The following is a 72,089-nucleotide window of genomic DNA, read 5'->3' as shown; positions in this document are numbered from 1 at the left end:
TGGGAAAAAGGGCAACTATTTTTAAACCTTTCCTCAGAAGCTACTGATTGGATAGAACAATGGCAGGAGACCCCAAATATCAACATCAGTGGGAGACTTGAGGCTGCATGGGTCACAGTTCTTAAACAGTTCTCGGCGTTGCTGAAAGCAGAGCTAAGGAACCCATTAGCTCCGAGCAGCATTTCCACGTCTACAGTTACTGCGATCGGTGCCTTTGCCGGGAAGCAGCTGTTAGACCAACCCACTGGGAGCTGCTTTCCCGTCACACAGCTCATGGTGCTGCCAGGGAGAAAGGGGGTAAAAGCTGGAGACCAGAGTCAGCGATTTACACGCTCCCATGGTGACTAGCTCACACCTAACATCTCAGGATTCTTTAACCTACGAGGACAACTCAGACAGAGCAGGAGAGCTACTAGGTTTGGGCTTTTTTGTTCCCTTGCTTCAAAATGAAAGAGAGAGAGAGAGAGAGAGAGAGAGAGAGAGAGAGAGAGAGAGAGAGAGAAGGAGGGAGGGGGAGGGAGGGAGGAAGAAAGGAAGGAAGGAAGGAAGGAAGGAAGGAAGGAAGGAAGGAAGGAAGGAAGGAAGGAAGGAAGAAAGGAAGGAAATGGGCAGTCATCGTTTAGTGCTCCTCAATAAACCATTTCCTCTAGCAGCAATTATTTTCACTGACCTTGTCTTATTAAGAGAAGCCCCATATCTCCAAGGAAGGCAAATGGAGGAAGGAACCCTGATAAACCTTCCCCAGGAGTAAAATGTGGCTATAAATACCTAACCATTTGGGGACTGATAATGGCCACCAAACAAGCTATGACTTAAAGTTGTGTTGGTGAGGAAACAGGAAGATGCATGCTGCTCATCCTTCAACTAAAATTCATTCAGAAGTGGCTGGCATTTTGCACTGATTCAGATCTTGGGTTATCTGCACACACACACACGATACAGCATAGAGTTGGAACCCCATTATAAGTATGACATACATCTGGGTCACTTCCTCACCTTATATACACAGCCTAGACGTGATACAGGGCCTCCCCGCTGTGACTCAGGCTGGCTCCAAAGTCACATTTCTCAAATGCTGGGGTTACAGGTCTATACCACCATGCCCAGGTACCACATGCATTTGAAGAAGAAAAAGCAGTGTTTGTTTACACATGTTCATAGCAGCCTGGTTACAGGAGCCAAAGTGAAACAGAAGCATTTCAAGTATCCATCGATGCATGAACAGAGAAAGTGTAGAAATGCACACACACACACACACACACACACACACACACACACACACACACACAAGATACGACACTTTTTTCATCCCTGAAAGGAAAGAAATTTGCTGCACAACAAAGGGAACTTTAGAGATATGCTGCTTGGTGCCAAGCCCACAACAAATAGATAATGTGTGGTTGTATGTCATCCTTTCATAGAAGATTCCTAGAGAAAATGTTTGTCATAGGGTCAAAAGTAAAATGGTGGTAGTTAGAGGAGGGGAGAGGGGAGGGAGAGTTACTGTTTCATAGGGAAGGAGTTTCAGTTTACCAAAACGATCAAGTTCTGGTGGGAAAAAAAAGTGAATGTTCTTAATGCAACAGAACTGTATATTTAAAGCTTCCTAAAATGGGCAAATTTTATGCTACAAATATTTTGCTACAATAAAAATGAGGTGAGACAGAACAGAATAAAATATAGATCACATGAACATATTCACAGTGTAGAAATTTATGCATTCCATACTTAAAAGCCAAGATCTTTTCTGTACATTTGCTCTGCTTCAATAAAAGAATGAGTCATGCACCGTGAAAGGACCGTGGTCCCACAAGGCTAGTCACTTAGTGGGAGACTATGAGGTTGACGGGATAATGGAGTCATGTAAGGATGCATTGCTTAGCAACTACCCTGATTGTCAAGAGAGATGTGGACGTGTTAAAAACTAGAATGGATTATGTCTAAATGTGTTGTCTGTAACATGGTTAAATATTGTTTTATGAAACTTTTGTTCCATTGGGTGGGTGTGTGCCTGCTGAGTCATGATGACAACTGTTATTTGGTTTTTGTATTTTTGGAAAAAGGGGAAAAGCCAGGTGCAGTGATACACGTCTGTAGTCACTACTCAGTAGACCAATACAGGAGAATCGCTTAAGCCCGTGTGTTCAAGACCAGCCTAAGCAACATAATGAGACCCTGTCTCTAAAAGAGAGAGAGGTTTGGGAGGGCGAGGCAAGAGGGAAGGAGCCAGGGAGGGAAGGAAGGAAAACTGTTGCTGAGGCTGGCCTCCATTTCCTATCATGCCGCTTCTTCCTTCTTCCTGCATTTGATGCCCTTTCCCGGTGGAAACGGTTTTAGCTTGCCACTCATTTCTTCGGGCAGAAAAGCCCTTCCCCTGGGGCTTGTTCACCATATGCACTCTTCTCCACCCAACTGCTCCTGGTGACTAGATTTTACAGCCTGGTTAGCCAGGACCGTTCTTGTCCTGCTCCATGAAAGCATTAGCTATGTCGTGACGGTGGGCTGTATGCTTCAACTCAAGAAAAACTGCAGTTCCTTTAGATCAAAGTGTTTGGGTTGTCAAAGCCTGCGGTGACTACGACTTCTGTCATAGAGTTTCCATTGCTGCGGTGAAAGACCATGACCAAGGAAAGTTGGGAGGAAAGGGTTTATCTGGCTCACACTTCAGCATCGCTGTTCATCACTGAAGGAAGTCAGGACAGGAACTCAAACAGGGCAGGATCCCAGAGGCAGGAGCTGATGCAGAGGTCATGGAGGGGTGCTGCTTACTGGCTTGCTTCCCATGGCTTGCTCAGCCTGCTTTCTTTTTCTTCCTTCCTTCCTTCCTTCCTTCCTTCCTTCCTTCCTTCCTTCCTTCCTTCCTTCCTTCCTTCCTTCCTCTCTTTCTTTCTTTCTTTCTCTCTCTCTCTCTCTCTCTCTCTCTCTCTCTCTCTCTCTCTCTCTCTCTCTTTCTCTCTTGTTTTTTTTTGCATGGTTCTTTTCAGTTTATTGCATGAAGGAGTTACACTAGTCCAAGTTAAAAGCAGACCCCAAATGATTACATTATACAAGCTGTGAGGTTTTTAAACTCGTGACAAGGAACGGAAGGGAAATTCTACTCATTGCAAGGAAATCCTCACTTAAGCTTCAGAGAGTCACAAGCACTTAAACCTATGGACCTTCAGCTGGTCGTCCTTGACCAGTCCAATCTCTATCAGGAACTGGCATAGGTCCTTGCACTGGTCACCCTGTAGCTGAATTACTTCTCCATATTCTGGATGCTCAATTACAGTACCATTGCAAGTAAATTTCTTCTTAAACGCCTTCACTAGTTTCTTTTTATGGTAATCATCAGCGATCCCTTGGACAGTAGTAAGGGTCTTCCTGCCGTTTCTCTGTTGAATCCTTATATGGATATAATCCTCAGTGCCAGCAGGAAGCAGGTCATCACCCTTACTTGCATCAGTAAAGGGGTCAAAAGAGTGGAGGTTCTGGATAGCGGACATACGATACGATTCCTTTTTCTCGGTGGAAACGGCCTGTGGAAGGCGGGCGGGGGAGGGGGGTCAGAGCATCAGGAAGCGAGGGGGCTCGATGGGGAGGCAGCTGAGTCCTTGGTGGCGGCTCAGTGACTGGGGCCCAGCCTGCTTTCTTATTGAACCCAGGACCACCAGCCCAGGGATGGCACCACCCATAGTGGGCTGGGCTCTCTGCCACTGATCACTAAGAAAATGCCCTAAGGCCTGACTACAGCCTGATCTTGTGGAGATACTGCATCAGTTGAGGCTCCCTGTTTTCTGATGACTGTAGCCTGTGCCAAGTTGACATAAAACTAGCCAATACAACTGACCCCTTGTCAGTCTGACACACAAACACATCACTTTTTAATTAGAACATTTCCTTTCTCATTTATCTTCAAGATGTAATGTTAATACTAATATCATAATATAAAACATAAACAACTTTAAAAGTCCTACTGTATTTACAAATTCAAACACTTTAAAAGTCCAGTCTCTTTAAAATATCTAATCTCTCTAAAAATTTAAAAGTTCAAAGTCTTTCAGCTGTGAACTCCTGTAAAAATCAAAATTAAAGTCAAATACTTTCTTACTTCAAGAGGGAAGACCCAGGGCACAGTCACAATCTAAACAAAGAAAGATCAAACTCAAATAGTGTAAATAATCCCATGTCCAATGTCTGGGATCCACTATCTTCTGGACCCCTCCAAAGGGCTTGGGTCACTTCTCCAGCTCTGCCCTCTGCATCACACACAGCTTTTCTAGGCTCCGGCTGGCTCCACTCCACTGCTGCTGCTGTTCTTGGTGGTCATCCCATGGTACTGGCATCTCCAAAATGCTGGGGTCTTCTGCTGCAACTGGGCTGCACTTTCACCAACAGCCTCTCCTGGCCTCTCTTCAGGAACTCCAGCCCTGCCGTACAGTGCCAAGCCTCAGCCATTCTCCATGACTTCACGTTCTTTACAAGTTCAAAACCAGTAAGATCTGGGTGACTCTGATACTACCAAGTTCAGCTTCCAGCACTAGGCAAGACCTTGGTCATCTCTGAAGCACAGCTTCTGTTTGTGGACTCTGAGGAAACGCTTTCCAGAATAGTTCACCTCCATGCTGCTGCTCTCTTCTTAATTACAGTTGATTCTTCAGCTCCAGCTGACCAGCATCCATCATCCCAGCAAAGCAAAGGTTTTACTTTAGTGGTTCTGGTCTCTTGTTAATCACAGACAATTCTCCAGCTCCAGCTGACCAGACAACACAGATTCTTCACACAAATGGCTTGGTAGCATCTTTGCTTCCCTCTGAAATTTCACAAGCCAGGCCTCTGTCGTCTGCACTGCTCTCAACATTCTTATCTTCCAAGCTCCTACAGAGCAGCTCACTGAGCTCTCAACACCCAATGGCTTTTCTAGAGCAAAGTTCCCAAGTCCCTCCATAGTCCTCCCTAGAGCAACATGGTCAGGTCTGTCACAGCAGGACCCCACTCTCCTGGTACCAACTTCTGTCTTAGTGGGGATTTCTCTATTGGTGTGATGCAACATCATGACCAAAGCAACTTGGGGAGGAAAGGGTTTATCTGGCTTACAGTCTGTATCACTGTTCATCTCTGAAGGAAGTCAGGACTGAAACTCAAACAGGATAGAAACCTGGAGGCAGGAGCTGTTGCAGAGGCCATGGAGGGGTGCTGCTTACTAGCTTGCTCCTCATGGCTTACTCAGCCTGGTGCCTATAGAACCCAGGACCACTTGCCCAGGGGGTCAATAACTCATTAAGAAAATGCCCCACAGACTTGCCCACAGCCCTGTCTTGTGGATGGATACATTTTCTCAATTGGTGCTCCCTCTGTTAGAATTATCTGTTAGAGATCACTTCCTAAATATAACACCAGTAGCACAGACACTGAGAACAACAATTAATAAATGGAACCTCTTGAAACTGAGAAGAGTTTGTAGGGCAAAAGACATGGTCAATAAAACAAAAAGACAGCCTACAGAATGGGAAAAGATCTTCACCAACCCCACATCTGATAGAGGACTGATCTCCAAAGTATACAAAGAACTAAAAAAACTAGACATCAAAATATTGAACAATTCAGTTAAAAATGGGCTACAGAGCTAAACAGAGAATTCTCAAAAGAAGAATCTCAAATGGCTGAAAGACATTTAAGGAAATGCTCAACATCCTTTGTCATCAGAGAAATGCAAATCAAAACGACTCTGAGATACCACTTTACACCTGTCAGAATGGCTATAATCAAAAACACTAATGAAAGTCTATGTTGGAGAGAATATGGAGCAAGAGGTACACTCCTCCACTGTTGGTGGGAGTGAAAACTTGTGCAACCATTCTGGAAACCAGTATGGCAGTTTCTCAGAAAATTGGGAATCGGTCTACCTCAAGACACAGCCATACCACTCTTGGGCATATACCCAAGGAATGCTCAATTATACCACAAAGACACATGCTCAACTATGTTCATATCACCATTATTCATAATAGCCAGAACCTGGAAACAACCTAGATGCCCATCAACTGAAGAATGGATTAAGAAAATGTGATACATATACACAATGGAGTACTACTCAGCAGTGAAAAACAATGACATCATGGAATTTACAGGCAAATGGATGGAACTAGAAAATATCCTGAGTGAAGTAACCCAGACTCAGAAGGACAATCATGGTATGTACTCACTCATAAGTGGATACTAGATATAAAGTAAAGGACAATCAGACTGCAATCCACAGATTTAGGGAGGCTACCTAGTAGGGAGGACCCTAAGATGACTGTGGCTTATAAGTCACAATCACTGGGCAAGCTTCAGTAAAACATTTTACTATTAGGATAGGAATTTGTACCGTATCAAGTTGAGGAAAGAAAATGCTGGCCGTACTTTGGGGGGGGGGAGGATAAAATCTTTTTAGACTATGGATTAGCCTATAGAAAAATGTCTGCCGTAAACAAACAGTGAAGGGGAAGATGAATAGGAATCTCACTTACACAACTTAAGTAAAACATAGCTCTCTGAACAGGTGAAGATAGGTTTCTTCTGTATCCCAGAATCTAATCAATATTTATATGTATAATTCAGCTATTATTTGGCTTAAAAGGGCTTATTGCGAAATGTTATCATTTTTACTATTTTCTACAGAGAAAATATTTTCCAGTTTCAAATAACCCTGGACTTCTGAATTATGTTCAAAAAATAAGAAGTCTGCCCTCACTCCAGCTGCATGACCACACATGGGCAGTTCAGGAGTTAAGCAAAGGGTCTTGCATCTTATGTCATCCATGTACACTGGTGACTATGTGCACGTGTGTGGTCAAGCAATCAGCACATACATGGCGTAGCTCTGTGCCTTAAAGAGCTGCGACTCAGACCCTACGCTCTCTCTCTGTTCTGTTCCCTCTTCCCCCCACCATCTTTCCCTCTCTCTGCACGTGCTCCTTTCCCAGGCCTGGTTGTCCCCCCCCCCCCCGCCCCACTTCTCTTCCTCCTAATAAAGCTCTGCTACTAGGTAGTCATGGCCGTGGCTTGTGACCTTTTTGAGAGGTAACCAGTGCCAGTAACCAGCGCTGTTTCTTATTCTTACACCCTCCCCTCTGATAATTCTAGCTTGTGTCAAGTTGACATAAAACTAGCCAGCACAGATTTCAAGCATTTTATTCTAACCACAGGTTGCTCTTTGGATGTCCAGACACTTCTGAGGGCAGGAAGGCAACTGATATTACCCTGAGTAGCGTTCACTGCTTGAGAGTATGGAAGAGTCATTTCATAACACAACCAAGAAGGGAACTGCCACAGAGCCTGGAGGGACACTGATTTATTGTTTGCCTATTCTGAGACAGAGTCACTGTGACCCAGCCTGGCTGTTCGGTAGTTGAGGTGACCTTGGACTTCTGATCCTCCTGCATCTGCCTCCCAAGTGTGGGATTACAGGTTAGCTGTAATTTTGAGTCTGCCGCTCCCCACCTTTGGTCTCTACCCCTTGCCATGTGGTGTTTGCCCCTTTGATACTTTCATGCTGAGGAAAGATGATTAGGAAAACATTAGGAGTCTTGTTTCCCCTAATTCAACCATTATGTTTCTATAAGAGCAAACAACATTGCAAGTACTGTAGCCAGAATTTTCTCCAGTCCCACCCGGCCCCACAGTTCTTCAGCCACTTATAAAATAATCATTTGGAGGCTTAATATTAATTACCAGTTGTATGGCCTATAGCAGGTTTCTTGCTAGCTAGCTCTCATAACTCAAATTAACCCATTTCTATTAATCTATATATTGCCACACGGCCATGCTGTTACCAGTCTGCTGACATCTTGCTCCTCCTTTGGTGGTGGCGGCTGGCGTCTCTCCCATCCCGCCTTTCTCTTTCCTATCTGCCCAGCTGGAATGTACCACCTAACTTTATCCTGCCTCACCATTGGCCAAACAGCTTCATTTATCAACCAATCAGAGCAACACATATTCACAGCATACAGAAAGACACCCCACAGCGAAGTACAGTTAAAAACAAAACCAAACAAAAACCACCGTGACTTGTCATGGACCACGGTCTTGGGGCAGGGCTGAAGTGTCTGGGCTGCGCTGGTCCTCTTCACGGTGTGATAGCGTGCACAGGGCCACGTGTTAGAACTAAGACCGGAGTGGAGCAGCGTGATGCACACACTTACACCGAAACGGTCGAAATACGTAAGGACTGAGTTTGTAGGGGGGAATAAAATAAGAATTTAGATAACTTCCAACAGCCAGTGCAAGCTTTATTTAATGCCAGAGAGACGGTACCTCGAGTTTTGGCTACCGAGCTTGGGACACAGGACCCAGTCGCTCAATGGCCAGACTTCAAGAGGATGTAGATTGTATATTTCAAGCTGGGGTTTTTGTAGCTGAGGGTAGGGAAGGGAGAAGGAAGGCCCAGCAGGGACAGAGTGGGGAAGTTCATTGTTTTTCTCTAAATAAATAAAATGTGTTTTAAACGGCAGGCTCTGCTACCTCTTTTTGTGACCCCTGGGTTTCTGGGGTCAAGGTCTGACACTTTTCTGTAATCCCCAAACCACTGGCATTGAGCTCGGTTTATGGCCCTGGCCTTGGGTGGGGAGAGGATTCCTTAGAAACCAGTTTGAGCCTGGGAAGTTAGCTTCAACCATGAGGTTGGAGACTTGGTGTCTTCCCAGACTTCTTTATTCATTTGTGTAGTTTATTTTACTACTGGGATATAACCCAGAACTGCATGAATACCAGTCAGGCACCCTGCGGTGGACTTATTTCCCCAGCCCTGTGGCTAGATCATGAACTCTGAGGAAGATAAGCCTCCATCCAAAAGAAGAAATCACAGAGAGGCATGAGGGGTATTTATGTACTTTTTGTGTAGGAAAAGGAAAAATAAACTGAGATAAACTCACATCAAACACCTGAAGATGGAGTTGGTTTTTCAGCCACATCCCATAGCATACTCTAAGGACATTCGCTGAAAGCCATTCATGCCATTCATGGCCACTGATGAACATGACCAAGGGGTTCTAGGTTCTATGGCAGAGCCATCTCTCAGTCTCTGCAGGGAATTGGCCCAGGAGCTCTGAGCATACCCACATACAAGGATGCTGTGCTGGCTTGACACAGCTTTAGACTCGACACAGCTAAAGCCATCTGAGTGGGAGTGGCAGGGAGGGGGGACCTGAATTAAGAAAATGCTTCCGTAAGATAGGGCTGTACACAAGCCTGTAGGGCATTTTCTTAATTAGTGATGGGGAGGCAGCATATTGTGGTCCTGGGTTCTCTAGGAAAGCAGGCTGAGCAAGGTGAGAATAATCCAGTAAGCAGCTCCCCTCCATGGCCTCTGCATCACCTCCTGCCTCCAGGTTCCTGCCCTGTTTTGAGTTCCTGTCCTGACTTCCTTCAGTGATGGACTATGATGTGGAAGTGTAAGGGGAACAAACCCTTTCCTCCCCAACCTGCTTTTGGTCAGGGTGTTTCATCACAGCAATAGTGACCCTGACTAGGACACTTGTCTTGCCTAACTGGGACTTAATAGCCACTGAGTGTCTCCTTATCTCCCCTGCCCCCAGGCTCTGGCCTTCATTCTTTCTCTGCTTCTGTGGGTTTCACCATTTTCAATCTCACGTAATTGGAATCATACAATGGAAAACAGAGTGAAGCAGGGCATTAACATAGATCATTTCTTTTCTTCCCATATGTCTGTTCTGAATGCTGGTCACAGCCCAGCCATTGATCTGGATCTGCCAACAGGTCCCTTCCACGGTCAAGGAACCTGTAAAACCCAGGTCCAGGATTGGATTTTGCCTTAAAACCCACAAGAAAGTATCTGAAGATTAAACAAAAGACTGGTGGAGTTAGCAATAAAGACAGAAGCAAAGAGAGAGAGAAAAAGAGACCTCTTATAATCAATTATAGATGACTACTCAGGGGAAAATTGCCATCCTTATGAATTTTTAATTATTGCCAGGAAGAGATGCTACTTATAAATGCTGTTTGTGTTTCCCTCCAAGCTAAGCAAAGACGATGGAGACCCAGGTCTGCTTCACTGAACCCATTGGCCATGGTCCCACCAGTAGGGAAGCGTGAAGATCATTAGAACTCTGTGTCTCCAGTGACATAACCCAGCTCATGTGCTCACTTCATCAATTTCTCTGAAGCAGATTCACCAAGGAACAGGTGAACCATTGTCCACTAGATGGCAGTGTGGGGCAGGAGTGAGAGGAAAGAGGCGCAGGCTGGGAGGATTTTCAGATCCAAGGCCGCCCAGGAGTGCCCGAGGATTCTGCCCGAGTCACCACACAATGTTTCTGGCACGCTACTGTATTTTCTTATGTTGTCCTGGATTGCCCCTTCATTCTTGACAACAGGCTGGCTTTTAAAATCGGTAAATATTCTGGCTCCCTCCGTACTGTCTCCGTCTAGGCAAGCCTACACCATCAGGCTTTTTGTCTCTGCCTGGCTTCTTCCATCCAGCGTTAAGAAAGAAATACCCTTGTTCTTTGGTGTCGTTTTCCTCTGTCAACAACGTCTGCATTTCTTAGTTGTTTCGTACACCGTAAAGACAGAGGAAATACTTGGTGGGCATTTGGGGTTTTGTCGCTCGGTTACAAAGGGCGGACCTCGCAAATCGCGCAGCTGTCTCTGGGAGGGCTCTCAGATGGCCGGTCGGAAGTGATCCCAAACAAAGCCAAGTCCTTCATGCAATGCTGTCTCTTGGAAGGACACATAGAAGCAACTTAAAGTCCCACAGAATTCCTACTACTAACCACAACACTTATATTTGCTTGGAAGCATTACTTTTACTCCTGATTAATTTGCATTCAGTGCTGGGCACGGAACCCAGGGCGTGCTAGGCAGACACTGCCCACTCCCAGGTCTGTAATCGTTGGTCAAGCAGGCAGAGAGGATTTTTCTGAACCCTGTTTCTTTTGCTACTTACATTTCACTGTCACATTAATTTCGCAAACACATGCTAGTCTGACGAACACAAAAATAAAAATGTCTGCTATCGAATGGTGTATCACTATGAGGGAAAACACAGGTTTTAGTCCAGCCCGGTCCAAGGAGGCATTACTGGTAGGAAAACTGAGTACTCCTGACAATTAAGTGCTGTGCACATTGGACTTGAATGTGAATGCTGGCTTTAGAAACAGTGTTTTCTAGATCTGAGTCCCTTTGAAGTCATATTTCCATGGCATAATTAAATATTCTGCTTAAAATGGGGGGGGGGAATACCAAGTTGTTTATTATTCTTATCGCAAGAGTAGTTGCGCCAAATGCAAAACTGTGCTCCACTGTTCCTGATGCTGCACGTAACGCTCATCCAAGGGGTAGGTGGGTGGTGGTCAGGTAGCATAGTCCTGCTTGTTTGCTCACACTTCACTCTTTGTAGACTTCACTACAGGTAGCAGGGGTTCTAAGAAGAAACTTCGACGTGTGCAAAGTTATGTTTAAGGAATTATGGAACCAAGGAAAAGACCAACCTCCTGTCTATTAATTAGTTCAGGATCCTCGCCTGCTGCTTCTGTGGCCTGAAAGACTGTTCGCAGATGCTCCCAATGTGCCGCTGAGAAGAAGAAGCCAGTCTCTTCAGCAGGCTGTTCAAGAACGGGATGTTGCCAGGCGGTGGTGGCACAGACTTTTAACCCCAGCACGCCGGAGGCAGAGCCAGAGCCAGGTGGATCTCTGTGAGTTCGAGGCCAGCCTGATCTACAGAATGAGTTCCAGGACAGGCACCAAAATAACACAGAGAAACACTGTCAAAAACAAAACAACAACAACAACAACAACAACAAAAACAACCTAAAAAAAGAACTAACCTGTTCCCCTCCTCCTACGGACCACAGCAGAAATATGAAGTAGTAACTCAGCTGATTATAACAAAGTAATACCTGGAAGAAGCTAAGGGCCTCCCAGAGGATTAAGCCAAATCTCAAGGCATATTTTGTGTAATTCAGATTTTAATATATCAGCTGTCTCCTGCTATGAAGTTCTTGTGTGCTATCATACCTTCCCCAAGAACTTCTAATAGTGTAGTTTATTGATATACTTCTCTAGCATCCAAGACCAAAAGGCAGACAGGACAAAGCATTTTTTTTCTTTTACTTTTTTTATTTTTTTTGGTTTTTTGAGACAGGGTTTCACTGTAGCTTTGGAGCCTGTCCTGGACTAGCTCTGTACACCAGGCTGTTGCTGGAGGGCTTCTCTCCAGGCTCCACCAAGCCCCGCAGTCCCACAATCTACATATAAAATAATCACTCAGACGCTTATATTATTTACTAACTGTATGGCCATGGCAGGCTTCTTGCTAACTGTTCTTTTATCTTAAATTAACCCATTTCTATAAATCTATACCTTGCCATGTGGCTGGTGGCTTACCAGCGTCTTTACATGCTGCTTGTCCTGGCGGTAGTTGCAGTGTCTCCCCCCTCAGCCTTCCGCTTCCCAGAATTCTCCTCTCTCCTTGTCCTACCTACTTCCTGCCTGGCAACCTACTTCCTGCCTGGTCACTGGCCATCAGTGTTTTATTTATATAGAGCAATATCCACAGCTCCAGGCTAGCCTCAAACTCACAGATATCTGCCTGGCTCTGCCTCCCGAGTGCTGGGATTAAAGGCAGGCACCACCACCGGCCAGCAGGACAAAACATTTTTGACCATCTAATGAGTCTTCTGAACTAAGGTAAACACCCTTATGGAGACACCGCCTGTGTCCCAGGCCTAGGAGACAGGCAAACATAGGTGCACACAGCTTTGTTTCTTGTACAAACGAAGCTCAGACCCTCCTTCATCTCACAGTCCAAACAGCATTCCAGAGCAACTGACTCAGAACACAAGGCTTGTTTGCATACCAGGTGCAGTGTAGCCATGAGGCAGGTTTCCTAGCTCTGGGCAGAGTTACCCCTCCTCACCAGTATATGCCAACATAGCAATAGAGAGGCAGTTACATTTTAGTGACTTATAGACTCTCTGACCTGTAAGATTGTAGTTTGAGCACATTTATGATAAACTTGTAATGTTTCACCTAAACACTTATAAGAATATACTTTGAGCACATAAATTCCCTTTCTGACTCATCCCAGGCCTTATCTGACCCCACCTCCTCTATTCACTCCCCCTTTGGGTTGCCAATGAAGCTGGCTATCACTGCTCTTGTGGTCATTGTATTGTGAGAGTTACTGCTTGCCAGGTCATAGACCAGTTCTGGGAGAGGAACAGGAAGGAACCAAGATGGAGAGAAATGAAGATGAAGATAGGACGAGGCAAAAAGAGCTTAGTGAGAACTAGGACAGGACAGGAGGAAAAGGGAGAAGCTAAGCATGAGAACAGAACTGAAGCTGTGTAGGTAGAATTTTATCTCAGAGAAATAAAGTGTATGGACAAAAGAGCTTGTGTACTTAGATTCATTCCCTCAGATTACCCCTGCCTTTCATAGCATCCTGCCCAGGCCTACGGGAGAAATCTCATCAGGGCAGGCCCCACTACCAAGGAAATTTTGATATTTAATGGCACAGTAAGTCTTGGTGTGGAAGCAGGGCAAAGGAGTGAGAGCAACTGGTCACATTGGGTCCACAGTCAGGAATCCCAGACAGCTGATGTTGCTGCTCTTGTTGGTTTCTCTATTTTTTTTTTTTTAACAGCCGGCAATGCAGCGTGAAGAAACGTTCCACACAAAACATTCAGGATGGGTCTTACTAACTCAGACACACCTCTCCAGAAACACTCTCAGACATCTGCCCACATTTCTGTCTACTAAGCAAACCTAGAGCCTACCATAGTACCCAGAGTAGATTTGGGTCTGGGAAGCCAAGGCGTGCTTAAAGAGAAGAACTCCAAAGTACAGAAAGACCACTTCAGGTCAAGACACATGCTGGCTTAAAGAGGGGAGGGGCAGGCACAGAAGGCAGATCTGGGAAAGCTGCAGAGGGGCTGAGTCAGTTCCTGACAGGGGAAGATGTTGCTGATGTGGAGGGGCCCCAAATCAACTTGATCACACAGCCCCAACTCCACAGAGGAGCTTTGGGTGACTGTCCAGGCTGCCAGCTCTCTCTGTCTACTATTACAAGACTCCTGAAAGTTGCTTGCATCCTTTTTCAATTTCTCAGGTAATATTATCTCTGTCTGAGGTCTTTGATGTAGTTGAAGACTAGATAATTAAAATTTCCTTAGTTATAATAAAATATAAGTTAGATATGAAACCTTAAACTCACAAATATAGGATAGATAGGATAACTTCTTTAATTTTGCCAAATACAAATAGACTAGATATTATAACTATAATTCTTGCTTGATAATTGTTTTGTTATATGTTATTTTACTATGTTAAAGTTAAAATCTTCCTTTTTGAAAAAAAGAAAAGGGGAATGTCTTTCTGTATGCTATGAATGTATTGCTCTGATTGGTTGATAAATAAAATGCTGATTGGCCAGTAGCCAGGCAGGAAGTATAGAGACTGGAGAAAACACCAGCTACATAACATCCCAAACATTCCAACCATTAGATAAAGTAACCAGATGTCCCTTAGTCTAGCACACACCTATTTTTGTTTTAAAGATATATATCCTAGACAACTATAAGCCAATCAGGGTCCTGAACCCTGGAAATCCCCTCACCCCAACCTCTGCTATGATAAAAACCCTATCCTGACTGGGCTTAGGGCTCTCTGCTCTCACTGCTGTGTGGGACACAGACCAAGCACCTGAGCTTGAAAATAAAGGCTCTTTGCTTTTATATGCAGGATTCAGTCTTCGTGGTGGTCATTTGGGGGTCCCCCAATCTGGGCTTAATATTTGGGGGCTTGTCCCAGATTCCCCAACGCCACTGAGACCACCACCCATAGAGCCTGAAGCTGGCTGGTATGTTTTCTGTGTGTTCTGTGTGTCTGTGTTTACCTGTGTTTACTTTTGTGTTTTCTGTGTTTACTTTCCTCTGGTTCTGTTTGGATATCCTTTTGTAAATGAATTTTTGGAATATCCTTTTGTAAGTGCCCAAAAATTTGTAAGTACTTGCAGGTATTTGATTTGTATAGACGACATGGGTCACTCCCATGAGACCAGCATGAGGCTGGCATCTTTTTGTTTTTGTTTTTGTCTCCAGGTGCCAGGAGAGCTGTTTTGTTGTCTTGTGAGTTGTAAAAAGTTTTGTTTGCCATTGTGTTGGAATGTCCTACCTATATGAATATGTGAATGTGTAAGAAAGTGGCCACAGGGATGCATGTTTTATGTCTGAGCTTGTATGTGCGTTATGACTCCTGATGGAAGCTGTGCATGGACAGCCTTTGGGACCAGATGGCCAGCAAGGGCAGGAGGGTCCCTTTGATTGGGCTGGGACAGACTAAGAATGCTCCTGCCCCATTGCCTCCTTGTTCTCTGGCTGGCAGTGGACCAGCCCAGGCAGTAGCTCATCGTTATGGTGCTATGTGGCATGGACAGCAGCTATGAGGACTTGAAGTGGCCGGTGCTGGGGCATGCTATGGACACTGTGGCCCAGATGCAGGGCAGGTTCGAAGCCAGCCCCTGTGCAGGGAACCTCAGACTTTGTGGTACAGCGCAGGCAGGAGTCAGCCGGGGCCTCAAGGAGCTCAGAGCATGCCTGAGCCTGGAGGGGGCTGAGGAGTGGCCTATGGGTCCAGAGGGCACAGCCAGGGCATGGAGTCCCTTTGAGTCGGCCTCTCTAGTGTACTTGAGAATCCGGGTTTAAGAACAATCTTTTGTCCTGTGCTGTGCGCTATCCCCTTCCTCCCCCATGCTGATGGCTGGGGCTCCCACGACCTGCCCTGGGGCCCTCCCACCGAACCTAAGGGAGGATTGGCTTCTAGGACAGAATGGAGTATCACTGCCTATGGTTGTTAAGCTACGGTGGACTGTTATAATGCTGTAGCATTCAGATAGGTTATAAATATTTGTCATCATTGAAAAGGGTTGGTTATAAATTATTATTGATTAAAAAACTACTGCTAGTTAAAGATGCTTCACATTGGTACAATGTTGATGCAAACAGAGTTATTCGTGTTATGGTATATGCATGTATTTCTGTTCTTGTTTAAAATATTGCAGCTTTACATTATATTCTAGACTACTGAGGGAAATCACAAGAAAGACTTTGGTAAGAGATTCTATGTTTAAAAAAGGAAGAAAAAATTTGTCTGAAGTAAATGCCTGAACGGACTGAGGGAACATGGGAGGTTATAGAAGGTCAGTGTGTATGCTGTGAATATGGAAGGTTGTAGAAGATCACAGGGAATATCAACTATGTTTGTTGTGGTTTCTTATACCTGCAAATACTGAATTTTAAAGTTATTATGGTTGTTTTCCATTTTAAAATTAGCTAATGATTCTCTAAACTGTTTATGTTAAAAATGGATATGTGTGTGTGTGTGTGTGTGTGTGTGTGTGTGTGTACATATATGTGACTTGGATAAATATAAGCTAGCTTTAACTGTACTGATGTGTATGTAACTTGGATCCAACTGTGCATATGTGTGCAAGTAATTATTGTTTGGAAAAACATGTCTTAAACAGCAACCATGTGGCTTTCCTCCATGTTGTCTGGTGACCTCATAGGTGGCCACGTGCCTGGCAACCATCTTTTACTAAAGGTTATAAAGTTAACGAAAAGCAAACTTAGAGACTTACACCTGAGTACTTATGTTTTTGCTAAGTGTTCAACAGTAAGCTTCTAGAGAACATAAATAGATGGCTATATATGTTTAATAAGTAAGGTATTTGATAAATATTAAAGCTGCACCTCAATGCTTTTATACACAAGAATATACTTTGCTCTGGCAGCAAAACTGTGTAATTTAAGATTTACTCATGTAATAAGAAGATAATGGTTTTAAAGACATGAAGAGATCATAGGGAAGAGCTGAGGTTTACAAATGTATGGCAGGGCTAGAGTTCCAAAGAGAGTCCAGTTGTAAGGGTGGACCTTAGCAGTTTTAAAAATGCCAGTGCTAGGTGATGATCGCCAGAAGTATCAGCCACAGTGAAAAGGAGCAGGCTGAGATCTAGAAGGCAGTCTATGTATACGCTGCCAAGGGTACGGCCAAAGAAATGATCCAACCTTCTAAGAAAAAGAACCAAAGGATTATGAATGAATCCCAGATATTGAACTTTTGCATTCTTTGCACTCTCGAGCTTGGTCTTACTTTACACAGATTGTGGTTGTGCCTTGTTTCCTCCCTCTTAAAGTAAAAGAAGTTACTTTATTGTTGATAATTGCAGAACGACTTTTGAGAGATCTTAACCTTTTTAAGAACAATTTTTAAAATATTGAAAAGGCTGAAAATTAGGGTCACAGCCATAAACTCCAAATACTAACCAGAAACTTGGATGTTCATTTCTTGTGATGCAGCAAGACAATGATCTAAGCAGTCTGGCACAGGGCTTCATACAGCTTCTGACTCCATGAATCTCGACCCTTTAGGAGCTGAAAACCTTTTTCCAGGGGTAGCCTAGGACCATCTGTATGTCATATGTTTGCATTGAGATTCATAACAATGGCAAAACTGCAGTTAAGAAATAGCATTGACAAAGTTGAGAACCAGTGACTTAGAGAATGTTTCTCCTTACCCAAGGTCCATTCAGGCTTAAGAATGTTGTCTACCCTCCTTGTCTTTGCTAAACTTGTTAAACATAAGCTATTTAGATAAAGTGAATCACATATATGTTTTATATTGATATTTTATATTCTTTACTGAACTTGTATTTGATATTAGAAGAGGTTCGATTTAAAACCATTGTTTTTAAGGCTGCTTATTGTAGACTGTTAGAGAACATAAGTAAATAGTCATAAATAATCAAGTTTTTAAATTGTAGTCAGGCTAAGTACTGATTTAATTAATTACAGGAATAAGCTTTACTCAGTTCCTTGCATATGTTTTCAGGGTTGAGCTTGAAAGAAGTAACAAAGTTTGTCTATTCAGATACAACTGGACAGCCCTCATACTTCAGAGATCTCCAGAATATGGCACTTAAATGTTGATCTAAAAGCTCATTATGTCAGACAGACTCCCATATTCCAGCAGGGACCCAAGGTCTCCAAAGTAGATTACATATAAGGACCACAGCATTTCTTCCTGGATTACGGCAATACTGATCATAGGACAAGATACCCCAATGCAACATCTGCCACCAGGACCTGGCCCAGACAGTGGAGAAGCAGCAGGACACTGAAACTGATTTCACCTTTTGCCTGGACAAAGGAAGATCAGTCTTCCCATGTCCCTCTTCCACAGAAAAAACTCTGTCTTATAGGCCTGATGGCCAAAGAAGACTGATGCTGTTCTGACTGGTGCCTCCAACGCTATGGAAACCTGGGTATGGACTGGTCCCTGTCATTTATAGGATTGGAAGCTGCTTGGTCTGCCCTCAGACATAATTTATCCTTCTCAGATTTCTGATACTACTGACAGTTAAGCTAGCTATAACTTTGTCAGCTAGGCAGCATCAGACAACCAGATCCTTCTGCAAGGCTATTATAGCTCATTTTAAAGAAAATGTTCTAAGATATAAAAGTTTAAATAAGTCATAAAGGTTTAAATATGGGTCTAAGAAAGGTCTGAGGATATGAAAGCCTATAAGCTTGAGGATCCCAGAAAATGATTTAGATTATGAGAAATGTTTCATATCGCTCTCCTGTTCTATGGTATAAGAGTTCAGAACTCAACATTTAATAGAGTTCTGATAAGCTGATAGAATAATGGCTATTTACTGTTCAGTTACAAGCTCAACATTTTAGATTAATTTTAGTTGTCTTCTATAAACCTAGAAGTGCTTCTCCTCAATCCAAAATAAACATCCTGTCCAATTTATACTTGTCCATCTGGACAGAAGGAAAATGCATATGCTTTTAACTGAAATCTGTAGTTCTTGTTGGGTCACAAAGATATGAGTCCACTTCTGCTGTTTTACAGATACCCATCACCTGCTTTGTCTGTGATATGGACTTCAGTACAGGTTGATAACACTGACTTATCTAAAACTTTTATGTCATATTGTAAGATAGTTCCTGTAGGCCTCAGAGGATTAAAAGAGTTATAAAACTTCGATCCATTCACAGATGTAAGAAGGACCCCAGATAAGTACAGCTTATTCGTAAGGATGGTATTTTTTCTCTCTCTTGGCCTTTGGACCCCTGTTCTTCCCAGTTACTAAGGATGTGAGCCTTAGGGTTCCAAATAGGTTCATAAATTTTAACTTCTGTTCCTAGTTTAAGTTTGTCTCAACAGATTTCCCCTTGGCTGGCAGTCACCTCCAAGCTTCAGTTGCTGACTACATTGTTCTGGACGATTGTGAGCTCCAGACTAAAGCTGACATGGACCAGCCCAGCCAACCTGATTTGTTCCCTGTCTCTACAGGGTCAGATAACCACATGTTTCTGCCAATGCCCCAATGCCCAGCCTTTGACTAACCTTTTTGGGGCCCTGACAATGGTGCCCCAAAGGCAGGTCAAAGCAACTCCAGAAGAAAATATGTCATCCCATATTCCCTGTCCAGAGGAGGCTGAAATGCTGGGTCAAGAAGAAACTCCCTGGCATAGGGGCAAGATGGCCAACTATAATGCTCATTGACATACTATGAGTTGTCAATTGATAAAGTTATTAACTGAAATGACTCTGCAATAAGATAAGAGACTTGACATTCTTTGTGCAGAACCAAAGAGGTGTAACATAAGATTCTAATCTGGTTGCACTCAAAGATCAGAACTACAAGGCCTTAAGAATGAGAGTAGATAAAGATGTCACTGCCCTAGAAAAATCTGTTAGCTAATGGTTTGTAGGACCCCAAACCCTTGCATCCCTGGACAGGTAGGACTCATGATTGAGCCCTATCTTTGGTACCTGTGAATGGGGCAATGTTGAGGGTCCAGCACAGCTTGACCACACAGCAGCCATGACAGGCTTAGGGGTCCAGACACTGCTTCTGTGACAGGCTTAATGGCAGGCAACACCCAGATCCAGGAAAAGCCATAAACTGACATCACCCAGGGATCCACTGAGGGATGAGGAAGTAACTGACATCCCAAACATGCCAAACATTAGATAAGGTGGCCAGATGTCCCTGAGTCTAGCACAAACCTATTGTTGTTTTACAGATACCCCTAGACAATTGTCAGCCAATCAGGGTCCTGGACCCTGGAAATCCCCTCATCCTAACCTCTGCTATGATAAAAACTCTACCCTTACTGAGCTTAGAGCTCTCTGCTGTCACCACTGTGAGAGACAGAGACTGAGCTGGAAATAAAAGCTCTTTGCTTTACATGTGGAATTAGATCTCCTTGGAGGTCTTTTGGGGGTTCCCATGATCTGGGCATAACAGCTGGGAGATAGTGTGGATAATCAGTACACACCACCACAACCACAACTACACCTCACACCACCACCATTATCATCACATCTGCTATATTCCTACTAAAGAAACACTTAACAACCACTACCATAACCACTTATTATCCTACCAACTTCTTAGAGACACTGCCACTTCTCAGTCTGCAGAACAGGAAGGAAATAGACTCTGACTGAGAGTGAGAAAGAAGTAAGAGAAACTCCATTTAAAAGAAAACTTCATGTCTAGAAATACTAACATAAAAGCTGAACCAAGTTTCAGAGACACAGACACCAACCTAAGACTCCAGTCAAGGCTACTCCCTGCCCTCCAGGGTGGGTAAGCTGCTGGCCAAGGAATAGCTAAAACAAAGGCTTAATCCATCAAAGTCTCCAACAGTACTGGGAGAGTCTCCAAACATATTTGGTTTTCTATAGTTCTTCTCTTGGCTAAATGTTCCTGTTAACTGACGTGTGACCCTGTGATGGGAAGGCTTGTGCCCCTTAGCCTTCAGTTTTTCCTTTAAAAACCCTTCATTCTGAGAGCTCAGGGCCATCCTCCTTTACCTGGCTAGCCAGTGTGTTAGACGTGGACCAAGGCTGGGCTTACATGTTTTAATAAACCCCTTTGTACTTGCTCGGGATATTGGCTCTGTGGTGTCCTGCTTGGGGGTCTTGCTACATGGGCACAAGAGGAGGCAGGAATACTGGCTGGGTTTTGTCAACTTGACGCAAGAGTCACAAAAAGGAGGAAACTGAGAAATCGCCTTCACCACTTTGTCCTGTGGGCATGGCCATGGGCCACCTTCTTAAACACGGATAAGGCTCTTCCAGTTCCCTGTGGGCGGTGCCAGCCCTGGGCAGTGGTCCTGAGTCATATGAGAAATCAAGCTGAGCAAGTCATGGAGAACAAGTCAGTAACTTTCCCCCATGCTTCTTGTCTCTGCTCCTGCTTGAGTTCTTACCCCGACTATCCTCAGTGATGGGCTTTGAATGGGATATGCAAGCTAAATAAATCCTTTCTTCCTAAGATGTTTTTGGTCATGGTGTGGGACAGCAGGCAGCTGGATGGTGGTCCCACCACCGATAAAGAAACCATAAAATGCCCTCGTCCATTGCTTTAGGCGGAGGAGTTGCGACTTGTGATGGAGAAGATGAGCAGGATTCAGAAGATGGGTCAGGACAGAGTGGCCATTTTACTTTGGTCACTCAGTTCCCACCAGTCCTTATGAGCTAGTTTATGTTTGTCTCAAATAAAACAAGAGCTTGGCCTCTGACTGAGAGAAATGATCCTGTCCCCCAAATGGAGTGACTCTCAGGAACTGTGAGATAGGAATGACTGGAGACGGTTGGAGAAGCAGACAGGAGGCTGCAGCCATGCTCTAGGAGTTGTCCAGGACAATGGTTCTAAGGTCAATCAGTACCCAGGATCACAAGGTAGAAATTCAGATCTCCTATCTATAAGAAGCTCAGACATCATAGGAGTTTCCTAGAACTACTTGAGGTCAACAGGCATGACAGGAACCTAGAGCCCTTCCCCACTCCCAACCTCCTCACTACCTCCTCAGATAGAGTAAGTCCATGCCCAGAGACACCAGGGGGCCTCCTCCTACTCTCTGGGAGTTCATATTTAATGTGGCCTTTAGTCAACACTGGAAGCAAACTGCTGGGCCAGGCCTGGGACTAACAGGTTCAGGCTAGAGAGTGGCCAAGCACTCCCCATGCCATGGATCTTCCTGCCTTTAGTCCCCTGCTGGTCCCAAGAACAGAAGACTGTAAACATGGCTTTGACAAGTCCCTAATGACTTTGCCTCTCTACAGGAGACCTGTTCAAAAGGTACCTCATCCTCAAAAAGCCAGAAATGATTTGAGGTACACAGAAGCCAAGGACAAAGTCCACTGAAGACTGTGCTGGCTGTAATTTGTAGATGAGATAATATCCATCTGCCTGTCTCATCCACTGAAGCAGAAGCTGGTGGAGACTAACCTCATTTTCATGAGAAGGAGAAAGGTACCTGGGGCACAACATGAAGCCAGCCACTGTGGGCTATAGATAGCCTGCTGTGATTGGTCCATTTCTCACTCTGACCTCACAAGGAGCAACTGTGAGGCATGAGGGTCCTGTATATAAGGCCCTGGGCTGGGCTGCAGCTCTGTCCCTACAGAGTGACTTAGGTGACCTGTGGGACTCTCATAGCTATCTGGTTAGTTGTTGAGCTGAGACTTTGCCACCACCTGTCTGCACAGGAGCACATTGACCACCTAGCCTCATGGACTGCCATCCCAACACCAAGAGCCTGAACAGCCAATATATGGTCCTATTTCCCATCAGCCACAGTGCATTTGGCTCTGTGCAGCTGGCCTACCATCGCCTCACAGGCATTCCGGTGGCAATCAAAGTGATAGAAAACCTCGAGGAGGACCTCCGGTTCATCATATCTGAGATGATGGCCCTCGAAAGACTGCACCATCCCAACATCATTTGCCTCTTCCAGGTGCTGGTAACACCAGAGCAAATCTACTTCATCACGGAGTTTGCCCCGGGAGGAGACTTGTTCCAAAGAGTGACAGAGGAGGGCAGGTTGCAGGAGGAAGAGGCACAGAAAATATTCTGCAGATCATGTCAGCCATCAGGTATTGCCATGACCTTGACATCGTCCATCGAGACCTGAAGCCCGAAAATATCCTCTTTGATGAAGAGGGCAATGTGAAGCTGGCAGACTTTGGCCTCGCCACCAGTTGGAGAGCTGGAACTCTACTACACCAGCAATGTGGGACCAAGAGCTTCAATGCCCCAGAACAGGTCCTGGGGTTGGGCTATGATGGGCAGAAGGCAGATGTGTGGAGTCTGGGTGTGCTGCTGTATTTGGTCACCACCGGGAACCACCCCTTCCAAGGAGACACCATGGAAGAGATCGAGGGGAAGATCGTCACAGGCACCTATGATATTCCAGCTCACGTCTCTGGGCAACTGGAAAATTTAATTCACCAAATGTTGACAGTTGCCCCAGAGAGGAGGCCCTCCATTGAAGACCTTCAGCAACATCCATGGGTTATGAAGTGGAAAGAAAACATCCCAAGTGAAACCTTGTTAGATCCGAAGGTTTTAGACACACTCTCTGACCTCGGCTTTAATATGATTGACGTTTTGGAATCCCTGAAAAGAAACAGATACGATGAGTTGATGGGGACATACCTAATCATCAGAGAGCAGGCCCGCAAGGGGCTGCCCCTTGAGTTCGGCTGCAACACCTCAGTCAAGTCTGTGGACGTTGGAGCTGGGCCTCCTGCGTCCCTAGTATATCCCTCTGTCTCTGGTCTTCCCCAAAACGGAGGGCCAGTGAGCCCACCTTTGGCCTCCTCCACACCCAGCCCTCACACCAGCCCCTGTCTGTTGTGCCTGCAGCCCCAGGGCAGAAGGTGGCCAGAAGTGCCTCCATGCCTGTACATTATCCCCAGAAGAAGAGCCCCACGTGGAGCTCTGCCACCCTATCCAGAGGTGAGACTTCTCTGAGTGTCTGCAGAAGCATATCAGAAGAAGAAACTCCTCTGTCCCCTGGAAATGACTCTGACATGGAAAATGCACTGAACCCTCAGAGCATCGGGTGCTTCCAGAGACTTTGCAAGAGAATCAGGGCCTGCTTCTCCAGATTATGCTGCTTCTCGGGGGATCAAGAGACACAAGTCCAACCCATGTTCAACAACAAAGTGGCTCCCGCAACAGAGACAGGATGAAGAGCCCAAGGAACTGGGCATGCAGGTTTGAGAGGGTACATATGTGCTTTGCATTTTATTTTCTCTGCCTTTTCATCGAAAAATCAGAAATGTACATGTTTGTTTTTTGGGGTCCAATGGGATGTTCAGATGTATTTCTACACCAGCTGGATTAAACCCTGCCACTTAGCATACCTCCTCAGGAAGAAATCCTGCTGAAACATACTCAGGTGGTGTCTGATGTAACTGAACTAGCAGAAGACACCAAAGACTGTGATCAGAGTGAGGTGGGTGGTGGGTGTTGTGCTGTGGAGCTGTTGTCCACAGGGAACAGATGTTCATATAGAAGACTCTGCTTGGAGATCTAGGACCTGAAAGAATGACTATGGTCAAAGCCCAAAGGGCAACTTCAACGTCCCCCTACAGTTCAACTGGACAGGCAGAGTGTGTCAAGACCTGTGAGGCCTGATGTCACATTGAAGAGGTCAACTGTGGGAGGCTGAGCTGGATCCCAGTTCCTGCATACCCTGGGCACCCAGTCTAGACGAGATGTTTGCATTGTCACAGCACTCTCTACCGTGGCATTCCGGGAGAATGTCCTCAAAGGACAGAGGTTGATTACAAAAGATCCATCAATTTCCAATCCTCAGTCTTTCACATCTGAGGAGCCTGGAGGAGGAGACTCTACTGATTTTTTCATGGCAGCCATGTGACTTAGATCCTTGTATTTCCTGGGCATTATGTTCTCAATTGTGGGATCTCTGACTACAAAGTCAGGTGGTTGATTGTTGCTGAGGGTCATGCCTGTCTAGAACAAGACTTGACTGGAAAAACAAGGTCAATTCTCTCACCTAAGCAAGGGATGAAGAAGGTATGTGAGGCCATCGTGTGTAAGGAAGAAATGTCCTGATGCAATCTTATGTGATGATCTGGTGCCTGGCAGAGGGACTATGGTCAAGGCTCAAAGGAGAACCTCAAGATCTCCCTGCAGTTCAGGTGAACAGACAAGAAGTAATGAACTCTGACTTCTGATAGCACAGAGTGTGGCATCCACCAGGTGTTGTCACAAGCATCTGCAGATGAAAGTCTGGATAGTCAGTGTCTCCTGCTGCATATCCAGTCCATGGGACACTGGGCAACCCAAGAGGTCATTGTGATTACAGTGCCACAGGAGTCTCCATGGGGAACTAACTCCATTCTCAAGAGCAGAGGACACTGGGATAGCCATCCAAAGCATCTGATGATCAGGCAAGAAGCACTCATGGTGCCTTTTAGCCATACATGCCAAGAAGAAAATAAACTCATTGTCATGGGGCACTAACGCTGGTCCTTTTTCTCCTTCTGTCCTCCATGTGTTCTATGTCCAATCACCCAGAAGACATTTCCCTACAACAGTCACAGTAGAACCATGAGCCAGAATTTGGGAAACACTGTTGGGATGGGTTTTTGGACCTCTCTGTCTTTCCATGTCTGTATGGACATTTTGGATGTGTGCAGTCTCTGGAAGGTCCCATGCCAACTGCAGGTGGGGTGAGCTGGGGGCTTTGCCACCATCTAATGCAGAAGCCCTTGTGCCAATATGTGGTCCTGTTGACAAGACTATTCTGCCTTTCAAGCCGACAGGCTGATTCACCTGTCTCCATATCAACACAGCCCAGCATGCCCTTCTACGTACTTCTGTCACTAAGAGAAGAAGGACTTTGACAGTAGGAAGTGGGAAGGGAAGACATCGTGAGGCCCAGCTGTACCTGGGAAGTTGACAGCAAACACACCAATTCCCCCTTCAGACCTGCTTTCTATACTAGTGTCCTTGTACCGAAGCTCTGTCACAGAGAAGGCAACAATTTCTCCCTCAATCTCTTTCAGCCGTCATTCTGAGCCTTCTAAATATGAAGAACCTAGTGTAGGGTCTCTCTAGATGTGTCAGAGGGAGGCCCTGTGACCTGGGTCACTGCATCTTTGGAATTTTTGTTCCAGGTGTGGGATGTCTGACAGAGCTGGGCTCAAAGTTCTAGCCATGCAGCCTCTTTCTCACTTCCTGGCATGTCCCTGCTCCAGTCCCCCTATAGTATCATGGGAGTGGTTCTTCCTCTACAGCCCCGACCCCATTCTTGCCGACAAGGAATGAGAGAGAAGAAAATATTCGGGGAGATCTTATAAGCCATCAACATTTGCTATGACCTTAACATCGTCCATCTAGACCTGAATTCTGAAAATATCCTTCTAGATGAAGAGGGCAATGTGGACTTTGGTATAGACACCAGAAGCAGAACTGGCACTGTACTGCAAGGGCAAAGTGCAACAAAGACCCTCAGTCCCCAGAACTGGTACCGGGAGAGGTCTAAGATGGGAAGAAGGCCTATGTGTCCTCTGAACGTTCTGCTCTATTTTATCACCACCGAGTACGACACCTCCCGAGGAAACACTCTGGAAGAGATCGAGGAGAATATCATAAAAGGGACCTATGACATTCCAGCTCATGTCTCTGGGTCACTTGAAAATGTAATTCACTAAACGCTGACAGTTGCGACAGAGAGGAGGCCCTCCACTGAAGAACTTCAGCAAAATCCATGGCTCATGAAATGGGCAGAAAACATCCAAAAAGACACCTATTTATATCCCAATGTCCTAGACACACTGTGGTCTTGGGTTTGATATCAATGCCATTGTGTAATCCTTTGTAAAGAGAAAATGCAATGAAATGATAGGGACATACCTCATCATCAAAGAGCAGTCACACAAGGAGCTCTGTTTTGCACTTGGCTGCACCACCTCAGCCAAGTGAGTGGACCTTGGAGTTGCCCCTCCCCCTTCCCCAGTTCATCTTTCTCTGGTCTTCACCTAAAAAAAGGGGGCCAGTGAGCCCACATTTGGCCTCTTTCACACCCAGCCCTCACACCAGCACCTGCCTGTTGTGCCAACAGCACCAGGGCAGAGGGTGGCTAGCAGTGCCTCCATCCCTGTACGTTGTCCCCAGAAGAAGGGCCACAATGATGGTTATGCACCCTGTTCAGTACTGTGGCTGCCCCAATTATCTCCAGCGACATATTGGAAGAGGAAATGACCTGACACCTGGGCCAGCTTTCGACATGGTAAAGGCATCATCTCTTCTGAACATCAGGTGCTTCAAAAGACTGCAGGAGAGAATCACGCATTGCCTGTCAACAGTGTGCTTCTTCCCTCAGGCTCCAAACACACAAGCCCACCCTATGTTCACCAATAAAGTGGCTCCCCTGAAAGAGGCAACCTGCTGAGCCCAGTGAGGAATTGGGCAGGCAGGTATTGCCTATGCTATCTTTCCCTGCATGCTTTTCTCTGTAGCAACACTAGGTTTCAGACTTCATTTCCCAAGCTGCCTTTCTCTATATTGGCATGCCACTACAAACTACCTTTCCCATAGTGCCTCTCATGTCCACCACTTCCATTTCCCTTTACATGACTAAAGTTTCTAAAGTCACATTTCAGCTTTAACATGGGAGGTTTGAGTCAAGACTTTTGCTTTTGGACTGTCACAGGAGATAGGAGATGTCTGTTCTCCCTGAGCTGGTTTCGTTATATTTTTTTCTTTGCTGACACTTTCCCTGGAGTGAGTGGGGCCTTATTCGAGGAAGGTGCTTTTGTGCCCCAAGGAAAAAAATCACTGGGAACTTGCTCATCTCCCCCAGCCAGTCAGTAAAAAGAAGTGAAAGCACTCAAAACAAAGCTTTCCTCCAGTTCCTTCAGAGAGACTCCCTCCCAACAGCTCTGGGTTTGCTCCCAGTTCATCTTTTTCTACATAAACAGCCACAGGCTGTAGGAAAGGCTGAGTCCATCAGCTGGATAGCAGAAGAGCTCACAATGTGGAGAACCAGGCTCATTCACCCAGGACATTTGTAGAAGCTCCATCTGCAGTCAGTGCATTATGCTTGCCAGGATTTCCTGAGCCCACAGAGACATCATGGTGGGGTCCTGCTCAGGTTTTTGTCAAGTGTGGTGTCCTCTTATTTTTCAGCCTTCAGTCTAGGAATCAAGACAAAGAGGGGCAAATGTACAGAGTCTGACAGGGACCTCCTTGTAAATAGTCACCACTGGAGCATACACCAGGCCTAAGTGATGGAGGGAGCTGTTCCCTTGGGACACTGTACATGGCTGGAAGCAATTAGGGGACTTCTAGAGAGGACAGAGTGAGACAGTGAAGGGGGAAGGTGCCTGGGGCCATACATGGAAACTGTCATCATGGGCTATATACAGCCTACTGTGATTGGTCCATTTCTCCGTCAGACCTCACTGTGAGGGGTGAGTGTCCTGTATATAAGGCTGTGGGCTGACAGCAGTTCTGTCCCTACAGACCAGGGCGCTGATTTCAGTAACCTGTGGAATTTTTTCACTGCTATCTAGCTTGTTAGTTGTTGAGTTGTGGCTTCACAAAGATCTGTCTTGCATAGAAACTCAGTGACCACCCACTCTCATGGCCTGCCACACCTAAAAGAAGAATTTGCCAAGTCTATACATGTTCCTACCTACCATCGGCTAGGGTACATTTGGCTCTGTGAAACTGGCCTATCATCACCTCACAAGCACCCATTGTCAATAAACTTTATAGACAGATAACCTAGAACAGGACCTCTGGTTATTGTGTTCGATGGAAACCCTGGAAAAACTACACCATCCTAACATAATTTGCCTCTTCCAAATTCTTATAACACCACAACATTTCTTTGTGACTGAGAAAACTTGTTCCAAGAGTAAGGGAAGACGGCAGGCTGAGGGGGAAGAGGCACAGAAAACATTCGGGCAGATCTTGTCAGGCATCAAGTTTTGTCATGACTTGACATCGTCCATTGAGACCTGAATTCTGAAAATATCCTTCTAGATGAAGAGGGCAACGAGAACCTGGCAGACATTGGTCTTTCTACCAGAAGTAGAGCTGGCACTGTACTGCAAGGGCAATGTGGAACCAGGACCTTCAGTGCCCCAGAACTGGTACCCAGGAGAGGGTTATGATGGGAAGAAAGCAGATGTGTGGAGTCCGGGTGTGTTACTCTATTTTATCACCACCTGGTACCACCCTACACAGGAAGCACCCTGGAAGAGATCAAGGAGAATATCATAAAAGGGACCTATGACATTTCAGCTCATGTGTTTGGTTAACTTGAAAACACAATTCACTAAATGCTCACAATAGCCCCCCAGAGTCCCTCCATTGATGATCTTCAGCATCATCCCTGGCCCATGAAATGGTAAGAAAACATCCCAAGTGACATCCACTTAGATCCCAATGTGCTAGAAACACTGTCGTCTTGGGTTTAATATCAATGCCATTGTGTAATCCTTTGTAAAGAGAAAATGCAATGAAATGATAGGGACATACCTCATCATCAAAGAGCAGTCACACAAGGAGCTGGGGTTTTCACTAGGCTGCACCACCTCAGCCAAGTCTGTGGACCCTGTAGTAGCACCTCCCCCATCTCCAGTGCACCTCTCTATCTCTGGTCTTCAGCTAAAACAAAGGGCCTGTGAGCCCACCTTGGCCTCTTCTACACCCAGTCCTCACCACAGCACCTGCCTGGTGTGCCAACAGCACCACGGCAGAAGATGGCCAGAAGTGCCACCATGGCTGTACATTGTCCCCAGAAGAAGGGCCCCACATATAGCTATGCACCTATCAAGAGCTGGGAAGCCCCAAGTATCTACAGTGGCACATAGGAAGAGGAAATGACCCGGCACCTGTGCCAGACTTTGCCATGCAAAAGTAATCGCCTCTTCTGAACATGGGTTGCTTCCAACTTTTCTGTCAAAAGTGTGCTGCTTCTCTCGGGCTCCAAACACATAAGCCCATGCTATGTTCACCAACAAAGTGGCTCCTCTGAAAGACGTAACCTGCAGAGCCCAGTGAGGAATTGGACAGGCAGGTATTGCCTATGCTGGCTTTCCCAGCATGCTTTTCTCTACAGCATCACTATGTTTCAGACTTCATTTCCCAAGCTGCCTTTCTCTATATTGGCATGCCACTACAAACTACCTTTCCCATAGTGCCTCACATGTCCACCATTTCCAAATTCCTTTCCATGACTCAAGTTTCTAAAGTCACATTTCAGCTTTAACATGGGAGGTTTGAGTCAAGATTTTTGCTTTCACCACAGGAGATAAGAGATGTCTGTTCTCCCTGAGCTGGCTTTGTTATTTATTTATTTTTTTCTTTGCTAACACTTTCCCCAGAGTGAGTGGTGCCCAAAGGAAAAATCACTGGGGACTTCCTCCTCTCCCCCAGCCAGTCAGTAAAAAGAAGTGAAAGCACTCAAAACAAAGCTTTCCTCCAGTTCCTCCAGAGAGACTCTCTCCCAGACAGCTCTGGGTTTGCTCCCAGCTCACTCATTTCTCACAAACAGCCAGAGGCTGTAGGAAAGGCTGAGTCCATCAGCCGGACAGCAGAAGAGCTCACAATTTGGAAAGCCAGGCTCATTCACCCAGGACATTTTTAGAAGCTTCTTCTGCAGTCAGTGCATTATGCTTGCCAGGATTTCCCCAGCCCACAGAGATATCATGGACAGTTCCTGCTCAGGTTTTTGTAAAGTGTGGTTTTCTGTTATTTATCAGCTTTTTGTCTCAGAAAGGAGACAAAGAGGGACAAATGTGCAGAGTGTGACAGGGACCTCCTTGTAAGTAGTCACCATTGGAGCACACACCAGGCCAACGTGATGGAGGGAGCTGTTCCCTCTGGACACTGCACATGACTGGAAGCTACTAGGGGACTCCTGTTGAGGACAGAGTGAGACAGTGAAGGGGAAAAGTGCCTGGGGTCTAACATGGAAGCTTTCACTCTGTGGTATATATACCCTGCTGTGATTGGTCCATTTCTCTGTGAGACCTCACTGTGAGCGATGAGTGTCCTGTATATTAGGCTGTGGTCTGGCCTGCAGTTCTGTCCCTATAGACCAGGTAACCTGTGGAACTTTTGCACTTCTGTCTAGCTTGTTAGTTGTTTAGTTGCAGGTTCACAACTGTCTGCATAAGAGCACATTGACCACATAGCCTCATGACCTGTGCGCCCTAAAAGAAGAACCTGAAAAGTCAATACATTCTCTTAGTTACCATTGGCTAGGGTGCATTTGCCTCTGTGAAACTGGCCTATCATCACCTCATAGTCAGCCTTTGGCCATAAATGTTATGACTACTTAGAGCAGGATCTCTGGTTACCGTGTTAGATGGCGACCCTGGATAAACTACACCATAACATAATTTGCTGCTTCCAGGTTCTTACAACAGAACAACATTTCTTTGTGACTGAGAAAACTCGTTCTAACGAGTAAGGGAGGAGGGCAGTTTGCAGGAAGAAGAGACAGAGAAAATATTCGGTCAGATCTTGTTAGGCATCAAGTTTTGCCATGACCTTGACATCGTCCATCTAGACCTGAATTCTGAAAATATCCCTCTAGATGAAGAGGGCAATGTGAAGCAGGTAGTCTTTGTTATCTCCACCAGATGTAGAGCTGGCACTGTACTGCAAGGGCAATGTGGGACCAAGACCTTCAAACCCCAGAACTGGTGCTGGGAGAGGGCTATGATGAGTAGAAGGCAGATGTGTGGAGTCAGGTTGTGCTGCTCTATTTTATTACCACTGGGTACTACCTGTTCCAAGAAAGCATGTTGGAAGAGATCGAGGGGAATATCATAAAAGAGAAACTATGACTTTTCAGCTCATGTCTCTGAGTATCTTGAAAAACTAATTCACTAAATGCTCACTGTTGTTCCACAACGGAGGCCCTCCACTGAAGACTTTCAGCAACATCCATGGGTCAATGAACAGGAGGAAAACATCCCAAATGACACCTACTTATCCCAGTGTCCTAGAAACACTGTAGTGTTGGGATTAATATCAATGGCATCTTGTAATCCTTTGTAAAGAGAAAATACAATGAAATGATGGGGACATACTTCATCATCAAAGAGCAGTCACACAAGGTGCTGGGGTTTTTGCTTGTCTGCACCTCCTGAGCCTAGTCTGTGGACCTTGAAGTTGCATATCCTCCATCCTCAGTTCATCTCTCTATCTCTGGTTTTCACCTAAAACAAAGGGCAGTGAGCTCACTTTTGGCCTCATCCACATCCAGACCTCAAAACAGCACCTGCTTGTTGCGCCAAGAGAACCAGGGCAAGGGGGCTAGAAGTACCTCCATCCCTCTATGCTGTAACCAGATAAAGAACCTCACTTATACCTATGACCCATATCCACAGCTGCAGCTGCTCCATGTTATCTACAGTGGTATATTGGAAGAAGAAGAAAAGACACGACACCTGGGCCGGACTTTAACATGGAAAAGTCTTCCCCCCTTGTGAACATCAGGGGCTTCAAGAGACTGCACAGGGAATTAGGACTTGTCTGTCAAGAGTGTGCTGCTTCTCTAGGGCTCCAAACACACAAGCCCATCCTATGTTCACCAATAAAGTGGTTCCTCTGAAAGAAGCAACCTGCAGAGCCCAGTGAGGAATTGGGCAGGCAGGTATTGCTGATGCTGGCTTTCCCAGCATGCTTTTCTCTATAGCATCACTATGTTTTTGACTTCTTTTCCCAAGCTGCCTTTTTCTATATTGGCATGCCACTACAAACTACCTTTCCCATAGTGCCTCACATGTCTACCACTTCCATTTCCCTTTACATGACTAAAGTTTCTAAAGTCACATTTCAGCTTTAACATGGGAGGTTTGAGTCAAGATTTTTGCTTTTGGGCCACAGGAGATAGGAGATATCTGTTCTCCCTGAGCTGAGTTTGTTTTATGTTTTTCTTTGCTGACACTTTCCCTGGAGCAAGTGGGGCCTTATTCTAGGAAGGTGCTTTTGTGCCCCAAGGAAAAAAATCACTGGGAACTTGCTCATTTCCCCCAGCCAGTCAGTAAAAAGGAGCAAAAGTACTCAAAACAAAGCTTTCCTCCAGTTCCTTCAGAGAGACTCCCTCCCAGACAGCTCTGGGTTTGCTCCCAGCTCATCCATTTCCTCACAAACAGCCAGAGGCTATAGGAAAAGGCTGAGTCCATCATTGGACAGCAGAAGATCTCACTATTTGGAGTATCAGGCTCATTCACCTATGACATTTTTAGAGGCTCCTTCTGAAGTCAGTGCATTATGCTTGCCAGGATTTCCTGAGCCCACAGAGATATCATGGATTGTTCCTGCTCAGGTTTTTGTAAAGTGTGGTGTCCTGTTATTTTTTTTCAGCCTTCTGTCTCAGAGACAAAGAGGGACAATGATGTGCAGAGTGTGATAGGGACCTCCTTGTAGGTAGTCACCATTGGAGCACACACCAGGCCGAAGTGATGGAGGGAGATGTTCCCATTGGACACTGTACATGGCGCGAAGCTCCTAGGAGACTCTTGGAGAGGCTAGAATGAGACAGCGAAGAGGAAATGTGCCTGGGACCTAACATGAAATCAGTAACTGTGGGCTATATATAACCTACTGTGATTGGTCTATTTCTCACTTAGCACTCCCTTAGAGATGAGTGTCCTATATATAAGGCTGTGGGCTGGCCTGCAGTTCTGTCCCTACAGACCAGGGAGCTGATTTCAGTAACCTGTGGAAGTTGTTCACTGCTCTCTAGTGAGTTGTTGAATTATAGCTTCACAAAGATCTGTCTGCACAGAAGCACAGTGACTACCTAGCCTCATGGCCTGCCACCCCTAAAAGAAGAACCTGAAAAGTCAATACATGTTCCTATGTACCATTGGCCAGGGTGAATTTGGCTCTGTGAAACTGGCTTATTATGGCCTCATAGTCAGCCATTGGCCATAAATGTTATAGAGAACTTAGAGCAGGAATTCTGGTTATCATGTAAGTTGGCAAACCTGGATAAACTACACCATCCTAACATAATTTGCCTCTTCCAGGTTCATACAATTAAGAAAACTTGTTCCAATGAGTAAGGGAGGAAGGCAGTTTGCAGGAAGAAGAGGCACAGAAAATATTCAGGCAGATTGTGTCAGTCATCAAGTTTTACAATGACATTGACCTCGTCCAGCGAGACCTGAATTCTGAAAGTATCCTTCTAGATGAAGAGGGCAATGAAGCTGGCAGACTTTGTTATCTCTACCAGATGTAGAGCTGGCACTGTACTGCAAGGCCAAAGTGGGACCAAGATCTTCAATGTCCCAGAACTGGTACTGGGAGAGGCCTATGATGGGAAGAAGGTAGATGTGTGGAGTCCGGGTGTGTTACTCTATTTTATCACCACTCTGTACCACCCTACACAGGAAGCACCCTGGAAGAGATCACAGAGAATATCATAAAAGGGACCTATGACATTTCAGCTCATGTGTTTGGTTAACTTGAAAACACAATTCACTAAATGCTCACAATAGCCCCCCAGAGTCCCTTCATTGATGATCTGCAGCATCATCCCTGGCCCATGAAATGGTAAAACAAAAATCCCAAGTGATATCCACTTAGATCCCAATGTGCTAGAAACACTGTCGTCTTGGGTTTAATATCAATGCCATTGTGTAATCCTTTGTAAAGAGAATTGCAATGAAATGATAGGGACATACCTCATCATCAAAAACAGTCACACAAGGAGCTGGGGTTTTCACTAGGCTGCACCACCTCAGCCAAGTCTGTGGACCCTGTAGTAGCACCTCCCCCATCTCCAGTGCACCTCTCTATCTCTGGTCTTCAGCTAAAACAAAGGGCCTGTGAGCCCACCTTTGGCCTCTTCCACACCCAGTCCTCACCACAGCACCTGCCTGGTGTGCCAACAGCACCACGGCAGAAGATGGCCAGAAGTGCCACCATGGCTGTACATTGTCCCCAGAAGAAGGGCCCCACATATAGCTATGCACCTATCAAGAGCTGGGAAGCCCCAAGTATCTACAGTGGCACATAGGAAGAGGAAATGACCCGGCACCTGTGCCGGACTTTGCCATGCAAAAGTAATCGACTCTTCTGAACATGGGTTGCTTCCAACTTTTCTGTCAAAAGTGTGCTGCTTCTCTCGGGCTCCAAACACATAAGCCCATCCTATGTTCACCAATAAAGTGGCTCCTCTGAAAGACGTAACCTGCAGAGCCCAGTGAGGAATTGGGCAGGCTGGTATTGCCTATGCTGGCTTTCCCAGCATGCTTTTCTCTACAGCATCACTATGTTTCAGACTTCATTTCCCAAGCTGCCTTTCTCTATATTGGCATGCCACTACAAACTACCTTTCCCATAGTGCCTCACATGTCCACCATTTCCATTTCCCTTTCCATGACTCAAGTTTCTAAAGTCACATTTCAGCTTTAACATGGGAGGTTTGAGTCAAGATTTTTGCTTTCACCACAGGAGATAAGAGATGTCTGTTCTCCCTGAGCTGGCTTTGTTATTTTTTTTTTTCTTTACTAACACTTTCCCCAGAGTGAGTGGTGCCCAAAGGAAAAATCACTGGGGACTTCCTCCTCTCCCCCAGCCAGTCAGTAAAAAGAAGTGAAAGCACTCAAAACAAAGCTTTCCTCCAGTTCCTTCAGAGAGACTCTCTGGCAGACAGCTCTGGGTTTGCTCCCAGCTCACTCATTTCTCACAAACAGCCAGAGGCTGTAGGAAAGGCTGAGTCCATCAGCCGGACAGCAGAAGAGCTCACAATTTGGAGAGCCAGGCTCATTCACCCAGGACATTTTTAGAAGCTTCTTCTGCAGTCAGTGCATTATGCTGTCCAGGATTTCCCCAGCCCACAGAGATATCATGGATGGTTCCTGCTCAGGTTTTTGTAAAGTGTTGTTTTCTGTTATTTATCAGCATTTTGTCTCAGAAAGGAGACAAAGAGGGACAGATGTGCAGAGTGTGACAGGGACCTCCTTGTAAGTAGTCACCATTGGAGCACACACCAGGCCAACGTGATGGAGGGAGCTGTTCCCTCTGGACACTGCACATGACTGGAAGCTACTAGGGCACTCCTGGATAGGACAGAGTGAGACAGTGAAGGGGAAAAGTACCTGGGGTCTAACATGGAAGCTTTCACTCTGTGGTATATATACCCTGCTGTGATTGGTCCATTTCTCTGTCAGACCTCACTGTGAGCGATGAGTGTCCTGTATATTAGGCTGTGGTCTGGCCTGCAGTTCTGTCCCTATAGACCAGGTAACCTGTGGAACTTTTGCACTTCTGTCTAGCTTGTTAGTTGTTTAGTTGCAGGTTCACAACTGTCTGCATAGGAGCACCTTGACCACATAGCCTCATGACCTGTGCGCCCTAAAAGAAGAACCTGAAAAGTCAATACATACTCTTAGTTACCATTGGCTAGGGTGCATTTGCCTCTGTGAAACTGGCCTATCATCACCTCATAGTCAGCCTTTGGCCATAAATGTTATGACTACTTAGAGCAGCATCTCTGGTTATCGTGTTAGATGGCGACCCTGGATAAACTACACCATAACATAATTTGCTGCTTCCAGGTTCTTACAACAGAACAACATTTCTTTGTGACTGAGAAAACTCGTTCTAACGAGTAAGGGAGGAGGGCAGTTTGCAGGAAGAAGAGACAGAGAAAATATTCGGTCAGATCTTGTTAGGCATCAAGTTTTGCCATGACCTTGACATCGTCCATCTAGACCTGAATTCTGAAAATATCCTTCTAGGTGAAGAGGGCAATGTGAAGCAGGTAGACTTTGTTATCTCCACCAGATGTAGAGCTGGCACTGTACTGCAAGGGCAATGTGGGACCAAGACCTTCAAACCCCAGAACTGGTGCTGGGAGAGGGCTATGATGAGAAGAAGGCAGATGTGTGGAGTCAGGTTGTGCTGCTCTATTTTATTACCACTGGGTACTACCTGTTCCAAGAAAGCATGTTGGAAGAGATCGAGGGGAATATCATAAAAGAGAACCTATGACTTTTCAGCTCATGTCTCTGAGTATCTTGAAAAACTAATTCACTAAATGCTCACTGTTGTTCCACAAAGGAGGCCCTCCACTGAAGACTTTCAGCAACATCCATGGGTCAATGAACAGGAGGAAAACATCCCAAATGACACCTACTTATCCCAGTGTCCTAGAAACACTGTAGTGTTGGGATTAATATCAATGGCATCTTGTAATCCTTTGTAAAGAGAAAATACAATGAAATGATGGGGACATACTTCATCATCAAAGAGCAGTCACACAAGGTGCTGGGGTTTTTGCTTATCTGCACCTCCTGAGCCTAGTCTGTGGACCTTGAAGTTGTATCTCCTCCATCCTCAGTTCATCTCTCTATCTCTGGTTTTCACCTAAAACAAAGGGCAGTGAGCTCACTTTTGGCCTCATCCACATCCAGACCTCAAAACAGCACCTGCTTGTTGCGCCAAGAGAACCAGGGCAAGGGGGCTAGAAGTACCTCCATCCCTCTATGCTGTAACCAGATAAAGAACCTCACTTATACCTATGACCCATATCCACAGCTGCAGCTGCTCCATGTTATCTACAGTGGTATATTGGAAGAAGAAGAAAAGACACGACACCTGGGCCGGACTTTAACATGGAAAAGTCTTCCCCCCTTGTGAACATCAGGGGCTTCAAGAGACTGCACAGGGAATTAGGACTTGTCTGTCAAGAGTGTGCTGCTTCTCTAGGGCTCCAAACACACAAGCCCATCCTATGTTCACCAATAAAGTGGTTCCTCTGAAAGAAGCAACCTGCAGAGCCCAGTGAGGAATTGGGCAGGCAGGTATTGCTGATGCTGGCTTTCCCAGCATGCTTTTCTCTATAGCATCACTATGTTTTTGACTTCTTTTCCCAAGCTGCCTTTTTCTATATTGGCATGCCACTACAAACTACCTTTCCCATAGTGCCTCACATGTCTACCACTTCCATTTCCCTTTACATGACTAAAGTTTCTAAAGTCACATTTCAGCTTTAACATGGGAGGTTTGAGTCAAGATTTTTGCTTTTGGGCCACAGGAGATAGGAGATGTCTGTTCTCCCTGAGCTGAGTTTGTTTTATGTTTTTCTTTGCTGACACTTTCCCTGGAGCAAGTGGGGCCTTATTCTAGGAAGGTGCTTTTGTGCCCCAAGGAAAAAAATCACTGGGAACTTGCTCATTTCCCCCAGCCAGTCAGTTAAAAGAAGCAAAAGTACTCAAAACAAAGCTTTCCTCCAGTTCCTTCAGAGAGACTCCCTCCCAGACAGCTCTGGGTTTGCTCCCAGCTCATCCATTTCCTCACAAACAGCCAGAGGCTATAGGAAAAGGCTGAGTCCATCATTGGACAGCTCATGAAGGTTTCGTTGTGTAGTTTTGGTGCCTGTCCTTGAACTCACTCTGTAGCCCAGGCTGGCTTTGAACTCACAGAGATCTGCCTTGACCAGTCCAGCAGGCCAGGTTATTCGAGGGTCTCGAGGAGGGGCCACCTGTGAATCAATAGGGGGCGAGAGGGAAAGGAGACCAAGCGCGTGAAGAAAGACAAAGCAGTCTGAGTTGCATCAAGGCCAGGGTTTATTGACTGGTGTTAGAGCTTATAAACAGGGCTTCAGGTAGGGAGGGGGAGCAGGAGTGAGGAGAGGACAAAGAAAATTCCTAAGGAGGGTCAGCAGGAGGTCGCTTTGGTCCCAGGCCCCTGCAGCTAGCTGATTTAAAGAGGTTTATTTAATCCTACATTCCTAGGTTAGACTAAAAGCCTCTTATTTACACGAGGCTTGATAAATCATGGCAGGTAACACAAGGTTCAAGACACCGCTGTCCAGAGTCGGTCTCCAACACTGCCTGGCTCTAGCGCCGAGTGCTGGGGTTAAAGGCATGTGCCACCACTGTCAGGCTAACAACCTTTTTCTTAAAAGCCTGAAATGATCTGAGATACTCAGCCACAAAGGCCACTGACACATCATACTGGCTTAGACGTCTGAATAAATAAACATTGGCCTCTTTGGTCCACGAGGCAAAAGCTACTGAAGGTCACAGGGTGAAATGTCTTCATGCTTTTCATTTTCTTCTGTTGTCCCAAGAGGAGCCACCAGGTTGAACCCAGCACCCCCGTATTCACAAAAGACTGTCCTTTGCATGAGATTCAGCAAACCCTCAGAAGCAATGCCCTTGCCACATGGGCAGCACCCTGATTTGCAAACTGCTTCCACACTGAAATAGTCATTGCAGAGGCAGAGGAGGAGACTGAAGACATGCCTTTCAGGATTCTTTTGCCACCTGAAGCTCAAAAGTGATGCATATTGGTATCTTTCCCAGATTGAAACGGCAAGGCCCTCACGCCTGTGTGATAGTGTTTAGAGACAGGCCTTCTGTAGGGAGGCAGGGACAGATTTTGTCCTGAGGGCAGGCCTTTCAGCATGCACTTAGGTCCAGCTAGAAAGAAGTCCCCGTCATATGAGGACCCAGAGATGGGCAGCCTCTGCAGAGCAGGAAGGAGCCTCTCCAGAAACCCACTCATCTGTTATCTGAAGAATATTAACTGCAAAGCTTTTCCTCTAGTCGCTGAGCAATAGCTGAGGGGCTGAAGCCCAGGACACATCAAGGAAGGCAAAGGGGCCCAGCACTAAGCAGGACCTCACTCAGAAGAAGCCTGACACAGGGTAGAATACAATGTCTGAACTGGCAAACCTGGTTTTCCATGTGCTCACAGGGAATCCACTGGCAGAAAAAGTCAGACTCCTCACAAAAGACAAAATTATAGGTTCTCTTCAAATGTCAATGTTCCCAAACTTAAGTCCCAGGATTATCATCCACTTATCATAGCTGATTGAAACAAAACCTGAAGAAATCTACTTTATGACTGAGTAGGAACAGCCTGTGAGCTGCAGTCTACAATATCAACGCTGTAGATATTTGTTTAGAGACAAAGCATAGAGCCAGGTACACACTGCAAGGGCACTGGGGAAATGCAAATGGAGAAAACGGAAGGAACTGATCTAAGGGTCCTACAGCCTGCAGACCAAAGAGACCCAGAAACCTCATTTGTTGTGTGACCTCCATCAAGCCACCTAATGGGACTTCACCTCCTTAAATTGTAAATTTCTGGTCAGAATGCTTGCTCTTCCTCCTCTTGAGAGCTGCAGGTAGAGAATGTCAAAGAGCTTACTCCATATAACACTTTGTTTAATATAAAAGTCAGTGTGTATGTGTCTGAGTGTCTGTGTCCATACTACAACACAGAGGGCCAAGTGCTCAGCCTGGAAACCACATTGACTCCATGTCATCCTTCCCTCCCACTTGTCCCTCCCGTGTGGATAGACAGCATTTCAGTGCAGGATGAATGTGTAAGAAAGTGGCCACAGGGATGCATGTTTTATGTCTGAGCTTGTATGTGCGTTATGACTCCTGATGGAAGCTGTGCATGGACAGCCTTTGGGACCAGATGGCTAGCAAGGGCAGGAGGGTCCCTTTGATTGGGCTGGAACAGACTAAGAATGCTCCTGCCCCATTGCCTCCTTGTTCTCTGGCTGGCAGTGGACCAGCCCAGGCAGTGGCTCATCATTATGGTGCTGTGTGGCATGGGCAGCAGCTATGAGGACTTGAAGTGGCCGGTGCTGGGGCATGCCATGGGCACTGTGGCCCAGATGCAGGGCAGGTTCGAGGCCAGCCCCTGTGCAGGGAACCTCAGGGTAGAGACTTTGTGGTACAGCACAGGCGGAAGTCAGCCAGGGCCTCAAGGAGCTCAGAGCATGCCTGAGCCTGGAGGGGGCTGAGGAGTGGCCTACGGGTCCAGAGGGCACAGCCAGGGCATGGAGTCCCTTTGAGTCGGCCTCTCTAGTGTACTTGAGAATCCGGGTTTAAGAACAATCTTTTGTCCTGTGCTGTGCGCTATCCCCTTCCTCCCCCATGCTGATGGTTGGGGCTCCCACAACCTGCCCTGGGGCCCTCCCACCGAACCTAAGGGAGGATTGGCTTCTAGGACAGAGTGGAGTATCACTGCCTATGGTTGTTAAGCTATGGTGGACTGTGTTATAATGCCGTAGCATTCAGATAGGTTATAAATATTTGTCATCATTGAAAAGGGTTGGTTATAAATTATTATTGATTAAAAAACTACCGCTAGTTAAAGATGCTTCACATTGGTACAATGTTGATGCAACAGAGTTATTCTTGTTATGGTATATGCATGTATTTCTGTTCTTGTTTAAAATATTGCAGCTTTACATTATATTCTAGACTACTGAGGGAAATCACAAGAAAGACTTTGGTAAGAGATTCTATGTTTAAAAAAGGAAGATAAGAAAATTTGTCTGAAGTAAATGCCTGAACGGACTGAGGGAACATGGGAGGTTATAGAAGATCAGCGTGTATGTTGTGAATATGGAAGGTTGTAGAAGATCACAGGGAATATCAACTATGTTTGTTGTGGTTTCTTATACCTGCAAATACTGAATTTTTTTTTTTTTTTTTTTTTTTTTTTTTTTTTTTTTTTTTTTTTTTTTTTTTGGTTTTTCGAGACAGGGTTTCTCTGTGTAGCTTTGCGCCTTTCCTGGAGCTCACTTGGTAGCCCAGGCTGGCCTCGAACTCACAGAGATCCACCTGGCTCTGCCTCCCGAGTGCTGGGATTAAAGGCGTGCGCCACCACCGCCCGGCTACAAATACTGAATTTAAAAGTTATTATGGTTGTTTTCCATTTTAAAATTAGCTAATGATTCTCTAAACTGTTTATGTTAAAAATGGATATATATATGTGTGTGTGTGTGTGTGTGTGTGTGTGTGTGTGTACATATATGTGACTTGAATTTAATGGTATGTGTAAATGTAAGCTAGCTTTAAATGTACTGATGTGTATGCAACTTGGATCCAACTGTGCATATGTGTGCAAGTAATTATTGTTTGGAAAAACATGTCTTAAACAGCAACCATGTGGCTTTCCTCCATGTTGTCTGGTGACCTCATAGGTGGCCCCGTGCCTGGCAGCCATCTTTTACTAAAGGTTATTAAGCTTTATTCAAGTTAAGGAAAAGCAAACTTAGAGACTTACACCTGAGTATTTATGTTTTTGCTAAGTGTTCAACAGTAAGCTTCTAGAGAACATAAATAGATGGCTATATATGTTTAATAAGTAAGGTATTTGATAAATATTAAAGCTGCACCTCAATGCTTTTATACACAAGAATATACCTTGCTCTGGCAGCAAAACTGTGTAATTTAAGATTTACTCATGTAATAAGAAGATAATGGTTTTAAAGACATGAAGAGATCATAGGGAAGAGCTGAGGTTTACAAATGTACGGCAGGGCTAGAGTTCCAAAGAGAGTCCAGTTGTAAGGGTGGACCTTAGCAGTTTTAAAAATGCCAGTGCTAGGTGATGATCACCAGAAGTACCAGTCACAGTGAAAAGGAGCAGGCTGAGATCTAGAAGGCTGTCTATGTATATGCTGCCAAGGGTACGGCCAAAGAAATGATCCAACCTTCTAAGAAAAAGAACCAAAAGGATTATAAATGAATCCCAGATATTGAACTTTTGCATTGTTTGCACTCTGGAGCTTGGTCTTACTATACACAGACTGTGGTTGTGCCTTGTTTCCTCCCTCTTAAAGTAAAAGAAAGTACTTTATTGTTGATAATTGCAGAACGACTTTTGAGAGATCTTAACCTTTTTAAGAACAATTTTTAAAATATTGAAAAGGCTGAAAATTAGGGTCACAGCCATAAGCTCCAAATACTAACCAGAAACTTGGATGTTCATTTCTTGTGATGCAGCAAGACAATGATCTAAGCAGTCTGGCACAGGGCTTGATACAGCTTCTGACTCCATGAGTCTCGACCCTTTAGGAGCTGAAAACCTTTTTCCAGGGGTAGCCTAGGACCATCTGTATGTCATATGTTTGCATTGAGATTCATAACAATGGCAAAACTGCAGTTATGAAATAGCATTGACAAAGTTGAGAACCAGTGACTTAGAGAATGTTTCTCCTTACCCAAGGTCCATTCAGGCTTAAGAATGTTGTCTACCCTCCTTGTCTTTGCTAAACTTGTTAAACATAAGCTATTAGGATAAAGTGAATCACATATATGTTTTATATTGATATTTTATATTCTTTACTGAACCTGTATTTGATACTAGAAGAGGTTCGATTTAAAACTATTCTTTTTAAGGCTGCTTATTGTAGACTGTTAGAGAACATAAGTAAATAGTCAGTCATAAATAATCAAGTTTTTAAATTGTAGTCAGGCTAAGTACTGATTTAATTAATTACAGGGATAAGCTTTACTCAGTCCCTTGCATATGTTTTCAGGGTTGAGCTTGAAAGAAGTAACAAAGTTTGTCTATTCAGATACAACTGGACAGCCCTCATACTTCAGAGATCTCCAGAATATGGCACTTAAATGTTGATCTAAAAGCTCAATATGTCAGACAGACTCCCAGATCCCAGCAGGGACCCAAGGTCTCCAAAGCAGATTACATATAAGGACCACAGCTTTTCTGCCTGGATTACGGCAATACTGATCATAGGACAGGATGCCCCAATGCAACATCTGCCACCAGGACCTGGCCCAGACGGTGGAGAAGCAGCAGGACACTGAAATTGATTTCACCTTTTGCCTGGACAAAGGAAGATCAGTCTTCCCATGTCCCTCTTCCACAGAAAAAAACTCTGTCTTATAGGCCTGATGGCCAAAGAAGATCGATGCTGTTCTGACTGGTGCCTTCAATGCTATGGAAACCTGGGTATGGACTGGTCCCTGTCATTTATAGGATTGGAAGCTGCTTGGTCTGCCCTCAGACATAATTTATCCTTCTCAGATTTCTGATAGTACTGACAGTTAGGCTAGCTATAACTTTGTCATCTTGGCAGCATCAGACAACCAGATCCTTCTGCAAGGCTATTATAGCTCAGTTTAAAGAAAATGTCCTAAGATATAAAAGTTTAAATAAGTCATAAAGGTTTAAATATGGGTCTAAGAAAAGTCTGAGGATATGAAAGACTATAAGCTTGAGGATCCCAGAAAATGATTTAGATTATGAGAAATGTTTCAGATTGCTCTCCTGTTCTATGGTATAAGAGTTCAGAACTCAACATTTAATAGAGTTCTGATAAGCTGATAGAATAATGGCTATTTACTGTTCAACCACAAAATCAACATTTTAGATTAATTTTAGTTGTCTTCTATAAACCTAGAAGTGCTTCTCCTCAATCCAAAATAAACATCCTGTCCAATTTATACTTGTCCATCTGGACAGAAGGAAAATGCATATGCTTTTAACTGAAATCTGTAGTTCTTGTTGGGTCACAAAGGTATGAGTCCACTTCTGTTGTTTTACAGATACCCATCACCTGCTTTGTCTGTGATATGGATTTCAGTACAGATTGATAATACTAACTCATCTAAAACTTTTATGTCATATTGTAAGATAGTTTTTCTAGGCCTCAGAGGAGTAAAAGAGTCATAAAACTTGGATCCATTCACAGATGTCAGAAGGACCCCAGATAAGTACAGCTTATTCCTAAGGATGGTATTTTTTCTCTCTCTTGGCCTTGGGACCACTGTTCTTCCCAGTTACTAGGGATGTGAGCCTTAGGGTTCCAAATAGGTTCATAAATTTTAACTTCTGTTCCTAGTTTACATTTGTCTCAACAGATTTCCCCTTGGCTGGCAGTCACCTCCAAGCTTCAGTTGCTGACTACATTGCTCTGGACGATTGTGAGCTCCGGACTAAAGCTGACATGGACCAGCCCAGCCAACCTGATTTGTTCCCTGTCTCTGCAGGGTCAGATAACCACATGCTTCTGATAAATGCCCCAATGCCCAGCCTTTGACTAACCTTTTTGGGGCCCTGACAATGGTGCCCTAATGCCAGGTCGAAGCAGCTCCAGAAGAAAATATGTCGTCCCATATTCCCTGTCCAGAGGAGGCTGAAATGCTGGGTCAAGAAGAAACTCCCTGGCATAGGGGCAAGATGGCCAACTATAATGCTCATTGATATACCATGAAAATAGGTTCAGAGTTGTCAATTGATAAAGTTATTAACTGAAATGACTCTGCAATAAGATAAGAGACTTGACATTATTTGTGCAGAACCAAAGAGGTGTAACATAAGATTCTAATCTGGTTGCACTCAAAGATCAGAACTACAAGGCCTTAAGAATGAGAGTAGATAAAGATGTCACTGCCCTAGAAAAATCTGTTAGCTAATGGTTTGTAGGACCCCATGCCCTTGCATCCCTGGACAGGTAGGACTTGAGATTGAGCCCTATCTTTGATACCTGTGAAGGGGGCAATGTTGAGGGTCCAGCACAGCTTGACCACACAGCAGCCATGACAGGCTTAGGGGTCCAGACACTGCTTCTGTGACAGGCTTAATGGTAGGCAACACCCAGATCCAGGAAAAGCCATAAACTGACATCACCCAGGGATCCACTGAGGGATGAGGAAGTAACTGACATCCCAAACATGCCAACCATTAGATAAGGTGGGCAGATGTCCCTGAGTCTAGCACAAACCTATTGTTGTTTTACAGATACCCCTAGACAATTGTCAGCCAATCAGGGTCCTGGACCCTGGAAATGCCCTCATCCTAACCTCTGCTATGATAACAACTCTACCCTTACTGAGCTTAGAGCTCTCTGCTGTCACCGCTGTGAGGGACAGAGACTGAGCTGGAAATAAAAGCTCTTTGCTTTACATGTGGAATTAGATCTCCTTGGAGGTCTTTTGGGGGTCCCCATGATCTGGGCATAACAGCTGGGAGATAGTGTGGATAATCAGTACACACCACCACAACCACAACTACAACTCACACCACCACCATTATCATCACATCTGCTATATTCCTACTAAGAAAACACTTAACAACCACTAACACAACCACTTATTATCCTACCAACTTCTTAGAGACACTGCCACTTCTCAGTCTGCAGAACAGGAAGGAAATAGACTCTGACTGAGAGTGAGAAAGAAGCAAGAGAAACTCCATTTAAAAGAAAACTTCATGTCTAGAAATACTAAGATAAAAACTGAACCAAGTTTCAGAGACACAGATACCCACCTAAGACTCCAGTCAAGGCTACTCCCTGCCCTCCAGGGTGGGTAAGCTGCTGGCCAAGGAATAGCTAAAACAAAGGCTTAATCCATCAAAGTCTCCAACAGTACTGGGAGAGTGTCCAAACGTATTTGGTTTTCTATAGTTCTTCTCTTGGCTAAATATTCCTGTTAACTGACGTCTGACCCTGTGCTGGGAAGGCTTGTACCTCCTGGCCTGCAGTTTTTCCTTTAAAAACCCTTCATTCTGAGAGCTCAGGGCCATCCTCCTTTACCTGGCTAGCCAGTGTGTTCGACGTGGACCAAGGCTGGGCTTACATGTTTTAATAAACCCCTTTGAACTTGCTCTGGATATTGGCTCTGTGGTGTCCTGCTTGGGGGTCTTGCTACACAGGCACAAGAGGAGGCAGGAATACTGGCTGGGTTTTGTCAACTTGACACAAGAGTCACAAGGGAGAGGAAACTGAGAAATCACCTTCACCACTTTGTCTGTGGGCATGGCCATGGGCCACCTTCTTAAACACAGATAAGGCTCTTCCAGCTCCCTGTGGGTGGTGCCAGCCCTGGGCAGTGGTCCTGAGTCATATGAGAAAGCAAGCCGAGCAAGTCATGGAGAACAAGTCAGTAACTTTCCCCCATGGTTCTTGTCTCTGCTCCTGCTTGAGTTCTTACCCTGCCTATCCTCAGTGATGGGCTTTGAATGGAATATTCAAGCTAAATAAATCCTTTCTTCCTAAGATGTTTTTGGTCATGGTGTGGGACAGCAGGCAGCTGGGTGGTGGTCCCACCACCAATAAAGAAACCATAAAATGCCCTAGTCCATTGCTTTAGGCGGAGGAGTTGCGACTTGTGATGGAGAAGATGAGCAGGATTCAGAAGATGAGTCAGGACAGAGTGGCCATTTTACTTTGGTCCCTCAGTTCCCACCAGTCCTTATGAGCTAGTTTATGTTTGTCTCAAAGACAACAAGAACTTGACCTCTGGTTGAGAGACATGATCCTGTCCCCCAAATGGAGTGACTCTCAGGAACTGTGAGAGAGGAATGACTGGAGACTGTTGGAGAAGCAGACAGGAGGCTGCAGCCATGCTCTAGGAGTTGTCCTGGACAATGGTCCTAAGGCCAATCAGTACCCAGGATCACAAGGGAGCAATTCAGATCTCCTATCTATAAGGAGCCCAGGCAACACAGCAGTTTCCCAGGACTCCTTGAGGTCAACAGGCATGACAGGAACCTAGAGCCCTTCCCCACTCCCCACCATCACTACCTCCTCAGAGAGAGTAAGTCCATGCCCAGAGATGCCAGGGGGCCTCCTCCTATTCTCTCGGAGTTCATATTTAAAGTGGCCTTTAGTCAAAACTGGAAGCAAACCCCTGGGCCAGGCCTGGGACTAACAGTTTCAGGCTAGAGAGTGGCCAAGCACTCCCCATGCCATGGATCTTCCTGCCTTTAGTCCCCTGCTGGTCCCAAGAACAGAAGACTGTAAACATGGCTTTGACAAATCCCTAATGACTTTGCCTCTCTACAGGAGACCTGTTCAAAAGGTACCTCATCCTCAAAAAGCCAGAAATGGTTTGAGGTACACAGAAGCCAAGGACAAAGGCCACTGAAGACTGTGCTGGCTGTAATGTGCTGGCTGTAATTTGTAGATGAGATAATATCCATCTGTCTCTCTGATCCACTGAAGCAGAAGCTGATGGAGACTAACTTCATTTTCATGAGAAGGGGAAAGGTACCTGGGGCACAACATGAAGCCAGCCACTGTGGGCTATAGATAGCCTGCTGTGATTGGTCCATTTCTCACTCTGACCTCACAAGGAGCAATTGTGAGGCATGAGGGTCCTGTATATAAGGCCGTGGGCTGTGCTGCAGCTCTGTCCCTACAGAGCAGGGAGCTGATTTAGGTGACCTGTGGGACTCTCATAGCTATCTGGTTAGTTGTTGAGCTGAGACTTTGCCACCACCTGACTGCACGGGAGCACATTGACCACCTAGCCTCATGGACTGCCACCCCAACACCAAGAGCCTGAACAGCCAATATATGGTCCTATTTCCCATCGGCCATGGTGCATTTGGCTCTGTGCAGCTGGCCTACCATCGCCTCACAGGCATCCCGGTGGCAATCAAAGTGATAGAAAACCTCGAGGAGGACCTCCGGTTCATCGTATCTGAGATGATGGCCCTGGAAAGACTGCACCATCCCAACATCATTCGCCTCTTCCAGGTGCTGGTAACACCAGAGCAAATCTACTTCATCACGGAGTTTGCCCCGGGAGGAGACTTGTTCCAAAGAGTGACGGAGGAGGGCAAGTTGCAGGAGGAAGAGGCACAGAAAATATTCGGGCAGATCCTGTCAGCCATCAAGTATTGCCATGACCTGGACATCGTCCATAGAGACCTGAAGCCCGAAAATATCCTCTTTGATGAAGAGGGCAACGTGAAGCTGGCAGACTTTGGCCTCGCCATCAGTTGGAGAGCTGGAACTCTACTACACCAGCAATGTGGGACCAAGAGCTTCAATGCCCCAGAACAGGTCCTGGGGTTGGGCTATGATGGGCAGAAGACAGATGTGTGGAGTCTGGGTGTGCTGCTGTATTTGGTCACCACCGGGAACCACCCCTTCCAAGGAGACACCATGGAAGAGATCGAGGGGAAGATCGTCACAGGCACCTATGATATTCCAGCTCACATCTCTGGGCAACTGGAAAATTTAATTCACCAAATGTTGACAGTTGCCCCAGAGAGGAGGCCCTCCATTGAAGACCTTCAGCAACATCCATGGGTTATGAAGTGGAAAGAAAACATCCCAAGTGAAACCTTGTTAGATCCGAAGGTTTTAGACACACTCTCTGACCTCGGCTTTAATATGAATGATGTTTTGGAATCCCTGCAAAAAAACAGATATGATGAGTTGATGGGGACATACCTAATCATCAGAGAGCAGGCCCGCAAGGGGCTGCCCCTTGAGATCGGCTGCAACACCTCAGTCAAGTCTGTGGACGTTGGAGCTGGGCCTCCTGCGTCCCTAGTATATCCCTCTGTCTCTGGTCTTCCCCCAAAACGGAGGGCCAGTGAGCCCACCTTTGGCCTCCTCCACACCCAGCCCTCACACCAGCCCCTGTCTGTTGTGCCAGCAGCCCCAGGGCAGAAGGTGGCCAGAAGTGCCTCCATGCCTGTACATTATCCCCAGAAGAAGAGTCCCACGTGGAGCTCTGCCACCCTATCCAGAGGTGAGACTTCTCTGAGTGTCTCCAGCAGCATATCAGAAGAAGAAACCACTCCATCCTCTGGAAATGACTCTGACATGGAAAATGCACAGAACCCTCAGAACATCCGGTGCTTCCAGAGACTGTGCAAGAGAATCAGGGCCTGCTTCTCCAGATGCTGCTTCTCGGGGGATCGAAAGACACAAGTCTAGCCCATGTTCAATAACAAAGTGGCTCCTGCGACAGAGACAGGATGAAGAGCCCAAGGAACTCGGCATGCAGGTTTGAGAGGGTGCATATGTGCTTTGCATTTTATTTTCTCTGCCTTTTCATTGAAAAATCAGAAATGTACATGTTTGTTTTTTGGGGTCCAATGGGATGTTCAGATGTATTTCTACACCAGCTGGATTAAACCCTGCCACTTAGCATACCTCCTCAGGAAGAAATCCTGCTGGAACATACTCAGGTGGTGTCTGATGTAACTGAACTAGCAGAAGACACCAAAGACTGTGATCAGAGTGAGGTGGGTGGTGGGCGTTGTGCTGTGGAGCTGTTGTCCACAGGGAACAGATGTTCATATAGAAGACTCTGCTTGGAGATCTAGGGCCTGAAAGAATGACTATGGTCAAAGCCCAAAGGGCAACTTCAATGTCCCCCTACAGTTCAACTGGACAGGCAGAGTGTGTCAAGACCTGTGAGGCCTGATGTCACATTGAAGAGGCTACTGTGGGAGGCTGAGCTGGATCCCAGTTCCTGCATACCCTGGGCACCCAGTCTAGACGAGATGTTTGCATTGTCACAGCACTCTCTACTGTGGCATTCCGGGAGAATGTCCTCAAAGGACAGAGGTTGATTACAAAAGATCTATCAGTTTCCAATCCTCAGTCTTTCACATCTGAGGAGCCTGGAGGAGGAGACTCTACTGATCTTTTCATGGCGGTCATGTGACCTAGATCCTTGTATTTCATGGGCATTGTGTTCTCAATTGTGGGATCTCTGACTACAAAGGCAGGTAGTTCATATTTGCTGAGGGTCATGCCTTCTAGAGCAAGACTTTACTAGAAAAACAAGGTCAAATCTATCACCTAAGCAAGAGATGAAGAAGGTATGTGAGGCCATCGTGTGTAAGGAAGAAAAGTCCCAATGGAATCCTATGTGATGATCTAGTACCTGGCAGAGGGACTATGGTCAAGGCTCAAAGGGGACACCTCGAGATCTCCCTGCAGTTCAGGGGAACAGACAAGAAGTAATGAACTCTGACCTATATTCTGATAGCACAGTGTGGGGCATCAACCAGGTCTGGACACAAGTATCTGCAGACGAAAGTCCAGATAGTTAGTGTCTCCTGCTGCATGTCCAGTTCATGGGACACTGGGCAACCAAGAAGTCATTATGATTATAGTGCCACAGGAGTCTCCATGGGGACCTAACTCCATTCTCAAGAGCAGAGGAAACTGGGATAGCCATCCAAAGCATCTGATGATCAGGCAAGAAGCACTCATGGTGTGTTTTAGCCATACATCCCAAGAAGAAAATAAACTCATTCTCATGGGGCACTAATGCGGGCCCTTTTTCTCCTACCTTCCTCCATGTATTCTATGTGCAATCACCCAGAAGAAATTTCCCTACAGCACTCACAGTAGAACCATGCTCCAGATTTTGGGAAACACAGTTGGGATGGGTTTCTGGGCTTCTCTGTCCTCCCATGACTTTATGGACATTTATAATGTGTGCAGTGTCTGGAAGGTCGTGTGCAGGCTGGGATTGAGCTGGGGCTTTGCCACCATCTAATGCAGAAGCCCTTGTGCCAATATGTGACCCTGTTGACAAGGTTGTTCTGCTCTTCAAGCCGATGTTATTATTCACCTGCCTCCATATAAACACAGTCCAGCATGCCCTTACTTTGTGCTACAGTTATTATGGTGACGTTAAGAGAAAAAGGACTTTGACAGTAGGAAGTGGGATGGGAAGACATCATGAGGACCAGCTGTACCTGGGAAGTAGACAGCGAAACCCTTCAGACCTGCTTTCTATACTGGTGAACTGGTACCGAAGCTCTGTCACAGAGAAGGCAACAATTTCTCCCCGAAACTACTTCAGCCTTCATTCTGAGTCTTCTAGATGGGAAGAACCTGGAGAAGGATCTCTCCAGATGTGTCAGAGGGTGGCCCTGTGACCTGGGTCACTGCATCTCTTGGGACTTTGTTCCAGGTGTGGGCTGTCTGATAGAGCTGGGCTCACAGTTCTTGCCATGCAGCCTGTTCCTCACTTCCTGGCATGTGCCTGCTCCTGTCCCCCTGTAGCATCATGGGAGTGGTTCTTTCTCCACAGCTCTGACCCCATTTTACCTACATAGAATGAGAGAGAAGACTGTGTCTGATGTTTGAGGCCAGCTTCTGGGCTTCCTTTGTGCCATGATCTGAGCTGTTCTTTTGTCAGTTGTCATTGGATGGACATGGCCATGTGACAGGCCCTAAGGAGGGGCCGGATCCCAGGATCAGTAGTCTGGTGTCCAAGCCATCCACAGGGAGCTGGCACTCTGGCAGAGTCCAGGACAATCAGGAAGAAAAAGGTGCTGAGGTAAGTCACATGAAAACAGGTAAACAGAGTCACGGACCTCAGAGGGTCCATGAAAGTACAGAGAGTTGGAGGACACTGTCCTGTGTGAAGGTCACAGCTGGGCATAGCCTGGCAGGAAAGAAGGGATGAGACAGATGGACTTGAGAGCAGCCCTGTGGCATGCTCCACCCTGGATGGCCGCATCTGTTGTCTCTCTGTCATAGTGAAGTGTTTATGGGCACTGAAAACACATTTCTTACAATTGAAGTTTTGATGAAATGGTGTTCTGGAATCTGTTTTGGCTGTCAGGACCTGGGAATGTTGGCAGTTCCAACAGGGCCAAAGACCTGTAGTATGTGCTACTGTTTTGCTGGTACAGGGAAAGGCAGGTGAGGGGACAGAACAGTGGGAAAGATAGGAGTCTGAAGTTATTCTGAGAGGGTAACTGTGGTGGACTCTCAGCATTAAGAGGCCATGTTCCTTCTGTGGGACCCCACCATTCTTCACATATAACTGTAGGAGTTTCACAGCCAGTGATCATGCCAGGTAAAACATGTCACCAGGCATCCCTCCTGGACCTGGCTGATACCTAAGCCCTGATGCTCTTTTCTGTCCCAAACAGACACTCAGTAACCTTGAGGAGACCCATCTCAGTACAGGATTTTTCTTTCTACTCTGAAGAGAAGGCACTGAGTGGGGCAGGTGGGATGCATCCCCCAATCCTCTCTACTCTGACCTGCTCTCACTGTCTTGTTTGTGGATGTCATTAGATACAGCAGAGCAGTGAAGCGTCATGAGGCACCCCTGAAGGGGACGTCCCAGGCTGAAGCCACAGTCAACTGTGCACCAAGGTCCTTCCCTGTTGGTGGCTGAGCAGTGTGAACACAAAGTCTTGCTGTGTCAGTGAGGGCCCGGGCCCTGGGACTCTCTAACTTCTGCTGCAGTTGTTCCTGTGTCTGATGCTCCTGCTGCCAAAACCAAGGTCAAGGGTTTGAAAACACAAGTTTCCAACCTCAAACCAGGACATTTCTATGTCAGAGAGGAAAATGTCTAGATTTGCAATGTCAGACCAGGTGAGGAATGTAGCAAGGTGCCATGAGGCTTTCTCACCTCCATTCCACATGTTATATCTGCCCCAGTCTAAACTGGCATTAGTTCTAGGAATGAATAAATGCTTGGTGTACTGATGGGTGGTGAAGGATCCCTGGATGGATGTCTCATGCACAGACCATTCAGATCCCTTGGGCGGGCCTGTTCCTCTTCATTCTTTGAACATCCGGTTGTGTGCACACTCTCACACTCATTGTCATTTTGCACAGCTGCTCACATTCACTAACATGCTCCCAGCTGTGTTTAACTTGTAGATCCCAGCCTCATTTTCTGCAGGGAAGGTTTAGTGTGATCAAACAGGGAATCCCACTAAAACACTGCAGTGAACAGCTGGACTTCCTGATGCCTAGAGCCTGCACCAGACAGGCACCTGGATCTACACCAGCTGTTTCTCTCTCCAGCAAAGACCTCGTGATCATTCACTAGCTTGAAATTCAGCATCCTCAAGTTCCATCTTCAGTTCCCTTGTCTTTTTTGAATGGCCATTGCCTAACCCTAGTGTGGGCCTTCATTAGCCAGGAACATGGGGACAGCCTATAATGATGTCACCTGTGCACTCTCTCTGCTGGGCTCTCCCTCTGAGCACTGTGTCCCCTGTGACTCTCTGTGTGGCAATTCATCTGTGTTCCCACATCTTCCTTCAGGATATCTGTTCAGTATCAGGGCCTCAGGAAGTGATGGGCTGGCTTATGTTCAAGTTCTTGGGACTCCTGTCCTCCTCCTCCTATGGTTTTTTTATTCTCTGCCTCCTCCCTCACACCTCTCTTCTGCATGTGGCCACCTTGCAGTCCATGATCTCTGTCTGCAGGACAGGAGGTCACAGGTGCTAAGTCAGACAACCTCATCTGCATCATCACAACCATCTGTAGCAGGGAGGTAAACAGGGTGTGTCCCTCTCTCTTCCCCTGCCTGCCACTGTCCAGAGGGACATAGTTCATTCTTTTCAATGCCTAGACCTAGAATTTCTCTGAAGATGGGGCTTGGCCAAGGGCCATCTGAGCAGAGGTCCTATCTTTTCAGGTCTACCTGTTATTCCTAAATGTGAGAAATCAGGGGATCCGTGCTCTTCACATCGGGTGCTTCAAGATACTGCACAAGATATGAAGGATTGCCTGTCAAATGTGTGCTGCTTACTTTGGGGTTTCAATCCCAAAAGCCCATCCTATGTTCAACAACAAAGTGGCTCCCCTGAAAGAGGCAGTTTGCAAAGCCCAGTGATGAATTTGTCATGCAGGTATGAGAGGGGGCATATGTGCTTTGCATTTTATTTTTTCTGCCTTTTCATCCAAATATAACAAATGTGTATGCTTGTTTTGTGGGAATCAATGGGGTGTTCAAACGTATTTCTACACCAGCTGATTTAATCCTGCAACTTAGCATACCTCCTCAGGAAGTAATCCTGCTGGAACGTACTCAGGTGGTGTCTGATGTAACTGAACTAGCAGTAGACAACAAAAGACTGTGATGGCAGTGAGGTGGGTGGTGTGTGTTGTGATGTGGAGCAGTTGTCCACGGGGAACAGATGTTCATATAGAAGACTCTGCTTGGGGACCTACGGTCTGGCAGTGTGAATATGGTCAAAGCTCAAAGGGCCACTTCAATGTCCCCCTACAGTTCAACTGGACAGGCAGAGTGTGTCAAGACCTGTGAGGCCTGATGTCACATTGAAGAGGCCACTGTGGGAGGCTGAGCCGGATTCCAGTTCCTGCATACCCTGGGCACCCAGTCTAGACGAGATGTCTGCAATATCACAGGACTCTCCACTGTGGCATTGAGCGAGCATGCCCTCAAATGCAGTGGTTGCTTAAAAAACATCCATCAGCTTTCCAATCCTCAGTCTGTCACATGTGAGGAGCCTTGAGAAGGAGACTCTACTGATTTTTTCATGGCAGCCATGTGACTTAGATCCTTGCATTTTCTGGGCATTGTGTTCTCAATTGTGGGATCTCTGACTACAAAGGCAGGTGGTTGATTGTTGCTGAGGGTCATGCCTGTCTAGAACAAGACTTGACTGGAAAAAAAACATCAATTCTCTCACATAAGCAAGAGATGTAGAAGGGATGTGAGGCCATTGTACAGAGGGAGCAAATGTCCAGATGGAATTTAATGTGATGATCTGGTGCCTGGCAGAGGGACTACAGTCATATCTCAAAGGGGACACCTGGAGATCTCCCTGCAATTCAGATGGACAGACAAGAATGAACTTGACCTATATTCTGATAGCACAGTGTGGGGCATCAGCCAGATCTGGACACCAGTATCTGCAGATGAAAGTCTGGATGGTTAGTATCTCATGCTGCATGTACAGTTCATGGGACACCGGGCAACCCAAATATTCATTGTGATTGCAGTGCCACAGGAGTTTCCAGAGGGAACTAACTCCATTCTCAAGAGCAGAGGATACTGGGATAGCCATCCAAAGCATCTGATGATCAGGCAAGAAGCACTGAGGGTGTCTTTAGCTCTACATGCCAAGACGAAAACAAATGCATTCTCATGGGACACGAATGCTGGTCCTTTTTCTCCTCCCTCCATATATTCTATGTCCAATAACCCAGAAGACATTTCCTTGTAACAGTCACAGTAGAACCGTGCTACAGATTTTGGGAAACACAGTTGGGATGCGTTTTTGGACCTCTCTGTTCTCCCATCTGTATGGACATTTAGAATGTGTGCAGTCTCTGGAAGGTCCTGTGCCAACTGCAGGCTGGGCTAAGATGGGGGCTTTGTCACCATCTAATGCAGAAGCCCTTGTTCCAATATGTGATCCTGTTGACAAGGCTGTTCTGCCCTTGAAGCCAACGGGTTGATTCACCTGTCTCCATATAAACACAGCCCAGCATGCCCTTACCGGGTGATACTGTCACTATGGTGACACTAAGACAAGAAGGACTTTGACAGTAGGAAGTGGGGTGGGAAGATGCTGTGAGGCCGAGCTGTACCTGGGAAGTAGACAGCGAAACTACCAATCCCCCTTCAGACCTGCTCTCTATACTGGTGTCCTTGTACCGAAGCTCTGTCACAGAGAAGGAAACAATTTCTCCCCGAATTTCCTTCAGCCTTCATTCTGAGTCTTCTAGATGGGAAGAACCTGGAGGAGGGTCTCTCCAGATGTGCCAGAGGGTGGCCCTGTGACCTGGGTCACTGCATCTCTTGGGATTTTGTTCCAGCTGTGGGCTGTGTGACAGAGCTGGGCCCACAGTTCTAGCCATGCAGCCTGTTCCTCACTTCCTGGCAAGTGCCTGCTCTGATCCTCCTGTATTACCATGGGAGCTGTTCTTCCTCTACAGCCCCGACCCCATTCTTACCACAAGGAATGAGAGAGAAGACTGTGTCTGAGGTTTGAGCCCAGCTTCTGGGCTTCCTTTGTGCAATGATCTGAGCTGTTCTTTTGTCAGTTGTCATTCGATGGACACGGCCTTGTGACAGGCCCGCAGGAGGAGCTGGATCCCAGGATCAGTAGTCTGGTGTTCAAGCTGTCCACAGGGAGCTGGCACTCTGACAGAGTCCAGGACACTCAGGAAGAAAAAGGTGCTGAGGTAAGTCCACCTGAAAACAGGTAAACAGAGTCACGGACCTCAGAGGGTCCATGAAAGTACAGGGAGTTGGAGGAGACTGACTTGTGTGAAGGTCACAGCTAGGCATAGCCTGGGAGGAAAGAAGGGATGAGACAGATGAACTTGAGAGCAGCCATGTGGCATGCTCCACCCTGGATGGCCGCATCTGATGTCTCTCTGTCATAGTGAAGTGTTTATGGGCACTGAAAACACATTTCTTACAATTGAAGTTTTGGTGAAATGGTGTTCTGGAATCTGTCTGGGCTCTCAGGCCCTGGGAGTGTTGGCAGTTCCAACAGGGCCAAAGACCTGTAGCACCTGCTGCTCTTTTGCTGGTGATGGAAAAGGCAGGTGAGGGGACAGAACAGTGGGAAAGATAGGAGTCTGAAGTCAGCCTGAGAGGGTAACTGTGGTAGACTCTCAGCATTAAGAGGCCTTGTTCCTTCTGTGGGACCCCACCATTCTTCACATATACCTGTAGGATTTTCAGAGCCAGTGATCATTCCAGGTAAAACGTCACCAGGTAGCCCTCCTGGACCTGGCTGATACCTAAGCCCTGATGCTCTTTTCTGTCCCAAACAGACACTCAGTAACCTTGAGGAGACCCATCTCAGTACAGGATTTTTCTTTCTACTCTGAAGAGAAGGCACTGAGTGGGGCAGGTGGGATGCATCCCCCAATCCTCTCTACTCTGACCTGCTCTCACTGTCTTGTTTGTGGATGTCACTAGATACAGCAGAGCAGTGAAGCGTCATGAGGCACCCCTGAAGGGGACGTCCCAGGCTGAAGCCACAGTCAACTGTGCACCAAGGTCCTTCCCTGTTGGTGGCTGGGCAGTGTGAACACAAAGTCTTACTGTGTCAGTGAGGGCCCGGGCCCTGGGACTCTCTAACTTCTGCTGCAGTTGTTCCTGTGTCTGATGCTCCTGCTGCCAAAACCAAGGTCAAGGGTTTGAAAACACAAGTTTCCAACCTCAAACCAGGACAGTTCTATGTCAGAGAGGAAAATGTCTAGATTTGCAATGTCAGACCAGGTGAGGAATATGGCATTTCTCATCTATGTACTATTGTTGAAGTAAAAAATGATGAACTAAATAATTTGTTCAAAACCTTAGAAGGTGACAAGGACTTAAATAGTCCAAGAGAATTATCACCTGAAGCTGAGAAAGAATTGGCCTTGGTAAGTACATGAAGGACACGTGGATCGTATTGATCCAAAGCTGGATTGCATTTTGGTTATTTTACTTTCTAGGCATTCTCCTACAGGAATATTAATGCAGAATGAAGATATTATATTGGAATGGATATTTTTACCAAATAAACTGAATAAAAAATTTAAAACTCATGTGGAAAAAATCTCTGACTTAATTTTGAAAGGAAAATAGAGACTTCGTCAATTAATAGGTACAGACCCAGCAGAAATTGTCATACCTTTAACTAAAGAGGACATTGAAAAATTATGGATGGAAAGTCAACCTTGGCAAAGAGCTTTCAGTAATTTTTTTTTTTGGAGAAATTAACAGCAAATATCCTAAAACTGATAGAATTGATCTCATAAAGAGAGCTGATTGGATCTTTCCTCAAATTGTACGGGAAAAACCCATATCTGGAGTTCATACATTTTATACAGATGCCAACAAACAAGGAATGGCAGGTTACAAATCAGAAAATTTAAGTAAAGTGGTTCAAAGCCCTTATAATTCAGTTCAAAAATTGGAATTGTATGCTATTCTGTTGGTATTAATGGATTTTTCAGAACCTCTCAACATAGTTGCTGACTCTCAGTATGCTGAAAGAGTGGTACTGCATATTGAGAATGCAGAATTTATCCCTGATGCGTCAGAATTAACTTCACTATTTATTCAGCTACAAGACACAATCAGGAACAGGAGTCATCCTTTATATATAACTCACATCTGATCCCATATGGGTCTACCAGGCCCTGTAGCACAAGGTAATGATGAGATTGATAAATTATTGATAGGAAATGTGCTGGAGGCCTCAGAATTTCATAAAAAAAAACATCATGTCAATAGTAAAGGTTTAAAAAAGGGGTTTTCCATAACTTGGCAAGAAGCCAAGGAAATTATAAAGAAATGTCCTACTTGTTCCTTTTTGAATCAGATGCCATTACCAGCAGAATGTAACCCAAAGGGTACTCAGAGGAATGAAATCTGGCAGATGGACGTGTTTCACTTTGCAGAATTTGGAAAATTGAAATATGTACACCATACCATGGATACTTATTCAGGATTTAAATGAGCAACTGCTTTGAGTTCTGAAAAAGCTGATTCTGTAATCACTCATTTGCTAGAAGTTATGACCATCATGGGCATACCTGCACAAATTAAAACTGACTATGCTCCAGCATATGTCTCTGTTACAATGAAACAGTTTTTTGCTTATTATAACATAAAGCATATTATAGGTATACCACATAATCATATAGGTCAAGCAGTTATAGAAAGATCAAACAGAACTCAAAAGGATATGCTAAATAAACAGAAAGGGGTAACAAAAACCCCCAGAAATAGACTACATAATGCTCTATTATCTTTGAATTTTCTCAATGCTAATGAGAAAGGAAAAACAGTTGCAGAGAGACATTGGATAATAGAAAAAACTACAGAATTAAATCAGCCTATACACTTCAAGGATGTGCTGACTTCAGAATGGAAACCAGGGTATGTATTACATTGGGGACGAGGTTTTGATTTTGTTTCTACAGGAGAAGATAAGCTGTGGATACCATTAAAATTGATAAAGGTTCAATTTGAACAAGAGAAACCTCTTAATTAGAGGGGTGATAATTCATCAACCAGCATGACCATCCAATTTAAACTAACTTATGCCAGTAACACATGCCTTTTCATTTAATCAGATAATAACTTGCCAAAAGGGAACCTCCCCAAATTTAGTCTTGGGGAAAGGTTTTTGTTTTTGTCTTTTAGGAGATTGAAGGCTAAGGAATCTGAAGAACACTGGACAAATGAGACAATTGAAGAAAAAGGACAAATATTCTGTCCCAGGAAAAGGAGTAAAATGGCCTATTGGGATACCATCTACAAAATTTCATAAGTTTTCCTAAATGTTTGTTTCTGCTCTTCTCTAAAGAAATTTAACACTATTGGTCTTCTTGTAGTCCAGTTCAATTAAAATTTCAAGCGGACTTTGGAGTTGGAGAATGGCTCTCTCCTTCTTTAAACTCAAGCAAGTTGTTAAAAGGAAAATGCAAACTCCCTATATCACTCCAGAAGAAAGAGCCATCTTCTGATATGGGAGAAAAACCAAATTAATTAAGGGACTATTCTATTACTAATCTCAATTCTTTGATTCTATTCTGATTCTTTAAACTTTTCTTAAAGTATGAATTTTATATCAAAATTTACAAGATCAGTATATATATATTTATATATGTTTTAAACTTTGCTAAGATATTAATGGTCATATAGAGTACTAACTAATTCTAGATAAAAGTCTTCAATTAGCTAACTATACATGTCTTTGTGTTCGAGTCTCTTATCAGTTTTCTGCAAGAAATCACGGCCAGTCCTAACATCAACTGAAGTCTCCAGGAAGAAGATGGGGCCCCACAACAACAACAATTCCATGTGGACAATAATAATATCACTAAACTGACAAACATCATCTATAATCAACTTTAGACTATAAACAGCTCAGGGCAATTTTGAGATGGCTAGCTGAGATGATCCAGTTTCAAAGACTACTTGAATAAGGACTTGAGATAAGCCCTGAGCTTTGGCACTATGCTCAAACTGAACAACGAAGGATATAGTTTCCTTTCCTAGAATGTGACAATTAACCCAAAATTTTTCTTTTCAGAATAAAGATACCGTCACCCATACCCAGCAGGAAGTAATTTTAAGAATACGACACCCACATTCCCAAAAAGGTGGTGTGGGGTAGGTGGTTTTTTGGTCTTTTAATGGGTTTTGGGTCTGGGATAACTTTCATTGTTTTGGAGGGTTGGTTACAAGTTGTTGTCAAAGGTTAGGGAAAGGATCAACCCTAGGAGATTAAGGTTCTTTTTAAAAAAGAAAGAAAGAAAGAAAGAAAGAAAGAAAGAAAGAAAGAAAGAAAGAAAGAAAGAAAGAAAGAAAGAAAGAAAGGAAGGAAGGAAGGAAGGAAGGAAGGAAGGAAGGAAGGAAGGAAGGAAGGAAGGAAGGAAGGAAGGAAGAAAGAAAGAAAAGAAAGAAAGAGAAAGAAAGAAAGAAGAAAGAGAAGGAAGGAAGGAAGGAAGGAAGGAAGGAAGGAAGGAAGGAAGGAAGGAAGGAAGGAAGGAAGGAAGGAAGGAAAAGACAGTTACTAGTTTTAAATACTTTACATTGGATTGGATTTTTTATATTGTATACAAATTATATATATTGAGATTGATATTGTTAGAAAATGCCATACATATATTTCTAATATTGTTCAAGATATTGTACTTATACTGTTCATTCAACAAATTAATGCAATTTGCTGGTCCTTGAATGATATTATTACCAACTATTAGGATATATAGAAATGAAAGTTAGTAGTTAGACATTATAATAGAACTTGTGGTCATATTAGTTATGTTTTCAAGATTGAGCAGATATATTTTAGATAGACAGGACATCATCAAACCCTTCAGAGATCTACAGAATATGGCATTTAAGATGTTTTGATAACTTAGAAAACTTTCCTTTTTTGTTATGACTATGAGACATGTCGGCTCCTGGCAGTACCAATCTACTTCAGAGAAAATATGGGCATTGAAGAAACTGCATATGGAGTTAACTTTCATTGTGGCAAAAGTTAGCCACTGAACAACAAAGTATCCTCGAATCAACTGCTGACAAACAGGACAGACAGGACATGAAACAATGGACTACCAATTCTTGCCAAAACTAGTGTGGTTGTGGCTTTATCAAAAGGCATCTTCTGAGGCCAGGACAATATGACACCATCCCTGAAGTGGCCTTTGCAATCTGGAAAAGGTACAGTGCCCTTTTCTTCGAAGGCAGCTGAACAGGCAGTGGGCCGATGGCTTCTGATGTGCAATGGAACAGCAGCTGAAACAGTTCTTCTTGAAGAGTAACTAAGCTCACACTTCTCAATAGTAGACTGGCAATTACTAGAGGGATGTGGAGAAGAATGGGATGCCAAGAAGAAGCCTCACATACACATAGCCAAGAAGAATGGAAAGCTGAATTAAAAAAAATTAACAATTTCCAGAATTTAAAATCGTGAATTATGACATGACACTAGTGGAATTCAGGTGTTTCTGGTACATGGACTGCTCTCACCAAATGTGAGGTCGAACTGTTGACCTTGTGTACATCCTATACGCTAAGCCTATAGGCTGAAGATGATGCCCCAATGCTGTGGAGAAACCTTGGGTGACTGTCCAGGCAGCTGGCTGTTTCTGTCAACTCACATTTGTTTTTTGGAAGTTGCCTGCATGCACTTCCTGTTTTTATTTTTTAGGTAATATTATTTTTTTCTTGGGTCTCTGAGGGAGTTGATGATTAGTTAGTTATAGTTGAAGATAAGTTAGTTACAGTTTAAGACTTGTTAGGATAGTGAATTAGATACATTTTGGACTTGCCAAAATAGGATAGAAAATGGAATGATTTTCTCTGAATTTGTCAAAGGCAAATGGACTAGACATTTTTTTTAGGTATTTATTGCTTGTATGTGTGGTATATTGTTATTGTATTTTTGTGTACCGTTTTTCTTATATTAGTTATAGCTTTTTTCCTTTTTTCTTTTTATTAAAATGGAAAAGGGGAAATATGGTGATATTTTATTTGTACTGAAATGTGATTTTATTTGTATGTTAATACATAAATTTGCCTGGGGGTCAGAGCTAATAGCAAGCCCTAGCAGAAGTCCGGCAGTGGTAGCACACGCCCTTAATCCCTATCACATGACAGGCAGATCTCTGTGTGTTCAAGGACACCACCAGCATGGAGACACATGCCTTTAATCTCAATACCAACCATAGAAGACCTGGAGGTCTGTACAGGCAGTGATGAGGAGGTCATGTGGTTGAGTTTACAACCAATGAGAAGGCAGACCAGAAAGTCAATAAAAAGCACAAACACACAGGAAGTAGTTCTCTTGCAGAGAGTTAGGACAGCAGCGGCAGTGAAGGGTAAGGTTTTTAATCTCAGCTCTTAGCTATTGCTCTGACCTGTTGGCTTTTAACTCTGTATTTGGCTCTGTGTTTCTTATTTAACAAGACAGTTACATCTGGGGTATTGGTGCAGGATCACTTATAAGAAGATTGACTCAAGGGCAGCTTGAACCCCCTCCCCCATGCCTGTACCAGCACTGGCCTCAGCTTAGAAAAGCTATGTTTCTGGAGCTCTCTGACAAACTGGATATCTTGCCATTCTCGTCATTGTTGTGGTTCATAGGCACCCCAGCTGGGCAGGACTATTTATGGCTTCTTCCTCAACAACCTCCTTCTTAAAAGCCTGAAATGATCTGAGATACTCACCCGCAAAGGCCTCTGACACATCATACTGGCTTAGACTTCTGAATAAGTAAATATTGGCCTCTTTGATCCACTGAGGCAAAAACTACTAAGGTGTCTTAGTTATTTTTGCTGTAATAAGACACCATGATCAAGGCAAAAATCTTATAAAAGAGTGTGTTTAATTCAGCTTCACATTTTACACAATTAGTGACCATGATATTAGAGCAAAGGCATGGTGAGGATCAGCTAAGAGTGCACCCACACCCACAAGTAGCAGGCAGAGAGGGAATCACTGAGAAAGACATGGGCTTTGGAGACCTCCTAACCCACCCCCAGTGAGACACCAGCTCCAACATGGCCACTCCTCCTAATCCTTCCCAAGCAGTTCTATGACTGGGGCCCAAAAATGAGCTTATGAGTCTGTGGGGAACATTCTCATTCAACCATTCCATAGATCCTTAGCATTATCAAAGGAGAAAAAAGATCTTTGAGGGAAAAGTAGTGACAGCTACTGAAGGCTAATGAGAGCAGGGTGCTATTTCTTGTTCACATGGAACAGTTGTGAGTAGAAAAGCAGCAGCATGTAGGTCCGTGGTCTGGGTAGCAATTTCATGGCTATTCTCCAGGGAGTAGATTTTTGCAACCTAAGGAACTCAGATGTACCTGTGTTGTCTTGGTTTCCAGGTATTGGGTTGACATTTTCGCAGGACTTGTCAGGAGAGGAGCCACGTAGTTGCTCAACCTAAATTCTAAGCCTGCTGTTCAGAAAGAGACCTCAGGAGTAAGTACATGGTGCTACTTACTATAGCTGGGTGGGCAACACTCTGAAATTTAACCTTCTCTGGCCTCGCAGGGACAGAGTGGGCACACAAATCGTATCCTGGAAAGCACGGAAGAGGATCTGTGCTACATTTTTGTCAGAAGTGCCTGTTCTCCAAAGGTTGCAACATCTGAACACAAACTGCCTGTCCCACATCATGATAGCATCTATTTTGACTTAATAACTGATTGTGCTGAGGAAGAATCTTGATGGCTACACAAAGAAGAGGCCGAGACACAATCTGAACAGACCAAAACAATAATCAAATACTGCCACAAAACAAAACCTAAAGCACCCACTTGGATGCAGACAGCAAGGTTAGAGTTGGACACTAGACCTGAGCCCTTCAATGCTCCATAACTCTTTCTCAGAAAAGGATCTGATGAGAATGAGGGGTGGAGTCTGGGCAGGATGCTCTCTGAGTTATGAGCACTGACTACCTCCCCTGCTTAGGGAACACCATTCATAGACTGCAGGAACACATCCAAATAGGGAAATCTGATGATCCAGGTCATGTCTCTGGGCAGCTGAAAACCCTCAGTCACCGACTTTGGCAGTTGCACCACCACAGGAGTCACCCACTACAAGGTATTCAGAAACACCCATGGTCCACCAAACATGAGCAAAGTTCACAGACTCTTCCAAGTGAGACCTGCCCAGACCACACCATCTTAGCTTGGCTCTCTGACCTTGGATGTGACTCAAACATCATCTGTGCATCAGTGCAGAAGAGAAATTCTGAGAAAAATATGGGGATATTTCTCACCATGAAAGGCTGTCCAGAACCTGGTCTTATCTGAAGGACCTCTGCAAAGATTGGGACCCTGGCCATGGACGTTCCATTGCCACACCAATACCTCCACTTCTGCTTTTTCCCTAGAAAACAAGAGCCAGTGATCATGCTCTTGACCTTTCAGGCATCTTTTCTAAGATTGGCACCTACTCAAGGACAGGTCATGGGGTAAAAGTGTCTTCATGGTTTTTCTTTTTCTTCTTTTTTCCCAAGGAGACCCACCAGATTGAACCGAGATCCCCCGAGTTCACAAAAGACTGTCCTTTGTATGAGATTCAGAAAACCCTCAGAAGCAATGCCCTTGCCACATGGGCAGCACCCTGATTTGCAAACTGCTTCCACACTGAAATAGTCATTGCAGAAGCAGAGGCGGAGACTGAAGACATGCCATTCAGGAATCTTTTGCCACCTGCACCTCAAAAGAGATGCATACTGGTATCTTCCCCAGATTGAAACGGCAATGCCGTCACACCTGTGTGATAGTGTTTAGAGACAGGCCTTCTGTAGGGAGGCAGGGACAGATTTTGTTCTGAGGGCAGGCCTTTCAGCATGCACTGAGGTCCAGCTAGAAAGAAGTCCCTATCTTATGAGGACCCAGAGTTGAGCAGCCTCTGCAGAGCAGGAAGGAGCCTCTCCAGAAACCCACTCATCTGTTATCTGAAGAATATTAACTGCAAAGCTTTTCCTCTAGTCGCTGAGCAATAGCTGAGGGGCTGAAGCCCAGGACACATCAAGGAAGGCAAAGGGGCCCAGCACTAAGCAGGACCTCACTCAGAAGAAGCCTGACACAGGGTAGAATACAATGTCTGAACTGGCAAACCTGGTTTTCCATGTGCTCACAGGAATCCATTGGCAGAAAAAGTCAGACTCTTCCCCAAAGACAGACAAGTATAGGTTCTCTTGAAATGACCATGTTCCCAAGCTTAAATTTCAGGATTATCATCCACTTGCAATATCTGATTGAAATAACACCTGAACAATTCTACTTTGTGACTGAGTAGGAACAGCCTGTGAGCTGCAGTCTACAATATCAATGCTGTAGATATTTGTCTGGAGACACACAGTAGAGCCAGGTACACACTGCAAGGGCACTGGGGAAATGCAAATGGAGAAAATGGATGGAACTGATCTAAGGGTCCTACAGCCTGCAGACCAAAGAGACCCAGAAACCTCATTTGTTGTGTGACCTCCATCAAAGCCACCTAATGGGACCTCACCTCCTTAAATTGTAAATTTCTGATCAGAATGCTTGCTCTTCCTCCTCTTGAGAGCTGCAGGTAGAGAATGTCAAAGAGCTTATTTTGAATAACTCTTTGTTTAATATAGAAGCCAGTGTGTATGTGTCTGAGTATCTGTGTCAATACTACAACACAGAGGTCCAAGTGCTCAGCCTGGAAACCACATTGACTCCATGTCATCCTTCCCTCCCACTTGTCTCTCCTGATAGACAGCATTTCTGTGCAGGATTCCAGGCCGTTATGTTCTGACTGCAACCTCAGCTTCCTGAAATCTCTCTACCTTGCGCTAATGGGGGTTCAAACTGAACCCAGGCTTAAAGAATCGCCAGGGACTCATCTCACTGCAATTTTGCTCATGCTGTGATGTACAATAGAATTTTTGACTTGGGTATCATTCCTGTGTGTGCATATGGAGGCTGGCTAAGCCAGACAGCTGGACACTCCAAATGTCTAGGGAGGCCAGCCTGCAGGACAGGCTTTGGCTGCTTTGGTGAGATTTACTAACTTCTCCAACCTCTTAGGTTCCCAGTTATATGTGAAGACTGACTTCAGACTTCCTCAAGGGTGTTTTGGGAGCAGTGAAACCCTAGTGGATTTAATCAACGCATTAGATCACTCAAACATCATCATTCAGATGTTTCAGTTGATAAAGAGAAACAGTTGTTATCTGCAGAATGGGGGTCCTAGCAGAAGGAAAGAACCCTCAAAGTGCAGAAGAGTCAGCATAGTGTCTTCCTTGCTTGGTGCTATGGGAGGCAGCCATCTGGACCAGTATGTGCCATAGCCATGAACCAGGGCATTGAACACAGACATTTGAAGCCAAAAAACATTCTGCTATAGAATGCAGGATTAACAAAATGGGTGACTTTGGAGACCAGGCTCTGGACCAAAAGAACCTGGGGACATTCTAGACACATTCTCCTTCTCTTTAGAGAGAGAGAAAGGGGGAGAGGGAGAGAGAAAGGCGGGGGAGAGTGAGAGTGGGAGAGAAATATCAATGAATATGTACTTTTGAATATGTGATGAAATGAACCTGAGGTGGACATCCCAAGTCAGTGTTTTCTTCTTGTTTCAGCAGCATTGTCATCTTTAAAGGGACCACTTTTCAAGCATTGCAGCAGAGGACTCAAAGGATGATAAAATCTTTCCATCTCATCTCCAAAGTAGCAATCATCCTCCACTGACTGTAAACTGTCCTCCTGAGGTGGAAATCTACAGTGGAATTTCTGAGGAGGAAACATCAATGATCAGTGACAAATGCTCACCATGTTTTTCTCTTGAGGAAAGAGCCAACTTGGCAAGCAGCACAGCCCAATGCTCTTGACTGACATAGTTAAAATATCCATGGCACCCAAGCATCTTGATGAAATGGAGTTCCATCCAGCCACGGCTGTATCTTGCTGTTGCACCACATACACTAAGGGCTTACTTCAGAGTGCTGCTAGCTGGTAGAAATGGGAGAAAGATCATCAATGTATTGCTATGACATGATGTGCAGAGGTGGCCGCATGCTCCTCAAGAAATCCCAGAGACGTGCGAGGCTAAAGGAGCCATGGAAACCTCCTTCTCTTGTTCACCACCCTGCTCTCCCTCTGTATGCCTGCTTCACTCCAGATGAGGAATGAACTCCTCGATAGGTGCCCTGACTCCTTGAATTTCATCTTTCCGCTTACAGGGTATCCTAAGTCTAAACCTGGCCTCTAACCACTAAGAGAAATTGCTAGAGGCTGTAAGAAAAGGCTGAGTCCATCAGATGGACAGCAGAAGAGCTCACAATGTGCAGAGCCAGGCTCATTCACCCAGGCCATTTTTTCAGCCTTATGTCTCAGAATTGAGACAAAGAGGGACCGTTTGAAGAGTTTGAGAGGAACTCCTTGTAAGTGATCCGCATTGGAGCACACACCAGGCTAAAGTGATGGAGAAAGCTGTTCCCTTGAGAAAATGCACATGACTGAAAGCTGCTAGGGGACTCCTGCAGAGAACAGAGTGTCAGTCAATGGGAAATGTGCCTGGGGCCTAACATGGAAACAGTCACCATGGGCTATATATTGCCTCCTGGTGTTGGTCTATTTCTTACTCGGACCTCACTGTGAGGGATGAGTGTCCTGTATCTAAGGCTGTGGGCTGGGCTGCAGTTCTGTCCCTACAGACCAGGGAGCTGATTTCAGTAACCTGTGGAACTTTTTCACTGCTATCTAGCTTGTTAGTTGTTGAGTTGCAGCTTCACAAAAAACTGTCTTCACAGGAGGACAGTGGCGACCTCACCTCATGGCCTGCTACCCGCAAAAAAAGAACCAGAAAAATACATACACGGTCCACTTATCATTGGCCAGGGTGCATTTTTCTCTGTGAAACTGGCCTGTCATTGCCTCCCAGGCACCCAGGTGGCTATAAAAGTTGTAGACAAGGGAGAGCAGGACCTCTGGTTATCATGTCAGATGGCGACCCTGGATAAACTACACCATCCTAACATGATTTGCCTCTTCCAGGTTATAGTAACACCACAATATTTCTACTTTGTGACAGAGATCACCCCAGGAGGAGACTTGTTCCAACTAATAATGGAGGAGGGCAGGCTGAAGGAGGAAAAAGCACTGAAAATATTCGTGCAGATCCTATCAGCCATCAAGATTTGCCATGACCTTGACATCATCTATTGACCTGAAATCTGAAAATATCCTTCTAGATGAGGAGGGCAACGTGAAGCTGGCAGACTTTGGTCTTGCCACCAGGTTAGAGCTGGCACTGTACTGCATGAACATGTGGGACCAAGACCTTCAATACCCCAGAACTGGTACTGGGAGAGGGCTATGACAGGAAGAAGGCTGATGTGTGGAGTCTGGGTGTGCTGCTCTATTTTATCACCACTGGGTACCACTTCTTCTGAGGAAGCACCCTGGAAGAGATGGAGGAGAATATCATAAAAGGGACCTATGACAATCTAGATCAATTCCCTGGGCAACTTGAAAAGCTAATTCACCAAATGTTCACAGTTGACACAGAGAAGAGGCCCTCCATTGCAGACTTCCAGCATCATTCTTGGGTCATGAAATGGGAAGAAAACATCCCAAGTGACAATTATTTACATCCCAATGTCCTAGACACACTGTCGTGTTGGGTTTAATATCAATGCCGTCTTGGAATCCTTTGTAAAGAGAAACTACAATGAAATGATGGGGACATACCTCATCATCAAATAGCAGGCATGCAAGGAGCTGGGGTTTTCACTAGGCTCCACCACCTCAGCCAAGTCTGTGGACCCTGTGGTTGCACCTCCCCCATCTCCAGTGCACCTCTCTATCTCTGGTCTTCAGCTAAAACAAAGGGCCTGTGAGCACACCTTTGGCCTCTTCCACACCCAGCCCTCACAACAGCACCTGTCTGTTGTTCTGACATCACCAGGGCAGAAGGTGGCTAGAAGTGCCTCCATGAGCTATGTTGTCCCCAGAAGAAGAGCTCCACTTGTAGCTTTGTCCCCCATTCAGAGCTGAGGCACTCCCAGTACCTACAGTGGCATATTGGAAGACAAATTGACCTGACACTTTGGCCAGACTTTGACATGGAAAAGGCATCACTGCTATGTATTACGCTTTGTATAAATAAACACTGATTGGCCAGTGGCCAGGCAGGAGGTATAGGTGGGGCAAGGAGAGAGGAGAATGCTGGAAAGTGGATGGCTGAGGGGGAGAGACCTGCCAGCCACCGAGATGACAAGCAAGATGTAAGATACCAGTAAGCCACGAGCCATGTGGCAACTTATAGATTAATAGAAATGGGTTAATTTAAGATAACAAGAAGCCTGCCACGGCCATACAGTTTATAAGTAATATAAGCATCTGAGTGATTATTTTATATGTGGGTTGTGAGACTGCAGTGCTTGGTGGGAACTGGAGAGCTCTCCAGCTACACATCACCCCTTCAGATCATTGGGTGCTTCAAGAGACTAGAGCAGAGAATCAGGGCTTGTCTGTCAACAGTGTGCTGCTTCCCTCGGGCTCCAAACACACAAGCCCATCCTATGTTCACCAATGGAGTGGCTCCCCTGAAAGAGGCAACCTGCAGAGCCCAGTGAGGAATTGGGCATGCAGGTATTGCCTATGCTGGCTTTCCCAGCATGCTTTTCTCTATAACATCACTATGTTTCAGACTTCATTTCCCAAGCTGCCTTTCTCTGTATTGGCATGCCACTACAAAATACCTTTCCCATAGTGCCTCTCATGTCCACCACTTCTATTTCCCTTTACATGGCTAAAGTTTCTAAAGTCACATTTCAGCTTTAATATGGGAGATTTGAGTCAAAATTTTTGCTTTTTCACCACTGGAGATAGGAGATGTCTGTTCTCCCTGAGCTGGCTTTTTTTTTTTTTTTTAAATATGTTTCCTTTGCTGACACTTTCACTGGAGCAAGTGCTGCTTATTCCAGGAAGTTGCTTTTGTGCCCAAAGGAAAAATCCCTGGGGACTTGTTCATCTCCCCTAGCTAGTCAGTAAAAAGAAGTGAACGCACTCAAACAAAGCATTCCTACTATTTCTTCAGAGAGACTCCTTCCCAGACAGCTCTGGGTTCATTCCCAGCTCGTCCTTTTCTTCACAAACAGTCGCCATCACCACAGTGGTAGCTTTGTTCCTCTGCTAACTGCTTCTGGAGGTAGGGGCTTCTCTCCCTGAATCTGCCTTATCTTCCCCCGCCCCAGCAGCGCCCTCCCCCTGCCAGCCGCCCTTGCAGCCACTGCCTGGAAACCAGACACTGACTTTTTTGACCCAGTGGACTTCCTTAGGTCCACCATGTTTTGGGGAGGAATCTATCCTTTCCCCAACCTGTCCTGGCTCAGATGCTCCCCAGACAGTCTCTTATGTGCAGTGCAGGTGCAGATGCAGCTCAGCTTTATTGCCTCCTCCTCCTCCTGCACTTTCCCATGTGTATGGCTAAGATCTAGATTCAGAGGGAATTCAGGATGTGGTTTTTCTAATATAGGCTTTGAAAGAGACAGTGCTAGCAGAGAGAATTTGTCTAGCTCCAAGTAGTCTTTTGTTTTATATTAGAGTGAACCACAGGTGATTTATCTATATATATCATAAACAGGTGAATCTAATTTTGTTCTTACAGAAAGAGAAACTGAGAAAGAAAGTTCTGAAAAACCTTTTAGCTTTAAGAGAGAGACTATGAAGTTTTTCCAAAGAAAGCTTTTAGTTTTTGAGAGAAAGACCACCAAGGTTTCCCAAAACTTCTGTGTTCTTTAAACCTTGGCTTTAGTGGCCATGAGGAAACTGGTTATGCTGGTACGGTGTTGTACACGTTTCCTCAGGCACTGTGGACTGATGGAGGGTTTCTGTTTTGTCTGTGTATGCCTCAGAGGAAATTCCCTCCTCTGCCACTTGAGACCTAAAGCTTCCTACAGGAATTTTTTTTGTTCTCCATTAAGCTCTTCTCTGATAGATCTTTCCTCTGATTTTTCCCAGTTTGCATTCCTAGATCCATAGTTAGAATATTCAGGACATGGCTCCTCTGTGTTGCTGCCTATCTTTTTCTACGTTTTACTGTACATTATATTCCTATATTCTACTTTTCTAAGTTTTTCCTGCACTATATTACTATAGTCTAACTTCCTTATTTTTCATAGATAGAACTTTAAGAGAAAAGAAACGCAGATAAGACAGAAATGTATGCTGTGAAGTCACCACACTCAGGTGATTTTCAGCCCCTCCTTCTTCCTCCCGAGAAGAAAATCCCCACATTCACTTTCACTACAAAACCGGATTTGTCCCACTGCTTCTCAGAAGCAATGCCCTTGCCACCTGGGCAGCACCCTGATTTGCAAACTGCTTCCACACTGAAATAGTCATTGCAGAAGCAGAGGAGGAGACTGAAGACATGCCTTTCAGGATTCTTTTGCCACCTGCAGCTCAAAAGAGATGCATACTGGTATCTTCCCCAGATTGAAATGGCAAGGCCCTCACACCTGTGTGATAGTGTTTAGAGACAGGCCTTCTGTAGGGAGGCAGGGACAGATTTTGTCCTGAGGGCAGGCCTTTCAGCATGCACTTAGGTCCAGCTAGAAAGAAGTCCCCGTCATATGAGGACCCAGAGATGGGCAGCCTCTGCAGAGCAGGAAAGAGCCTCTCCAGAAACCCACTCATCTGTTATCTGAAGAATATTAACTGCAAAGCTTTTCCTGTAGTCGCTGAGCAATAGCTGAGGGGCTGAGGCCCAGGACACATCAAGGAAGGCAAAGGGGCCCAGCACTAAGCAGGACCTCACTCAGAAGAAGCCTGACACAGGGTAGAATACAATGTCTGAATTGGCAAAACTGGTTTTCCATGTGCTCACAGGGAATCCACTGGCAGAAAAAGTCAGACTCCTCCCAAAAGACAAAATTATAGGTTCTCTTCAAATGTCAATGTTCCCAAACTTAAGTCCCAGGATTATCATCC

At 45.2% G+C, this 72,089-nt stretch overlaps 3 pseudogenes across 8 annotated transcripts; 2 read left to right on the top strand and 1 right to left on the bottom strand.

Annotated features, from left to right (window-relative positions):
• Positions 1-2,948: 2,948 nt before the first annotated feature.
• LOC143268286 (eukaryotic translation initiation factor 1 pseudogene) lies at positions 2,949-6,209 on the bottom strand (annotated as a pseudogene).
• A 16,250-nt stretch (positions 6,210-22,459) lies between these two features.
• Positions 22,460-30,176, top strand: LOC143268284 (putative sperm motility kinase W pseudogene; annotated as a pseudogene). The gene has a single exon (XR_013044016.1). The product of XR_013044016.1 is annotated as a putative sperm motility kinase W pseudogene (transcript).
• Positions 30,177-35,378: 5,202 nt separating this feature from the next.
• On the top strand, positions 35,379-69,490 carry LOC143268285 (putative sperm motility kinase W pseudogene; annotated as a pseudogene). 7 transcript variants are annotated; one of them, XR_013044021.1, is made up of 7 exons: positions 35,379-51,693; positions 53,803-54,016; positions 54,397-56,321; positions 57,070-57,372; positions 60,182-60,261; positions 63,492-63,588; positions 66,737-69,490. The product of XR_013044021.1 is annotated as a putative sperm motility kinase W pseudogene, transcript variant X5 (transcript). The 7 variants fall into 7 exon arrangements; XR_013044023.1 differs by having other exon boundaries at positions 66,734-69,490; XR_013044020.1 differs by adding an exon at positions 52,443-52,745 and having other exon boundaries at positions 57,070-60,261.
• Positions 69,491-72,089: the final 2,599 nt, after the last annotated feature.

Source organism: Peromyscus maniculatus, chromosome 13, assembly GCF_049852395.1.
Source record: "Peromyscus maniculatus bairdii isolate BWxNUB_F1_BW_parent chromosome 13, HU_Pman_BW_mat_3.1, whole genome shotgun sequence".
In the NCBI taxonomy this organism is placed as follows: domain Eukaryota; kingdom Metazoa; phylum Chordata; class Mammalia; order Rodentia; family Cricetidae; genus Peromyscus; species Peromyscus maniculatus.
The sequence above is the reverse complement of the archived record's forward strand: the minus strand, read 5'-3'. Positions and strand labels throughout refer to the sequence as shown.